Here is a 72,089-nt window from a genome sequence, read left to right as displayed (position 1 = left end):
AATATTGTATTCATTCTTTCATAGTAACTAATATCTATGAACGTGCGTTGGACGTTACTAATGACACGTGATGGTTTAGACATTTATTTATATAACAGAACAACAAAATTTAATTAATGAGAGAAAGTTTATGTATAATAATACAATAATTATCTAAATACCAAAATATATTACTGATTACATTGGTATAATACGTGTGACGGCCCAAAATCCATTAAGGCTGTGATGGCGCCGGACATCGCTGTCAGGCAAGCCAACAATAAATACTTAATTGGGTTCTCATTTTATTACTTTTGAAATCATGTTTTCCTTCAATTTAAATAGTAAAGAATGAGGATTTACAGAGTAAATAATAATACTTTTAACAAATTCAATAAAGAACAACCCATAACCACTCCCAAAACCCGGTGCCACAAGTATATGAGCATTTACTGGGGAGTTAAAATAAAATACAGCATCTGTCCGGAATACAAATTAGACAGAAAAAATATAAATAACTCTGATAGAGACTCTGTTGGCTGCGGATCGTAATATAGAATGCAGTTCAGCTAAGTCCCGACATTCTTTTAACCACAGCTCTGCGCCCACAAGGCCACTAGACATATCTGTACCTGTACAATAAAAATGTACGGCAAGTGTAGAATGAGTACGAAAACAACGTATACCCAGTAAGTATCAAGTCTAATCTCGAAGAAGTAGTGACGAGGGGCCGACTTTGACACTCACTAAGGGTCAATAATATTACAATAGAATATTTTTAATCGACATGATTTATAGGGATAACCATAATTTCCTTAACAAGCAGAGATAACTAATTTTTCCAGTTCCAATTATTTCCAATTTATCAATTAGCTTCACAAGCGGCAATAAAATATCAAAGTATCGTATAATTATTATTATTAAGCACGATTTCTGCTGAGGTCGTATGGCCCGATCCAGAGTGTTGTGTACACTTTCGAGGAACGTGCGGCGTGATCCATAGATACATCTATACTGCCGAGGCGTTCGGCCTGCTCCACAAGAAAGGAGGACATTTTCTTATGTGCCTCCGGAATGAGGATGTACATATATATTATATGATTTATACAAGAGGATGTACAATTTCTTTTAACAATTAATTAATTTATACAAAAATTCAAGTATATGAGATTTCAATCATTTACTATTTTTCCTAGCAATTCACAATATAGTTCAAATACTCTAATTAAATAAAAGATACAATTAACACATATAATTCATGATTTGAGTCCTAAACTACCCAGACTTTAGCATAAATAGTAGCTACGCACGGACTCTCGTCACCTCGTGCATACGTAGCCCCCACAATTAGCAACAATTATTAATTTAAATCACTTATGGGGTAAATTCCCCCTTACAAGGTTAGACAAGTGACTTACCTTGGCTGAAAGTCCACTTTCCGATCAAAATGTCGCGTAAAACCTCAATTCGGTGCCGAACAATCCGAAACTATCCAAAAGTTATATAAAATAATTAATACATGTTCAAAAATTCAAAATTCATCTGTTAAATAAATTACCCCATCCAAAATGGTAAAATTCCTATAATTCACCCCGGGCCCACGTGCCCGCATTCCGAAAATTTTAGGAGGAAAACGTTACCCATAATCTCAAGAACTCAAATATACAATTTCCATCCAATTCCACAACCATTTTTGTGGCTAAAATCTCATTTCTAAAAAAATCTAGGTTTTTCACCTAAACTATTGATTTTCAAGATTTACCGGTTATAATCTACCTATAATCTATGTATTTAACTCAAAGTGTGTATAATTAACTTACCTTCAAGTTGCTAATTAAAATCCCCTCTCAAAAATCTCCAAAATCGCCCAAAAATAAGGGAAAATGGTTGTGCCTTGCCTCTTTTAACATTCTGCCCAAACAGCTTTTTCGCATGTGCCGAAAGCTAGCCGCGCCTGCAACTCTGCACCTGCGGAAAAGCCTTGCAGGTGCGAGTTTTCCTTCTCCTGTCCAGCTTCGCATTTGCGCACCTTTTCTCGCACCTGCGCGTTCGCAGGTGCGCCCAAAATTCTACACCTGCAATGGAAGGCATGCCCTTCTCCTTCTGCTTCTGCAAGCAAACGTCGCACTTGTGACTATCCAAGTGCAGGTGCGATTGCAACAGAAGCTGGAAGCTTCAGCTGCTGCGCCAAATTCCAAAATTGGTCTGAGCCTCGTCCGGTTAACACCCGAGGCCCCCGGGGCCCCGCCCGAACATACCAACAAGTTTGAAATCATAAAACGGACTCTCTCAAACCCTCGAACGTGTAAAACAACATCAAAAATAAGAATAATACCTCAAACCAAATTGATTCAACTTAGAATTTTCAAAATCTTTTTTTTCAAACTTACTCCGATCACGCCGAAACATACTTAAACTACTCGAAATGACACCAAATTTTGCGTGCAAGTCTTAAATCACCATACTAACCTACTCAAACTTCCGTAATTTGATTCCGAACAAGATATCAAAAAGTTCACTCCCGGTCAAACATCTTAAAAACCTTCAAATTTCTAACTTTTGCGAAATGACTCCGAAATGACCTATGGATCTCCAAATTAACATCCGGATGCACTCCTAAGACCATAATCATAATACAGAGCTATTCCCAGTCTCGGAATCCCAAACGAGCATCGATAACATTGAAATGCACTTCAACTCAAATTTATGAAATCCTTACAAAAGTGCCAACTTCCATAATAGGCGCCGAAACGCTCCCGGGTCATCCGAAACCCGATCCAATCATACACCCAAGTCCAAATTCATCATACGAACCCATTGGAACCGTCAAATCCCGATTCTGAGGTCATTTTCTAAAAATGTTGACCACTCGCCCTTTTTAAAGCCAACTAAGGAACCAAGTGCTCTGATTTCAACCTGAACTCTTCCAATTCCCGAACCAACCATCTCGGCAAGTCATAAATTAGTAAAAGCACATATGGAGAGTCTTATTTAGGGGAACATGGTTCTAACAGTCAAAACGACCAGTTGGGTCGTTATAATACGTGAATTCAAAATGAGTAGACATTATCAGAACTTACACAAAAGATCAATTTAGTCACGTTAGTTAGATAATTATGTATTAAAGTTTAAAAGTATTTAATGTGATGGTATCTTACCGATCAATTCTTTGTAGATAATATTATTTTTGTGTATTTTTTCTTCTATTGCTTTGGTTGCTCTGCCATAAATAGAACTTTTGTTGTCGATATTGATATCCCTCTTGAAAGTGTAACATATAGTTGCTCGTGCAAGAACATTTATTGCGGTAAATATAGTTCAATATTTAGGATGTTTCTCCTTGCGTTTTATTTATTATAATTGCAAAACATAAACATACTGAAAATTATTTTCTCACAAATTTAAAATGATATTCTTTAGTTCCAGAAGGCGAAAGTTGAATTTGGGGATACAAATATAATTAGAAGGTGTGATGACCCAAAAGGTCATCTTATCTTTTAGAACTAGAATCTGTGCTCTTAAGCCTTAAAAATCTTTTTCTTACCCTACTCGATTTGCGTGTGCAGTTCGGGCGTGTTTCCGAAAAACGTTTATGTTGAAAATTGATGAAAATAAGAATATTTTCCTTAAAAGTTATTTTTAGTTGGCTTCGTCAACATTTTTAATAAACGGGTCCGAATCCGTGTTTTGATGGTCCTGGTGGGTCCGTATCGAATTATGGGACCTGAGCGTATGCCCGGAATCGAATTCGGAGGTCCGTAGCTAGAGTTATGAATTTTTGATGAAAATTAAAAGTATAAAATTTAATTGTATTTATTATTTGATTCATGTTTGGAATTGTTAGTACCGGGTTCGTGTTTTGGTTCCGGAGCCCGGTACAGGTTCATTATGATATTTAAGACTTGTCTGTGAAATGTGGCGAGTAACGGAGTTGATTTGACGTGATTCGGACGTCCAGTTGAGAAAATAGGAATTTTTAAGTGTTCTTGAGCATTTCATTTGATATGGTGCTAAATTCGTAGTTCTAGGTGTTATTTTGGCGATTTGATAACGCGAACAAGTTCGTATGATATTTTTAAACCTGTGTGCATGTTTAGTTTTGGACTTTACTTCATCACGAACGTGAGCAATGTCTCGCGAATATGAAGGACATGGGGGGTAGCCTACGCGAATGCGAACACGGTCTCGCGAATGCATAGGCTTGGAAGCCAATGCTCTCCGCGAATGCGACAGTGGCCTCACGAACGTGATGCACACTGTCGCCTAACATTTAACAGAATCCAAATACGGGAATTAGCCAAAAACCTCATTTTCTCCAAAAGCAAACGGTGAGCGGCAATTTTCAAGAATCACTTCCTTCCCCAAAGTGTTGGTAAGCGATTCTAAACAATTTTCTTTCAATTACCCATTACATTTTATGAATTATCATCCTAAAATCTAGAGTTTTCATGGTAGAATTAGGGGTTAGGGTAGAAACTAGGGATTTCGGAAATTTGGGGATTTAGACCTCAATTTGATGTCGGATTCCAAACCCAATTATATATCCAGGCTCGAGGGTGAATGGGTAAATGGATTTTGGTCCGAACCTCGGCTTTTGACCAAGCGGCCCGAGTCGCTTTTTTGACTTTTGGAGGAAAATTTGGGAAATTTAATTTATTCAATATAATTGATTTCTTTAGAAATATTTGATAGTATTGAGTCATTTGTGAATAGATACGAGTGGTTTGGAGGTGAATTCTAGAGGAAAAGATGTGATTGAGAATTAAGTGGCCTTCGGAGCGAGGTAAGTATTGTGTCTAACCCTGACTTGATGGAATTAGGAACCTTAGACTATTTGTTATGTGAAATTCATGTGAGCGGCGTATATGTGAGGTGACGAGTACTTATGCGCCGCCAATTTACCTGTTTTCCATGTTTCTTCCGTTTTGCTTATACTGTCTTTTTCCTATGCTGAATTGTTACGTGCTTAAACTAGTGTTATTAAATTGATCGTTCTTATCATGTTTACGGATTTTCTATTGATAATTGAGAATTTATTTCAAAGTTGAAATTGATATTGTGGAACCAAATGTTGAAGTAAGGCTTGTACTTGTTATTCTATCTCCCTGTTGTTATTTATGCATTGCATTATGGTAAGGGAGAGTGTTAATGCACGGAGGGTGATGCCGTGCCATATTGTGAGTGTTAATGCACGAAGGGTGATGTCGTGCCATATTTTGAGTGTTAATGCACGAAGGGTTATGCCGTGCCATATTGTGAGGTTTAATGCACGATGGATGATGCCGTGCCATACTATGAGAGTTAATGCACGAAGGCTGATTTCGTGCCGTTTCTATTGATTTATGGTGAGATTGAGAGTAAAAGCATAAAGGGTGATGCCGTGCATATTTCCTTCACCGTATTCGTTGTTTTTGTTGATTCATAGTATAATGATTGCTTCAGTTATCATTTTGTTGTAGTTCCTTATCTCGTATTTTCCCCAGCATGTTTCCCCGTCCTGATAATTCTTGTCTAGCTCTTCATTACTACTATTGTATATACACTGTTAAACTGTACAGGTTGATTTGTAGGAGCCTTGCCTTAGCCTCGTCACTAATTCGTCGAGGTTAGGCTCGACACTTACCAGTACATGGGGTCGGTTGTACTGATACTACACTCTGCACTTTATGTGCAGATTTTAGTACTGGGTCAGGTTGATCGAGATCATTGTTATTGGACCGCTATCCGGAGACTCAAGGTAGATCTGCCGGCGTTCACAAACCTTGAAGTCCCCATCTATCTTTTCTGTTCTACTGTTTCTTTCATTCAAACAATTGTATTTCTTTCAGACTATTACTTGTAGTAGATTCTAGAATGCTTGTGATTTGTGACTCCAGATCCGGGTAGTAGTAATTGATGCAGTTTCTACATTATCCCGTACTCACTATATTTCATCTTAGATAATTGTTGTTATTTACTCAATTGAATAAGGGTTGGTTTAAATGATTCTCTAATGTTGGCTTACCTAGCAAGTGAAATGTTAGGCGCCATCACGGTCCCGACGGTGTGAATGTCGGGTCGTGACAAGTTGATATCAAAGCACTAGGTTACATAGGTCTCACGAATCACGAGCAAAATTAGTAGAGTCTGGAGGATCGGTACGGAGACGTCTATGCTTATCTTCCAGAGGATATGAAGTTTAAGAACAAATTTCACTTCTATTCTCCTCTGTCATGCGATGTTGTTTTCTCAATACTGATTGAACTCTTCTACTCTTATTCGCTCGCAGATGGTGAGAACACGTACCGCTTCCTCAGCTGAGCAGCAGCCAGAGCCTCCAGTCGCAGCTTCTATGCAGGGCAGAGGTCTAGGATGAGGCCGTGCTAGAGGCTGAGGTAGGGGCAGGGCTCAGCCCAGAGCCCGAACAGCAGACCCAGCAGTGGAGCCTCAAATAGATCTTGACGAGTAGGTTCCAGCCCAAACTGTTCCTGCCGGACCAACTCAGGTTCCGGAGGGGTTCATTGCCACCCTAGTACGTCAGGACATTTTGGTCCGTTTGGTGGGCCTTATGGAGAGTGTGGCCCAGATGGGCGCATTTCCCATGGCACCAGCAGTCTCTCAGGCTGGAGGAGGAGCCCAGAATCCAACTACTCCCGCCCCGGAGCAGTTAGCTCCCCAATATCAGGCTCCAATAACTCAGCCAGTCGGAGTTGCTCAGCCGGTTGTTGTGGCGCAGACCGGTGATGGGTCAGCTATGTCTTCTGAAGCTTTATAGAGACTGGACAGGTTTACCAGGCTCTTTCTAGTTCACTTTAGTGGTGCTCCTTCAGAGGATCCCCAAGAGTATCTTGACAGTTGTCACGAGGTTTTACGGAATATGGGTATAATGGAGACCAATGGGGTCGATTTTGCTGCATTTCAGATGACTAGTTCCGCCAAGAAATGGTGGAGAAATTATTTGCTGACCCGACCAGCTGGGTCGCCTGCTCTTACTTGGGACTAGTTCTCTTAGATCTTCATAGAGAAGTTTCTGCCTATCACATTGAGAGAGGAGCGTCGACTTCAGTTTGAGCGTCTCCAATAGGGCAATATTACTGTTACTCAATATGAGACTCGTTTTGTGGATTTGGCCCGTAATGTTATTCTTCTGCTTCCCACCGAGAGAGAGAGAGAGAGAGAGAGAGAGAGAGAGAGAGAGAGAGAGAGAGAGAGAGAGAGAGAGAGAGAGAGAGAGAGAGAGAGAGAGAGAGAGAGAGAGAGAGAGCTACTGTTGCCAGACGAGTTGAGATGGTTCTTACTCAGGGAGGTCAGGGGTCTGACAAGAGACCTCGTTATTCCGGTGAGTTCAGCAGTGCCTCATCTAGAGGTAGGGGTACTTTTGGTAGAGTCCATCCTCCCAAGCCGTTTCATTTAGCACTCCAGGCATCCCATGGTGCCTCAGGTGGCCGTGGCCCTCAGATGCATTATTCCGACCAGCTAGCCTACAGTGCACCACCAGCTCCTATTAGTGCACCTCCACTCTAGAGTTATCAGGGTGGTTACTCAGGTCAACAAGGTCAATTTCAGGGTCAGCAGTCACATCAGCCGAGGTTATGTTATACTTGTGGTGATCTGAGACACGTTGCTAGATGTTTCCCTCGGGCAACGAGCAGCTCATAGTATCAGAGTTCTCGTGCCATGGTTCCAGCACCAATTGCTGCACCACCTGCTCAGCTAGCCATAGGCAGGAGTCAGGTAGCCAGAGGTAGAGGCCAGACTCTTAGAGGTGGAGGTCACGCCGTTAGAGGTGGAGACCAGCCAGTTAGAGGCCGTCCCAGGGATGTAGTTCAGAGTGGTAGAGCCCATCCCCGGTGTTATGATTTCCCAGCCAGGCTTGAGGCTGAGTTATCTGACGCTGTTATCACAGGTACTGTTTCAGTTTGCAGTAGAGATGCTTCAGTTCTATTTGATCTTAGGTCTACTTACTCCTATGTGTGATACTATTTTGCATCATATTTGGTTGTGCCCCGTGATTCGATGAGTGCTTTTGTGTATGTGTCCACACCGGTGGGGGATGCTATTGTTGTAGATCGTGTTTATCATTCGTGTGTGGTCACCACTGGGAGTCTTGAGACTCATGTAGATCTTCTAATTTTCGATATGGTTGATTTTGATGTCATACTGGGTATGGATTGGTTGTCACCTTATCATGTTATATTAGATTGTCACGCCAAGATGGTGACCTTAGCGTTGTAGGGGTTGCCTCTATTAGAGTGGAACTGGACTCTTGGTCATTCTACCAGTAGGGTTATCTCTTATGTGAAGGCACGGCATATGGTCGAGAAGGGGTGTCTAGCTTATTTGGCTTATGTCCGCGATTCTAGTGTGGAGGTTCCTTCTATGGATTTAGTGCCAGTTGTTCGTGAGTTTCCAGAGGTGTTTCCTCCAGATCTGCAGGGGATGCCACCCGACAGGGATATTGATTTCTGCATTGATTTGGCTACGGGTACTAAGCCCAATTCCATTCCTCCATACCACATGGCCCCGCCAAAGTTGAATGAATTAAAGGAACAGTTGCAAGATCTGTTTCATAAGGGCTTCATTAGAGCTAATGTCTCGCCCCGGGGTGCACATGTGTTGTTTGTGAAGAAGAAAGATGGATCGATGAGGATGTGTATAGATTATTGCAGTTGAACAAAGTCACCATCAAGAACAAGTATCCATTGCCGAGGATTGATGATTTATTTGATCAGCTTAGGGGTGCCAAGGTGTTTTTGAAGATTGATTTGAGATCTGCCCATATCAGTTGAGGATTAGGGCATATGATGTCCCTAAGACAACTTTTCAGACTCGGTATGGGCATTATGAGTTTCTAGTGATGATCATTTAGGCTGACCAATGCCCCAACAATATTCATGGATTTGATTAACCGGGTGTTCAAGTCCTACTTGGATTCCTTTGTGATTGTGTTTATTGATGATATCTTGGTCTACTCCCACAGTTGAGAGGAGCACGAGCAGCACATTCGGATCATTCTTCAAACTTTGGGTGACAACCAGTTATATGCTAAATTCTCAAAATGCGAGTTTTGGTTGAGTTTAGTTGCTTTATTGGGTCACGTTGTATCAACATAGGGTATTCAGGTAGATCCTAAGAAGTTTGAGGCAGTTTAGAACTAGCCTAGACCCACATCAGCTACAGAGATCCATAGTTTCTTAAGATTGGCAGGTTATTGATGTCGGTTTGTGGAGGGGTTTTCATCCATAGCAGCCCCGTTGACTAGGTTGACCTAGAAAGGTGCCCCGTTCAGGTGGTTAGACGAGTGTGAGGTGAGCTTCCAGAAGCTCAAGACAGCTTTGACTACGGCACCAATATTGATGTTACCCAGAGGTTTAGGATCTTAGACAATGTATTGTGACGCATCCCGTATTGGTCTGGGTGCGGTTTTTTATGTAGGGTGGCAAGGTTATTTCATATGCTTCGCGGCCGCTGAAGGTTCACGAGAAGAATTAGCATGTCTATGATCTAGAGCTGGCAGTAATTGTTCACGCGCTTAAGATTTGGAGGCACTATCTTTACGGCGTGCCATGTAAGGTATTCACGGATCATCTGAGCTTGCAGTATTTGTTCAAGTAGAAGGAACTTAATTTGAGGTAGAGAAGATGGTTAGAGCTATTGAAAGATTATGATATCACCATATTGTATCATCCCGGTAAGGCCAATGTGGTGGCCGATGCTTTGAGTAGAAAGTCAGCTAGTATTGGTAGTCTTGCTTATATTCCAGTTAGTGAGAGACCGCTTGCATTGGATGTTCAGGCCCTGGCCAACCGGTTCGTGAGGTTGGATGTTGCTCGATCTTCTTTGTTCGAGTGCATCAGAGATCGGCAGGATGATGACCCTCATTTACTTTTCCTTAGAGACAAAGTGCGACACGGTGATGCCAAGGAGGTTACTATTGGAGATGATGGAGTTTTGAGGATCCAGGGTCATATTTGTGTGCCTACTGTGGATGGACTTCATGAGTTGATTCATGAGGAGGCCCATAGTTCCTAGTATTCTATTCATCCGGGTGCCGCCATGATGTATCAGGACTTGCGGCAGCATTATTGGTGGAGGGGGATGAAGAAAGACATAGTTGCATATGTAGCTCGGTGCCTAAATTGCCAGCAGGTAAAGTGTGAGCATCAAGGACCTGGTGGTTTACTTCAGAGGTTAGAGATTTGTGAGTGGAAGTGGGAGCATACCGTTATGGATTTTGTTGTTGGAGTCCCACAGACTCAGAGGAAGTTCAATGTCGTTTGGATCATTCTAGACAGGCTGACCAAGTCAGCGCACTTCATTCTTATAGCAGTTACCTATTCTTCGGAGCGGTTGGAAGAGATTTACATTCGTGAGATCATCTATCTTCACGGTGTGCCCGTGTCTATCATTTCTGATTGAGGCATGTAGTTCACCTCACACTTCTGGAGGGCAGTACAACGTGAGTTAGGTACGCGGGTTGAGTTGAGTGCATCATTTCATCCTCAGATGGACTGGTAGTCCGAGCGCACTATTCAGATCTTGGAGGATATGCTCCATGCATGTGTTATAGTCTTCGGAGGATCGTGGGATCAGTTCTTTCCCCTTGCAGAGTTCGCCTACAACAACAGCTACTAGTCGAGCATTTAGATGGCTCCCTATGAGGCATTATATGGTAGGCGGTGTCGGTCACCAGTGGGGTGGTTTGAGCCGGGGGAGGCTCGGTTGTTGGGTACAGACTTGGTAAAGGATGTCTTGGATAAGGTCAGGATTATGCCAACCACAGAGTTCGTGATGTTGCATTCATGGTCGGGGAGAGAGTGTTGCTTTGAGTATCACCCATGAAGGGTGTAATGAGGTTCGGAAAGAAGGGCAAGTTGAGCCCTAGATATATCAGACCTTTTGAGATTCTGGAGGGAGTGGGAGAGGTGTCTTACAGGCTTACGTTGCCACCTAGTTTAGCAGTTGTTCATCAGGTATTCCACGTGTCCATGCTTCGAAAGTATCACGGTGATCCGTTCCATGTGTTAGATTTCAGCTCTGTCCAGTTGGACAAGGAATTGACTTACGAGGAGGAGCCGGTGGGTATTCTAGCCCGGCAAGTTCGCCAGTTGAGATCAAAGAGTTACCCTTCAATTCGAGTGCAGTGGAGAGGTCATCCTGTTGAGGCAGCTACTTGGGAGTCCGAATCCAATATGCGGAGCAGATATCCCCACCTTTTGACCAGCCCAGGTACTTTTCTATGTCCGTTCGAGGACAAACAATTATTTTAGAGGTGGAGAATGAGATGACCCCAAATGTCATCTTATATTTTAGAACTCGAATATGCACTCTTAATCTTTAAAAATCTCATTTATATCCCCTCGATTTGCGTGCGCAGTCCGGGAGTGTTTCCCGAAAACCTTTATGTTGAAAATTGATGAAAATAAGACTTTTTGCCTTAAAAGTTGATTTTAGTTGACTTTAGTTGACTTTGGTCAACATTTTTGGTAAACGGTCCCGGATCCATGTTATGATGGTCTCGATGGGTCCGTATCGAATTATGGGACCTCGGCGTAAGCCCGGAATCAAATTCGGAGGTCCCTCGCTGGAGTTATGAATTTTTGATGAAAATTAAAAGTCTGAAAATTAATTATTTTTAAGAATTGATTGATGTTTGGCATTGTTTGTAGCAGGTTCGTATTTTGGTTCCGGAGCCTTGTACAGGTTCATTATGATATTTAAGACTTGTCTGTGAAATTTGGTGAAAAACGGAGTTGATTTGACGTGATTCGGACGTTCAGTTGAGAAAATAGGAGATTTTAAGTGTTCTTGAAAATTTCATTTGATTTGGTGCTAAATTCATAATTCTAGGTGTTATTTTGGTGATTTGATCATGCGAGCAAGTTCGTATGATGTTTTCAGACCTGTGTGCATGTTTGGTTTGGAGCCTTGAGGGCTTGGGTGAGTTTCAGATAGGCCACGGGATGTTTTGGACTTTGGAAAATCTGATTTTCTGCAGATTCTGGTGTTCTGGCATGTCCTTCTTTACGTTCGCGAAGGTCCTCTCGTGAATGCGAAGAGTAAACTGATGAGGCCAGAATTTTCTTCTTCGTGAACGCGAAGCGATGGGGGCATTACCCTTCGCGAACGTGACAAGCTCATCGCGAACGAGTGGTGATAGGCACTGGGGGGGGGGGGGTGAGGGAGTCAGCCTTTCCTTCATCGCAAACGCGAGCAATGTCTCGCAAACACGAAGGCTAGGGGGTAGCCTACACGAACGCGAATGCGAACGTGAAGGCTTGGCAGCCAATGCTCTTTGTGAACGTGACAGTGGCCTCGCGAACGCGATGCACACTGTCGCCCAGCACTTAACAGAATCCAAACACGAGATTTAGCCAAAAAAACTCATTTTCTTAAAAACCAAACGATGAGAAGCAATTTTCAAGAGTCATTTCCTTCCCCAAAGTGTTGGTAAATGATTCTAAACCATTTTCTTTCAATTACCCATTAGATTTTATGAATTATCAACCTAAAATCTAGAGTTTTCATGGTAGAATTAGGGGTTAGGGTAGAAACTAGGGATTTCGGAAATTTGGGGATTTAGAACTCAATTTAAGGTCGGATTCCAAAACCAATTATATATCTGGGCTCAGGGGTGAATGGGTAAATGGATTTTGGTCCGAACCTCGAGTTTTGACCAAGCGGCCTCTAGGTCACTTTTTTGACATTTTGGGGAGAAATTTGGGAAAATTAATTTATGCAATATAATTGATTCCTTTAGCAATATTTGATATTATTGAGTCATTTGTGAATAGATACGAGTGGTTTAGAGATGAATTCTAGAGGAAAAGTCGTGATTGAGAATGAAGTAGCCTTCGGAGCGAGGTAAGTGTTGTGTCTAACCCTGACTTGAGGGAATTAGGAACCTTAGACTATTTGTTATGTGGAATTCATGTGAGCGGCGTATATGTGAGCTGACGAGTACATATGCGCCGTCAATTTACCTGTTTTCCATGTTTCTTCCGTTCTTCTTATATTGTCTCTTTCCTATGCCTAATTGCTACATGCTTAAACTAGTGTTGTTAAATTGACCGTTCTTATCATGTTAACGGATTTTCTGGTGATAATTGAGAATTTATTTCAAAGTTGAGATTGATATTGTGGAGCCAAATGTTGAAGTAAGGCTTATACATGTTATTCTATCTCCTTGGTCATTATTTATGCATTACATTATGGTAAGGGGGAGTGTTAATGCACGAAGGGTGATGCTGTGCCATATTGTGAGTGTTAATGCACGAAGGGTGATGTCATGCCATATTGTGAGTGTTAATGCACAAAGGGTGATGCCGTACCATATTGTGAGGTTTAATGCACGAAGTGTGATGTCGTGTCATATTATGAGAGTTAATGCACAAAGGGTGATGCCGTGCCGTTTCTATTGATTTATGGAGAGATTCAAAGTAAAAGCACGAAGGGTGATGCCGTGCATTTTTCCTTTACCGTATTCGTTGTTTCTGTTGATTCATAGTATATTGGTTGTTTCAGTTATCATTCTGTTGTAGTTCTTTATCTAATTCTTCATTACTGCTATTGTATATACATTGTTAAACTGTACAGGTTGATTTGTAGGTGCCTTGTCTTAGCCTCGTCACTACTTCGTCGAGGTTAGGCTCGACACTTACTAGTATATGGGGTCGGTTGTACTGATACTGCACTCTGCACTTTCTGTGCATATTTTGGTACTGGCTCGGGTTGATCGAGATCATTGCTATTGGACCGCTATCCGGAGACTCAAGGTAGATCTGTCGGCATTCACAGACCTTGAAGTCCCCGTCTATCATTTCTGTTCTACTATTTCTTTCATTCAAACTGTTGTATTTCTTTCAAACTATTACTTGTAGTAAATTCTAGAATGCTTGTGAATTGTGACTCCAGATCCGGGTAGTAGTAATTGATGCAGTTTCTATATTATTTCGCACTCACTATATTTCATCTTAGATAATTGTTGTTAATTTACTGAATTTAATAAGGATTGGTTGAAATGATTCTCTAACGTTGGCTTGCCTAGCAAGTGAAATGTTAGGCACCATCACGATCCCGGCGGTGAGAATTTCGGGTCGTGACAGAAGCACATTGGGCAGTATCATTATTTTGCATGTATGACGTTATTGTCAAAACTTCTATATATCATATGTGTGATATTACATTAGTTATTCGGCAGATCTAAGTTTTTCAGTACCATGATGGATATATATTTCTTCAAAAATCATCTTATATATAATGGAATATCAATTTAACTTAGTCTTTTATATATATACGGTGGACTAACATACCTAAGTAGTAATAAACTTGACAACAAACATGTATGGTAGAAGGCCATTTGGTATTAAGGTATTTAAGCATTTTTTATTGTAGTAACTATTGGTATCATCTTCGGCTGAGTCAAAAACGGAAAAACATTTTGTTTATACATAAAATTTGTTATCAACATTTTATATAGTTGATCAATATATTTATTTCTGCTAGTTAAGATAACTTTTAAATTTCTATCATGCAATTTGCAAATTGTGTTTTAGTTTGATGATAGATATATTTTTCTTATTAAATGCACTACTATTACCATTGTGGTTGAAAACCAAGTGTTCTGGAAGAACCAAATCATCTTTATTGGATGCTCTTTTTCGTTTCCGACGCGAAGAAAGAGGTTACTAAATATTGGATTTGTTCTTACTCTATATTTCTTAGCATATGAATCTTTTTCATTTGAGGCCATAATTATAATTTTGGCAAGCTAGCTTTTACAGTTTTTACTTTCGTCGATTTTAGAACTACGGGTAGTACTTGACAGAAATCACCTCCCAAACTATGAATTTTCCATCAAACGGTTCATTGATATTCAATATATCTCTATAACTCCGGGCAATTGTTTCGATCATTTAATACTTAGCCATAAACGCTTCATCCCTTATTATCAATTTTGCTTTCGCTATAAATTTAGTATTATTTCTCTGCTTTGATATATTTGTGATGGTTGTTTCAGTTGTTTGAGGAGGTATATCAGGTCTAAAGTGAGTGGCCTCATAATAAAATTATTGCTGGTACATCACTTATTATTATTGCTAACAATATCATGTAGGGTTGTGCATTTGGATGTGTAACGACCCGGCCGATTATTTTGACTATTACAATCCCGTTTCCCTATTTACTGCTCAAATTGTGATATACGGTTGTTATTTGGCTTGCCGCGGTAATTGGTTCGGGTCCGGTGAGGTTTTGGAATGATTTGGAACACTTAGTTCCAAGGTTTAGAATTTAAGTTGAAAAGGTTGACCGGATGTTGACTTATGTGTAACAACCCCAAAGAAATTTTGGCAAGGAAAATTTTTGCCGAAAAAGGGTCAATTCTGCGACAACTATGCGGTCGTAGAATCACTATGCGGATCGCATAATGGTCGCAGAGTGGATTAGGAGAGAGGCAAGATTTGAGAAAATTCTGCGGTGCATTATACAACCGCAGACCTGTTCTGCGATGCATTATGCGACCGCAGAACAGGTATGCAGGCCGCATAATGACCGCAGACGGGGTCAGTCATGCCCAGGTTTGGAGGCCAAATTATGTGGCCGATATGCGGACCGCATACGAGTTACGCAATCGCATAACTGCGTCAGGTCTTCCATTCTTTCTAATTTTTGACCCGACCCAACTTCGATTTATAGCCCTTGAAGCTCATTTTTTAGCCAAAATCTGACATTTTACAGAGAGAAAGTGAAGACATACTTATTTATCCATCAATTCTTGTTCAAGCTTTGAAGATTTCACAAGGATCTTGCTAGGGCTTCAAAGAGGTAAGAATTTCTTTCCCAAATTCTTCAATTTCGGGTTTGGAGTAAAGATGGGTAATTAAAAGTATGATTCTTGGGTGTTAGAATATTATTTATACATACACATACCAATAAGGTTCATAGAAAGATTATTGAGTTTAAATGTGTAAAGATTGGGTTGAAAATGGTAGAAATCTTCAACGACTTTAATTGAAGATTTGAGGGTCGAGTTGATGTCGGAATTTTGTGAAATTTATATGGTTGGACTCGTGGTTGGATGGGCGTTCATATTTTGTAAATTTTGTCAGGTTCCAATACGCGGGCCCCACAGGCAATTTTTGAGTTTATTTCGTATTTTTATTCTAAAATTAGTATTTCTTTATGGAATTAATTACAATTATTAGTATTGATGGAATTGAATTAATTGTGGCTAGATACGAGGTATTTGAAGACCAATTTTCGTGGAAAGGGCATAACGGAATAAAGAATTAAACAGTTTGAGGTAAGTAACATTTCTAAATTTGGTCTTCAGGGTATGAAACCCCGGATCATGTGTTATGTGATTGGTTTTAAGGTGACACACATGCTAGATGACAGGCGTGTGGGCCTGCACCGTAGGAATTGTAACTTGTTCAAATTCCATGAGAATGTATAGTTGAATAATATGTTGATATCCGTACATTCTCTACGTGTTAGAGAAAATTGAAATGAGACTCGTATTAAAAATCATGCTTAGGCATACGTTGTTATTGTTGGTACCCACTGGGGTCATTTTTGTGGTTGAATTATATGTTCAAATTGTAATTTCACACCCAGTCATGTTCATTCATTTCATATCACATCTCAGTATATGTTGCTATATATTGATGCATCATATTATCATTTTTGGGCTGCTTTTCATGATATCTTGAGCCCGAGAGACGGAGAGGTTGATGACTGAGTGAGGCCGAGCACCTAATTGTGAGGATATTTATGGGATCGGGCTGCATGCCGCAACATGTTTCACTGTTATATGCCATGATTGGCTTGATATAGAGCTTGGGCTGAAAGAGCCCTTCCGGAGTCTGTACACACCCCTAGTGAGTGCAGGTACCTACTGAGTGCGAGTGCCGAGTGCCGAGTGATGAGTGACTGTGAGGAAAGAGTGACTATGAGGTTGGAGTAAATGGGAGGACTGAGTGACTGTTACTTTGAGAGGATGATTGATTTCATTATTTGCTGCATTTCAGCAGTCATATATCACTATTTTAGAAATTTTTGGAAAAACATTATTTTCTATTTCGGTCAAACTTGATATGAAATTTCAGTGAAATCTTAAATGTTGAACTTGAGAGCATGTCTACTCTTTTATATTGAAAAGTATTGTATTTGGACTTAGCTGAGAAGCCCGTAACTACTTTCAGTTCTTTATTTATTATTGTTACTTATGGAGTTGGTTGTACTCATACTACACCCTGCACTTCGTGTGCAGATCTAGGTGATCCCGGAGACAGTGGGTGTTGATTCTTTCGTATAGTTGATTTTTCGGAGATTCAGAGGTAGCTACCATGTTTCGCATACCTTGTCTCTCCTTCCCTACCCTTTTGTTATTGTATTTGGTATCCGATTATTATTAAAGACCATATTATTCCCAGACTTTTATTATATAGATGCTCATGTAATCAGTGGCACCAGGTTTTGGGAGTGTTGTATCGGAATTTGCTAGATTTTTGGTATTGTATTAAACATTATGTTTTCAAACTTAAAGGAAGTCGTGGGTTATTGATGTTGTCGGCTTTCCTAGTACTGAGATAGGCTCCATCACGACAGGTTAGGATTTTGGATCGTGACAGGATCGGATATCCAAAATCCGAACAGATCCGCTCAATTTCGGATTTTAGATATTTGGATTGGATTTTGGATGATGTTTATTAAAATTTTGGATATCCGGATCGGATTCAGATTGGTATAATTTTAACCCGATGTTATCATAAATTATTAGGGCATTTATAAATACTAAACTTTAATTTCTGATAGCCAGTACTTCCTTTACTTCTTCCTCCAAGTTATTACCTTTACAATTGCTGGATTTAGCTATACTGGCACCGTAGTACCCTGATAATTGCATAAACATTAATTTTTCTTGTTGTATTGCCTCTTCTACAAAGAAAATATAACTATGAGTTTTGCAACTTAGAGGCATAACAACTCGAAACTCCAAATAAATATTTTCTTAGAGATGCAATGTTGATAAAAGGGACGAAAAGCAAAGAGATGTTTGTATTAGCACAGAACACAAAAGAAACAGATAAGGCAGATGCATTAGACGATTAGATTAAAAATAGCCTTAATAATACGTATAATTCGATCCAAAAATCCAAAATATATATCCAATCCAAACATTAAAATCTGATTTGATCCGATATTAATTCGGATTGCATTTTATAGAATCTAAAATCCGAAATCCAAATTTTCAATCCGAAATATGCTAAATTCGATCTGATCCATGCACAACCCTAGTATCATGCCCCTTGATATGACATTTGAAAGTAATGCATTACGTACAAATATTATTTTGATTCCATCGGAGACATCTACAAAGGATAATCTCGCTATTCCAGAGTCGACTCTTTAAAATACTGTAACAACCCGGCCGATCATTTTGAGTATTACAACACTGTTCCACCATTTACTATGCAATTTATGCCTTACAATAGATATGTGACTTATCGGGTTAGTTGGTTTGGGTCCGGAAGGAATTCGGAGTAAAATGAGACACTTAGCCTCATAATTGGAAATTTAAGTTAGAAAAGTCGACTGGATGGGGACTTATATGTAAACGACATCGGATTCGAATTCTGATAATTCCAACAGCTCCGTATGGTGATTTTGGACTTAGGAGAATGTCCGAAAAATTAATTGGAGGTCCGTTGTAGAATTAGGCTTGAATTGGCGAAAGTTAGAAATTCGGCAATTTCGGTCGGCAATGGAAAATTTGATATCGGGGTCGGAATGGAATTTCGGAAGTTGGAGTAGGTTCGTAGTGTCATTTGTGATGTGTGTGCAAATTTTGGGGCCAATCGGACGTGATTTGATAGGTTCCAAAGTGGTTTGTACAAATTAGAAATTTCAAAGTTCATAGATTTTGATTTAAGGTGTGATTCAACGTTTCGATGTTATTTGTTGTTATTTGAGGCCTTGAGTAGGTCCGTGTTATGTTCTGAAACGTGTTGGCATATTTGGTTGAGGTCCCGAGGGGCTCGGGTGTATTTTTGGATTATTGGTTGAGAGATTAGCAAGGTTAAAAAATTTGGGAGTTTGACCATGGTCAATATCAGGTCAAGACGACTTCTTTTCTGTGTTTTGAGTATGCGAGCAGTTCCGTAGCATGTTTTATGATTGAAATTCATATATGATTTGTGTCCGGGAGGTTCCAGATGAGTCTCGAGGTGAGTTTTGAGCGAGTCTGTGCATTTCAGTACTCTAAAACTATTCTGGCACTTTTGGGGACGTAGACCACGCATTTTGGGGCACTGAGGCGAAGGAGAGGTGCGGACCGCAGCAGAAAAATGCGGACCTCGGAGGAGCGGCGCGGACTGCGAAATGCTGTCCGCGACCGCACTCCAGAAAGTTTTGCAGATCCGCTGGTCCGACTTCAGAAGCTTATATATTTTGATCTGCAAGGAATTTTGAGATGATTCAAAAATTAAAGGTGTAACCCTTCTTTTCTAGTTTCCAGAAAGTTACTGATGTCATCATTTGAACATCTGTAGAGAATGTTATGGAAATAATACTAAAGCCTGGCAGTGCAGTCATCAAGAAGTTCGCGGATCACAGCAAAATTTAGCGGCCGCGGGACTTGGGAGGGGCGGCCGCTGTCACGACCCAAAATCTCACCTATTGTGATGGCGCCTGTCTCAATACTAGGCAAGCCAAAAAACTCAATAAACCACCATTTCGTTTAAATTTGAAAAGACAAAATAAGTAAATTCAACGAAAAAAAACTCAAAATTTCAAATATATCACTCCCAAAACCCGGTGTCACTGAGTACATGAGCATCTAATGTGAATACAATGTTTGACTGATAAAAACCACTGACTGAAAGTATATAACAATACAATAACTGAAGGAAAGAGAGACAAGGTCAGCGGATTCCAAGCAACTACCTTGATAGTCTCCAACTGATAGTACTCTGAAATCTAACAATCATCGTATCCGGGAGCACACGAGGTGCAAAGTGTAGTATGAGTACAACTAACTTAATAAGTAACAAGACTAACCTCTGCGCTGAAAGAAATGATGAACTCTGCAGGTACAGTTCGGTAAAAATAATGGTACAGAAATGTAGGCATGCTTTCAAGTTCAACAGTAAAACTCAATACAAATGAAAATGATCAATACTGCATGATATGGGGCATATGACATCTCAGTAGAAAGACCTTATATAAATACTGGTCACAAATTATCCGGTCACTCGGTACTGTTTATGGCTAATCCAGCCCATGGGTGTTCCATCCCATATATATATGCACATCGACTGATAGTCAGTAACCCAGTACCGTATAAGGCCAATCCAGCCCTCGGATAATTTATCCTTAAATATAAATGATACTGACAAGATCCGTGTCCAGATAACTCATTATAATACAAATAAGTAAGGCAAGTCCATGCCCTGGGAAAATCCATCCCAAATATATATATAAGCAGTAAGTAAGGCAAGTCCATGCCCTGGGAAGTCCATCCCGAATATCGATGATCATCTACGCTCACTGGGGGTGTGTACAGACTCCGGAGGGGCTCCTTCAGCCCAAGCGTAATACAAAGCCAATGTGGCCTACTGCAGGCGGGCAGTCCTGATCCGTATAATAATAAAGCCTATAAGGCCTGCTGCAGGCTGGCAACCTTGATCCATAAAATAGTAAAGCCAATAAGGCCTGCTGCAGACGGGCATCCCCGATCCATAAAATAGTAAAGACAATAAGGCCTGCTGCAGGCGGGCATCCCCGATCCATAAAATAGTAAAGCCAATAAGGCCTGTTGCAGGCGGGCAGCCCCGATCCATAACATAAAATAGCCAATAAAGCCTGCTGCAGCCGAGCAGCCCTGATCCATAAAATAGTAAAGCCAAACGGCCTGCTGCGTTGCACAACGTAATCCTTTAAATATCCTTACAATGAACAATTATTACTGAGTATGAAATGTATTTTTTTAAAACAATTAATTCAATAGCAATACGACCCCATGGGTCCTAAAATATCGGCACGTAGCCTAAACATGATCGTTATCACAAGCCTCAATTCAATTCCTCTAACACGTGCCACATGTTCAGATAATAACATGATTCTTTGATTTTACAACTTCACAAAATTTATTCAAGATACAATTTATATGGTGCACATCTACATGTTCCTCACCTATCGTGTGTGTCACCTTCAACAATTCATATCATACCAAATTCGGGGATTCATACACCTAGAACCATGTTTAGTAGTGTTACTTACCTCAGAGTGTGAAATTCATTACTCTGCTATACCCTTGCCTCGCAAATTGGCCTCTGAATGCCCTGAATCTAGTCACAATTAATTTGTTTCGGTCAATTATATTCATTGGAATTAACTCCATAAGAAAATACAAATACTTTCCAAAAATTAGAAATTATGCCCCAAAAATCACTCATGGGGCCCACGTCTCGGAATCCGACGAAACTTACAAAATCCGACAACCCATTCAATTATGAGTTCAACCATACTAATTTCACTCAAATCCGACTCTGAATCGGTGTTCATATCTTGAAAATTTATTTTATGAAGTTTCTACAATTTTTCCCAAATTTCCACCTCAAAGTACTAATCAGATGAAGAAATCATTGATATATTCATGTATATTAACCAAATTCAAGTTAGAATTACTTACCCCGATGAATTTCTTGAAAAATCCTCGAAATATCACCACAAATCGAGCTCCCTAGGTCCAAAATGTGAAATAATGCCCTAAACCCCAATCATATAGTGCACTCTCTTATCTACACTACGCTGATCGCGAAAATCCAGGGTATTCGTGGCGATTATTCGTGGGTTTTTCAAGAAATTCATCAGGGTAGGTGATTCTAACTCGAATTTGGTTAATATACATGAATACATCTATGATTTCAATATCTGATTAGTACTTTGAGGTGAAAATTTGGGAAAAATTGTAGAAACTTCATAAAATGATTTTTTGGGATTTGAATGTCGATTCGAAGTCATATTTGAGTGAAACTAGTATGGTTGGACTCGTGAGTGAATGGGTGTTCATAATTTGTGATTGTTACCCGATTTCGAGTCGTGGGCCCGGGGGTCGGGTTTGAGCCAATTTTGGGTTTTGGGTTTAAATTGGAAGTTTTTTCTTGTGGAATTCATTTCATTAGCGTATATTGTTGGTATTTTACTGATTATGAATAGAGTCAGAGCATTTTGAGGCCGAATTGAGAGGCAAGGGCATTATGGAGTAAGACTTTGCTTGAATTGAGGTAAGTAACACTTTCTACCTTGGTTCCGAGGGTTCGAAACCCCAAGTTATGTGTTATCTGATTGGTATTGAGGTGACACACATGCCAAGTGACGAGCGTGCGTGCGTGCACCGTGAGAATTATGACCTCGATGATTCCATGGCACCGTTTAGTGACTCTATCCTGTTGATATCCATGTTTTCACTGTGTGATAAAGTAGTTGAACTGTAAATCATGCTAGATATCATGTTTAGGCTTTTTGCCGGTATTGTCTAGACCCATAGCGGTCATTTCTTACTGTCATCTCACTAGTTTCCATTTACTATTTCATACTCAGTCATGATCATGCATTTTTATAGTATACCTCGGTCTCAGTTAATTATTGATTCATCATATCATTCTTCCGGGTTGTTTCCATGACATTGTGAACCCCTGGTGAGACTGGAGAGGTTGATGACTGAGTGCGGCCGAGTGCCTGGTTATTAGTGACAATTATGGGATTGGGTTGCACGCCGCAGTGGTTATATTGATGATTATGATAGTGCTTGGGCTGTAGGAGCCCCTCTGGAGTTTGTAACACACCCCCAATGAGCGTGGTTGATATTATTGAGGGATGGATCTTCCCTAGACATGAATCTTCCCTTGATACCTGGAGATGGATCTTCTCCACAGGGCTAGATTGGCCTTCCTCGGTACTGAGTGACTTATAGTCAGTGATGTATATGTTCTGGGATGGATCTTTCCTGGGCTGTATGGGACATGTATAGTACTGAGTGGTTGAGCATTCGAGAGTGTGAGCACATGAGGCTGACACCATCACATATAGCACGTGCATTGGCATACAAAGATAGCAGAGTTATATTCTTTACACTGTTCGGATCTACTTCACTTTATTGTTTGAATTGCCTATTTAATTTGAAAGCATGACTACATTTCTGTTCAGTTATTTCTATTTTATCTGTATCGGTTGAGTTCGTCACTACCTTTTGGTCCAATGTTTGGCCTTGTTACTTACTGAGTTGGTGTACTCACATTACCCATGCACCTCGTGTGCAGATCCAAGCGATATTGGTCGTAGCGGCGGTCCCTGATTGAGGATCCTAGAGTTTTGGAGACTATCAAGGTAGCTGCACGGCATCCGCGGGCCTTGACTCTCCTTTCTTTATCTTTGTCGTACTTTCAATCTATATCTCTAGACACTATAGAATACTATATTTCTGATCTAGACGCTCATGTACTCTGTGACACCCTGGTTTTGGGTCGGATTGTATCACTTTGGGATTTTTATATGTTTTAAACAGTTTGTCTTAAATGTTAAATGCTTCCGTCAACGTTTCAAACTTATTGATATTGGTGTTAGGTTGTTGAGTTGAGGCTGACCTAGTTCCACGATAGGCGCCATCATGACGGTTCATTTTGGGTCGTGATAAGTTGGTATTAGAGTTTTAGGTTACATAGGTCTCACGAATCATGAGCAGGTTTAGTAGAGTCTTGCGGATCGGTACGGAAACGTCTGTACTTATCTTCGAGAGGTTGCCGAACCCTTTCTTATATTCTATCATGTGGAATTGATTCATCTTGAAATATAACTCTTTGAATTCCTTCTAGGCATTCGTATGCGCACATGAGCGCTCGGTATTAGTTATGCATCGCCGGCTTGTGATTCCATGAACAATGTTTGAGATATGTTTTCCGTGTTTTGGTGATGGGCCAGTCTAGAGGACTTGAGGCCAAGTATAGACCGCAACTTAGGCTCGGTAGCTTCAGTTGTAACCTGTACATTTTCACTCATATGTCTGGTAATATCCCTAAGAGTGAAATTTGTGGCTTGATGAGCAGTGGATTGTCTTTGTGATGAGTATGATGTAACTGCGGGATGTGTTAAGACGATTTGAATGTGACGGGAAGTGTTTCCTTGAAATGTAAAGGAAGGCCATTGGGTGCTTTATTTTCATTTGATGTGATGTACAATCTCGAGTGTGAATATTTTGAAAGATTCTTCACGTTGTTAAATTTTGGGGCAAATTAAATTTTTTGTGTGTGGTTAATGAGTTTGGATTCAGAAAGATTAAGTGATTTCATAGTAATTGTGGTTGCGAAAGGGTATAACAAGATGCCAATTTGAGACTAAGCAGGTGGGTTATCCCCTACGCAGTAATCTATGTAGGTGTGTTTCTTATAATGTAAATAGAGAGTTTCCTTTCTATCAACAGGGCATATATGTTGAGATTTGAATTTGAATCGCGGTGAGAAAGTTGACTTGATTGTCGCGAGGATAAATGCTGACTTAGTAGATGATTGAGGTATTTTATGGTGGGTGTTGCATAAGCTTGAGAAGTATTTCCGTTGAACTAACCGCAATATTATGGCAGTAATGAAGTATGAGTATTATGAGTTATTGAGTGTTTTGTTCTCTGGCTTTGATCCAAGTGGAGGAGTCGGCTATTGACAATTCAATTTCATGGATATATGTTAAATTTTAGTTTTTTTTTTTGTTAGAGGCATACTTGTGGGTTGGTTATGACTTGTAGAGGTAGGGATCGAGGATGACTTGAGTAAGAAAATTTCTTGAATGAGGGTTATATTGAACTTTATGAGATGATTAAATTGTTATTTTGAAGGATGTAGTGCGCAGGGGGTATGATTTTGATTGGTGGTGTTAAGGCAAGGTTGCTTCTTTGAGTGTTGTTGTGCTAATGAGGAGCGTGTCTTTTGGCCCATTTTGGCGGTGTGATGTGGATTTGAACAAAGGGAGTGACTCTCGGGAAAGTTCTAATGTATTCGAGATTAATATGTAACAATTGAGAATTTTTGGCGTATTTGTTTAAGGCAAAAACAAATCTGAGATTTAAGTTGGATGGTGTCGAGACTTGTGGCATGTTTGTATATCATTCTGGATTTTATATTTCGGTATCAGGAAGGTGAATGAAACGGCCTTAGACTCAAATAAGGTATTTTCAGAGTGAGTGTTACGGTTGTGGTACTTTTGTTGTGCTTAAGAAGAATACGATGACTTATGGACCTTAGGACAGTGTGGTTTTATGTTGGGATGTCTTATAGAGAGCTTTGGGTAAGGATAGTAGTGTTCTGATAAGGAGAAATGTCAACTTGAAGGTAATCTAGGAGAACCTCAGAGGAAATAGGACCACGAGGTTGTAGACTAGACCGGTATGGTAATGGAATGCTCAATTCTTTTGGGTATAGATGTTTTGGTGGCAATATTCTTGGGTTTTGGTGACCAGCGTGGCTTGGACGATATAGAGGAAATTAGTTCTGATACCTTGAATTGGTGGGAATGGATTTCAAAGTGTTCTTGATGGTTTCTATCATGGTTGGAACCGGATATTTTCTACCGGTGTGGGGAAACGTGTTGTGCATTGTGATTTCCTCCGGGAAAGAAGCAAGAGAAAAGTTTCCAACTAATAGGGTTTGTAATTTGCTGGTGACTCAGAGTTTATAATGATATTATTTTGCTTTTCACGTGATAAATGTGGTGTGTTGTGCGGGATTTAGATTTATATGTACAAGGTGGCAGTTCATTCTTGAACGTAAGATCACGGGTTCTGAATGGAATGGTCAGTGTTATATATTTAGGTGAATGTTATAGTTGCTCGGTAATCCCTGAGAAGGGTGTGCGGTTGAAAGGAGCATTAAGTTTTGAGTTACATATGCTCATTGGTATTGCGGTACTCTCCTGGTTGATAGGCTGTTGATATTCAAATTATTGATATATGACACGGAAGAATTATGAAAACATTCTTCGTGGGATGATCGTGCATGAAGGGTGTTATAGTCATTTGAATGTTGGAGTTGTGATCAATTATTATGGTTCTTGTGTACTTGTTTTATTTCTCCTGTATGATATTCTTGGATTAGAGGCATGTGACCATGCCAGGCGGATTATATTACTGGCACGTGAGTTGTCTGTGTGATCCATGCACTGATATTTTTGGCACGTGAGTTGTCCGTGCGGGTCCAGATATTTATATTATTGACACGTGAGTTGTCCGTACGGGTGCAGATATTGATACTATAGCACGTGAGTTGTCCATGCGAGTGATATTAATGTGAGCTCTAGAAGAGCTGGTTACTATTATTAAATTTATGTATCTTGGTTCACGAAATTTGAGGAGTTGGTTGTAACATTGGAGTTGTAGTGGTGCTTGTTGAGCTTGAAATACGGTTCTCTTCCTTGAGACATCTCCCATATTTGGGTACACAGATTGCGCAGTTATGGCTTGAGTTATATTGATGTGGCGTGTCTGTGGGGTAGTTGTGTTTAATAATATAAGGTCATTGGACCTAGAATAGGTACTATGAGGGTTGATTATGGTATATTTGAGAGGATTATGGTTCTGGTTGGGGCGAGAGAGCTCTATGGTTAGTTGATCTGATGAGTGGTTATGAGTTTTTGATTGTTTCTTTCATCATTGGTAGTGTACGAAGGTTTTGGAATGAGGTTCTGTTGAATGCGGGGTCTTAATACTTGTACTTGGTTGGTTTAGAGTAATTATTGTGAGTTGTGTAGTATGTAATGTGATTATATTTGGGGTTATGGCTGTGGCTTGATACAACTTGTTCAGACTTATATAGTGTGTAAGATTTAGATCTTGGAAAGAATTCTGGGTAATAGAAATTGGGCTCCATGTTTTGGGCTAAGGTTAAATTAATGATTTTCAGTTGTGTTATATTTTCAGGCCTATGTGGAATAGGGTGATGTGGGATCAACCCCGGGTACGCGTGTGGTAATATGGAATACTAATTTGATGGCTTGGAATAACTCTTGGCACGTTCGAGGACGAACATATGTTTAAGTGAATATAACGACCCGGCCGGTCGTTTTGAGTATTACAGCCCCGCTCCCCCATTTACTATGCAATTTATGCCTTATAGTTTATATGTGACTTATCGGGTTAGTTGGTTCGGGTCTGGAAAGAATTCGGAGTGAAATGAGACACTTCGTCTCATAATTGGAAATTTAAGTTAGAAAAGTCGACTGGATGGAGACTTATGTGTAAACGACCTCAGATTCGAATTCTGATACTTCCAATAGCTCCGTATGGTGATTGTGGACTTAGGAGCGTGTCCGGAAAATTATTTGGAGGTCCACAGTAGAATTAGGCTTGAATTGGCGAAAGTTGGAAATTCAGCGATTTCGGTCGGCACTGGAAAATTTGATATCGGGGTCGAAATGGAATTCCGGAAGTTCATAGATTTTGATTTGAGGTGAGATTCAACGTTTCGTTGTTATTTGATGCTATTTGAGGCCTTTAGTAGGTCCGTGTTATGTTATGGAACGTGTTAGTATATTTGGTTGAGGTCCCGATGGACTTGGGTATATTTTTGGATCATTGGTTGAGATATTAGTAAAGTGAAGAAATTTGGGAGTTTGTCCATAATCAATATCGGGTCAAGACGACCTATTTTCAGTGATTTGAGTGTGCGAGCAGGTTCGTAGCGTGTTTTATAATTGAAATTCATATATGGCTTGTGTCCAGGAGGTTCCGGATGAGTTTCGGGGTGAGTTTTGAGCAAGTCGAGGCATTTCGGCACTCTAATATTGTTCTGACACTTTTGGGGGAGCGGACCGCGCATTTTGGGGCATTGAGGCGAAGAAGAGGTGCAGACCGCATATAAGAGTGCTGACCGCAGTAGAAAAATACGGACCTCGAAGGAGGGGCGCGGACCGTGAAATTCTGTCCGCGGCCGCACTCCAGAAGGTTCTGCAGATCCGCCATTCTGACTTCAGAAGCCTATATCATTTGATCTGCACGGAATTATGAGATGAATCAAAAACGAAAGTTGTAGCCCTTCGCGTCTAGTTTCCAGAAAGTTATGGCCAAAATACTAAAGCCTGGCAGTATAGCCACGAAGAATTTTGCGGACCGCAGCAAAATTTCGTGGCTGCGGGACTTGGGAGGCGCGGCCGCGCTTGGAATTATGTGGAACGCGAAGTGGGAGTTCAAAGGGTGCACTATATAAACGGGGTTTAGGGTATTATTTCACATTTTGGACCTAGGGAGCTCGTTTTGTGGCGATTGTTCATGGATTTTTCAAGAAATTCATCGGGGTAAGTGATTCTAACTCGAATTTGGTTAATATACGTGAATATACCAATGATTTCATCATATGATTATTACTTTGAGGTGGAAATTTGGGAAAAATTGTAGAAACTTCATAAAATAAATTTTTGGGATTTGAATGTCGATTCGAAGTCAGATTTGAGCGAAACTAGTATGGTTGGACTCGGTAGTGAACGGGTGTTCGTAATTTTTGACTTTTACCCGATTCCGAGTTGTGGGCCCCGGGGCAGGGTTTTAGCCAATTTCGGATTTTTGGTCTAAATTCGTAGTTTTTTGTGTGGAATTCATTCTGTTAGAGTATATTGATGGTATTGTACGGATTGTGAATAGAGTCGGAGCATTTGGGGGCCGAATTGAGAGGCAAGGGCATTCCGGAGTAGGACTTTGCTTGAACTGAGGTAAGTAACACTTTCAAACTTGGTTCTGAGGGTTCGAAACCCCAAGTTATGTGATTGGTATTGAGGTGACGCACATGCCAAGTGACGAGCGTGCGAGCGTGCACGTGAGAATTGTGACCTGGGTTATTCCCTGGCACCGTTTAGTGACCCTATCATGTTGGTATCCACGTTTTCATAGTGTGATAAAGTAGTTAAACTGCAAATCACGCTAGATATCATGTTTAGGTTTGTGCCGGCATTGTTTAGACCCGTAGCATTCGTTTCTTGCTGTCATCTCACTAGTTTCAATTCACTATTTCATAATCAGTCATGATCATGCATTTTTATATCATACCTCGGTCTTAGTTAATTATTTATTCATCATATCATTGTTCGGGGTTTTTTCCATGATATTGTGAGCCCGTGGTGAGACTGGAGAAGTTGATGACTGAGTGAGGCCGAGTGCCTGGTCGTGAGTGACAGTTATGGGATCGGGCTGCACGCCGCAGTGGTTATATTGATGATTATGATAGCGCTTGGGTAGTAGGATCCCCTCCGGAGTCTGTAACACACCCCGAGTGAGCGCGGTTGATATTATCGAGGGATGGTTCTTCCCTTGAAATGGATCTTGTCCGAACTAGTTGATACCGGGAGATGGATCTTCTCCACAGGGCTGGATTGGCCTTCCTCGGTACTAGGTGACTTATTGTCATTGATGTATATGTTCTGGGATGGATCTTCCCTGGGCCGTATGGGCCATGTACAATACTGAATGATTGAGCATTCGAGAGTGTGATCACATGAGGCTGACAACATGGTGCATTGGCATGCAGAGATAGTAGAGTTATATTCTTTACATTGTTCGGATCTGCTTCACTTTACTGTTTGAATTGCCTATTTAATTTGAAAGCATGCCTACATTTCTGTTTAGTTATTTCTATTTTATCTGTATCAGTTGAGTTCGTCACTACCTTTCAGTCCAAAGTTTGGACTTGTTAATAACTGAGTTGGTGTACTCATGTTACCCTCTGCACCTCGTGTGCAGATCCAGGCGATACCGGTCGTAGCGGTGGTTGCTGATTGAGGATCCTAGAGTTTTGGAGACTATCAAGGTAGTTGCACGGCGTCCGCTGGCCTTTACTCTCCTTTTTTTTATCTTTGTCGTACTTTCACTTTATATCTCTAGACACTGTAGTAGGCTGCATTTCTGATCTAGATTCTCATGTACTCAGTGACACCCTGGTTTTGGGCCGGATTGTATCACTTTGGGATTTTTATATGTTTTAAATAGTTTCTCTTAAGTGTTAAATACTTTCGTTAACATTTCAAACTTATTGTTGTTGGTGTTGGGTTGTTGAGTTGAGGCTGACCTAGTTCTACGATATGCGCCATCATGACAATTGATTTTGGGTTGTGACAAATATAGTCTTGAAAGCTTGTTCTTGTTCAGGATTTAGCTTTGATTGTGCTTACTCAAACAATTTGTTGGCCCAAGTAAAGAATAATTTTGAAGATTGACAAAGGAACTCAGGGAAGAACCAGGTCCATCACTGGTAGGCATAGACACGGGCAAATTCAAAGCAATTGAGATGCACATGTAGGAGATAAACAAAATTTATCATAATAATAGATATCTCCTGATCGAAAATATTGCATAATTAATAAGGAGAAGGTCGCCTTACTCAACGAGAACACTATCCAAGATAAGGAATGAGTTAGGAGTTGAGATTAACTAGAACTCTTCCACCAAGGAAGAGTAGCATTAGAACTCTAGTTATTTTCTACTCTACTAACTCTATAAATCGCAGGATGTTGTCATTCTACATGTGACGTACAAAAAGCATAAGTTAAACGTGAATTGAGAGCAAAATAGCAAGGCATTTTGCAAGCAGTTCGTGTGTGATTAAAATGTGCGAACATGAAGCTACATGAACCAGATAGAAGAAACAGCTCCACGTTCTGTCTTTTATTCTAGTTCAATTGTAGTAGGTGTTTTCATATTGTACCTTTCAGCTTTATCTAGAGGCAATTGTAATAGGTACTCAGAGTATTCAAGTTAGAGTTAACTTGAAGTTGTCGCAGCAGTTAGAGGCTTGTTTCCACAACGGGATTAGAGTTAATCCTAGGTTTATAATAGTATTTTGTAAATGCGGTTTTTGGCTTAGTGATTTAGTAGAGAGTTTGGGAAAATCTTACTAGGAAGTAGGTCTTGATTTTTTCACCTTTTGAGCCAGGTATTTTCCACGTAAAAAAGCTTGTGTTCTTTAATTTCTTCATTTATTATTCTACAATAGTAGGATGAGGAACACATAGAAGAACCAGGTCCTTCTATAATCTGTGCACGCGAAAAATTGGACACCACACAAATCACCCTCGCTCTTTTGTGGTATTGAAGTTAAAACATCACACTTATATGGCATTTCGATTCTTAATACTGTACTAACATGTTTTACTTTGTGTTCTAATTTTTTTAATATCTAATGCTCTTTTTATAGAATAAATTTATGTACCCTAAGATTCTTTTTAACTTGAAGAATACTTTTACTCCTATGATGATAAACAAAATAATTGAATTATATTCTCTTGCTAAATAATTAATTGAAAGTGTTAATTATTTGGTCTTAACATGAAAAATAATTTATTTTATGTTGATCCAGATCTTAATATTAGTTCATATCTTGTTTTGAATATTTAATATTAATTATAATTTTATTCATCATAAACTTTATTTTGAAAGAGTAAAAAGATCGATCTGACATTTCAGTTTTAGATCTTTATGTTTGCAGAATCATTAGTGGTATTGACTCTGCGATGACCCAAAAGGTCATCTTATGTTTTAGAACTCAAATCTGATCTCTTAAGCCTTAAAAATCTCATTTTTACCTTCCTCTATTTGCGTGCACAGTCCGGGAAGGTTTCTGAAAAGCTTTTATGTTGAAAACCAATAAAAAATAATATTTTTTGCCTTAAAATTTGATTTTAGTTGAGTTCGGTCAACAGTTTTGGTAAACTGTCCCTGATCTGTGCGTTTACAGTCCCGATAGATCCGTATCGAATTATGGGACCTGGGAGTATGTCCGGAATAGAATTCAGAGGTCCCTAGCTTGAGTTATGAATTTTTGATTAAAATTAAAAGTTTGGAAATTATTTATTTTTAAGAATTGATTGATATTTGGCACTGTTAGTATCGGGCCCGTATTTTGGTTTCGGAGCCCGGTACAGGTTCATTATGATATTTATGACTTGTCTGTGAAATTTGGTGAGAAACGGAGTTGATTTGACATGATTCGGACGTCCAATTGACGTGTTCTTGAGAATTTCATTTGATTTGGTGCTAAATTCGTAGTTCTAGCTGTTATTATGGCAATTTGATCGCGCGAGCAAGTTCGTATGATGTTCTTAGACTTGTTTGTATGTTTGGTTTGGAGCCCCGAGGGCTCGGGTGAGTTTCGGATAGGCCACGGGATGTTTTGAACTTAGAATTTTTGATGGTATAACTGAACCTGTTGCAGGCCTCTGATCTCGCAATTGCGAGATCAGGCATCGCAAATGCCAACATAACAGGGTCCGCGGTTGTGAGGCTTTCATCGTAATTGCGATCAGAAGCCTGGGCCAGCAGTTCTCGCATTTGCGAGGTTACCTTCGCAATTGCGAAGGGAGTCTAGGAAGGGCAGGTTCAGAAATGCGAACATTTACTCGCATTTACGAGGTTCAATGGTCGCAAATGCGACACTTTCCTGGCATTTGCGAAGGCAGCGGGATTGTGAAGGGCATCGCAATTGCGATTGTTCCTTCGCAATTGCGAGCTTCACATTTGCGAAGCTCAGTTCGCAATTGCGACACCTGCAGCTGAGTAAAAGGGGCTTAGACGGAATTTTTCATTCATTCTTCATATTTTCAAAACCCTAAACCTTAAGAGGCGATTTTCCAAAGACAAAATCTTCCCCAAATCATAGGTAAGTGATTCCTAACTCTCTTCTTTCAATCTTTTACATCTTATAGCAAGATTTCAACCTAGAATCTAGAAGTTTTATGGTGAAATTAGGATTTTTGGGTAGAACTTAGAAATTTCAAAATTTGAGGATTTAGACCTCAATTTGAGGTCTTATTCCAAAACTAATTATATATTCGGGCTCGGGGGTGAATGGGTAAAAGGATTTTGGTCCGAACCTTGGGTTTTGACCAAGCGGGCCCGGGGTCGATTTTTCAACCTTTTGGAGGAAAATTTGAGAAATTTAATTTATGAAATATAATTGATTCCTTTAGCAATATTTGATGTTATTGAGTCATCTTTGAATAGATACGAGTGGTTTGGTTGTTAATTCCAAAGGAAAAGCTGTGATTGAGAATTTAGTGGTCTTCGGAGCAAAGTAAGTGTCGTGTCTAACTTTGGCTTGAGGGAATAGGTATTATGTGTTCATTTGCTACGTGTTTGGTTGTTAAATACGATGTATAGGTGAGGTGACATGCATCTATGCGTCGTTGTCGAGTCATAGCATGCGAGTGAAATTCTACTCTTGTCTATTTTGTAGCCTTAAATTCTACTATCCATGCTTAGCGGGTTATTTGAAATGTTAGGTGACTTATATCTTGTTTCACTGAGATTTGGTAACTTTCGAATATTGATTCTTGGTTGAGATTACATTGTGCTATTGATTATGGGTAAAATACTGGTTCCTTTGTGGTACTCCTATCTATCTGTTGTTATTGATCCTGTGATTTGTGAGGAGGAGTGTAAAGCACAAAGGGTGATGTCGTGCATGCATTATCCATATTGTGAGGAAGAGTGTAAAGCACGAAGGGTGATGCCATGTATATTATGAGAGGTTTAATTCACAAAGGGTGATGGCGTGCCGTTCTATTTATTTATTTGGTGAGGTTGAGAGTAAAAGCACAAAAGGTGATACCATGTCGTTCTATTAGAGGTTGACTGTAAAGCACGAAGGGTGATGACGTATCGTTCTATTTATTTATTTGGTGAGGTTGAGAGTAAAAGCACGAAGGGTGATGCCCTGTAGTTTTCCTTTGTTGTTTTAATTGCTCAATTCGCTTAAGGATTTTCTTTTTAATTCTGTCTTTTCATTATTCTTACTCTTTATGTTGTATTCCCCCATTGTATGTCCCCTTCCCATTAATCCTGCGTTATTGCTTTATTTACTGTTGTTGCCACTAGCATGATTATACTGTTCAGGTTATATGTGGGTGTCTTATCTAGCCTTATCACTACTTCGCCGAGGTTAGGTTCGACACTTACCAGTACATGGGTTCGGTTGTATTGATACTGCACTCTGCACTTTCTGTGCAGACTTTGATACCGGCTCAGGTTGATCAAGATTTTGCTATTGGTCCGCTGTCTGGAGACTCAAGGTAGATCTCTCGGCGTTCAAAGACCTTGAAGTCCCCATCTACCTTTTATGTCGCTGTTATTTTCTTTCATTTAGACAATTGTATTTCTTTTCGACTATTACTTGTAGTAAATTCAAGAGTGCTCGTGAATCGTGACTCTAGATCCGGGTGGTAGTAATTAATACAGTTTAATAAAATTCCGCACCTCTTATATTTCATCTTAGTTAATCATTGTTATTTACTGAATAGAAAGAATGAATTGGTTTAACGATTTTCTAATGTTGGCTTGCCTAGCAAGTGAAATGTTAGGCGCCATCACGGTCCCGTCGGTGGGAAATTTTGGGTCATGACAGTTGGTATCAGAGTACTAGGTTGCCTAGGTCTCACGAGTCACGACGAAGCTTAGTAGAGTCTGGAGGATCGGCACAGAGACATCTGTGCTTATATTGCAGAGGCTATAAAGTTTAGGAACAAGTTTCACTTCTATTCTTCTCTGTCGTGCGATTTTGCTTTCTCAATACTGGTTGAACTCTTCTACTCTTGTTCTCTAGCATATGGCGAGAAGACGTACCGCTTCCTCAGCTGAGCAGCAGTTCCTACGCGGGGCGGAGGTCGTGGCCGAGGCCGTGACAGAGGCCGAGGCAGGGGCAGGGCTCCGCCTAGGGCCCGAGCAGCAGCCCCAGTAGTGGAGCCTCAGATAGAGCTTGACGAGGAGGTTCCTTCCCAGACTGGTCCTGCCGGACCAGCTCAGGTTCCGGAGGTGTTCATTTCTACCCCAGTACTTCATGATGCTTTGGTCCGTTTGGTAGGCCTTATGGAGAGTGTGGCCCATACTGGCAAAATTCCCATGGCACCAACAGTCTCTCAGGCTAGAGGAGGAGACCAGACTTCCACCACTCCCACTCCGGAGTAGATAGCTCCCCAGTATCAGGCTCTAGTAGCTCAGCCATTCGGATTAGTTCAGCCGGTTATTGGGCACATGTCGGAGATGGGCCAGCTATGTCTTTCGAGGCTTTATGGAGATTGGACAGGTTTATCAATCTCTTTCCTGTTCACTTCAGTAGTTCTCCTTCAGAGGATCCCCAGGAGTATCTTGACATTTGTCACGAGATTTTAAGGAACATGGGTATAGTGGAGACCAATGGGGTTGATTTTGCTGCATTTCAAATGACTGGTTCTGCCAAGAAATGGTGGAGAGATTACTTGTTGACCATACCAGTTGGGTCGCCTGCTCTTTCTTGGGACCAGTTCTCCCAGCTCTTGATAGAGAAGTTTCTGCCTATCACATTAAGAGAGGAGCGTCGCCGTCAGTTTGAGCGTCTCCAGTAGGGCAGCATGACTGTTACTCAGTATGAGACTTGTTTTGTGGATTTGGCTCGTCATGCTATTCTTCTGCTTCCCACCGAGAGAGAGAGAGGGTGAGGAGGTTTATTGATGGACTTGCTCAGCCTATCAGATTGCAGATGGCTAAGGAGACTGGGAGTGCGATTTCTTTTCAGGCGGCTGCTAATGTCGCTAGACGAGTCGGACTGGTTCTTATCGAATTATGGGACCTAGGCGTATACTCGCAATCGAATTCAAAGGTCCCTAGCTTGAGTTATGAATTTTTTTATGAAAATTAAAAGTTTGGAAATTATTTGTTTTTACGAATTGATTGATATTTGGCATTGTTAGTATCGGGCCCGTATTTTGATTCCGAAGCCCGGTACATGTTCATTATGATATTTAAGACTTGTCTGTGAAATTTGGTGAGAAACGGAGTTGATTTGACGTGATTTGGACGTCCAATTGAGAAGATATGAATTTTAAAGTGTTCTCGAGAATTTCATTTGATTTGGTGCTAAATATGTAGTTCTAGGTGTTATTTTGGCGATTTGATCACCCAAGCAAGTTCGTACGATATTTTTAGACTTGTGTGCATATTTGGTTTGGAGCCCCGAGAGCACCGGTGAGTTTTGGATTGGCCACGAGATCTTTTGAACGTAGAAATTTTGTTGGTATACTAAACCTTTTGCAGGCCTCTGATCTCGCAATTGCGAACGGAGTCTGGTCGCAAATGCGAAGGCAGTGGGATTGTGAAGGTTCAGTGGTCGCAAATGCGACACGCTCCCCGCCTTTGCGAAGGCAGTGGGATTGCGAAGGGCATCGCAATTGCAATTGTTCCTTCGCAATTGCGAGCTTCGCATTTGTGATGCTCAGGTCGCAATTGCGACACCTGCAGCTGAGTAAAAGGGGCTTAGACAGGATTTTACATTCATTCTTCATATTTTCAAAACCCTAAACCTTAAGAGGTGATTTTCCAAAGACCAAATCTTCCTCAAATCATAGGTAAGTGATTCCTAACTCTCTTCTTTCAATCTTTTACATCTTATAGCAAGATTTCAACCTAGAATCTAGAAGTTTTATGGTGAAATTAGGATTTTTGGGTAGAACTTAGAAATTTCAAAATTTGAGGATTTAGACCTCAATTTGAGGTCTTATTCCAAAACTAATTATATATTCGGGCTCGGGGGTGAATGGGTAAAAGGAATTTTGGCCGAACCTCGGGTTTTGACCAAGCGGGCCCGAGGTCGATTTTTTAACCTTTTGGAGGAAAATTTGAGAAATTTAATTTATGAAATATAATTAATTCCTTTAGCAATATTTGATGTTATTGAGTCATCTTTGAATAGATACGAGTGGTTTGGAGGTGAATTCCAAAGGAAAAGTTGTGAATGAGAATTTAGTGGTCGTTGGAGCAAGGTAAGTATCGTGTCTAACTTTGGCTTGAGGGAATAGGTATTATGTGTTCATTTGCTACATGTTTGGTTGTTAAATAAGATGTATAGGTGATGTGACGAGCATCTATGCGTCGTTATCGAGTCATAGCATGCGAGTGAAATTTTACTCTTGTCTATTTTGTAGACTTAAATTCTACTATCCATGTTTAGCGGGTTATTTGAAATGTTGGGTGACTTATATCTAGTTTCACTGAGATTTGGTAACTTTCGAATATTGATTCAAGGTTGAGATTATATTGTGCTATTGATTATGGGTAAAATACTGGTTCCTTTGTGGTACTCCTATCTATCCGTTGTTATTGATCCTGTGATTTGTGAGGAGGAGTGTAAAGCACGAAGGGTGATTCCGTACATGCATTATCCATATTGTGAGGAAGAGTGTAAGGCACGAAGGGTGATGCCATGTATATTATGAGAGGTTTAATTCACGAAGGGTGATGGCGTGCCGTTCTATTTATTTATTTGGTGAGGTTGAGAGTAAAAGCACAAAGGGTGATGCCGTGTATATTATGAGAGGTTTAATGCACGAAGGGTGATGCCGTGTTGTTCTATTTATTTCTTTGGTGAGGTTGAGAGTAAAAGCACGAAGGGAGATGCTGTGCCATTGTATTTATTTATTTGCTGAGGTTGAGAGTAAAAGAACGAAGGGTGATGCCGTATTGTTTTATTTATTTATTTGGTGAGGTTGAGAGTAAAAGCATGAAGGGTGTTGCCGTGCAAGTTTCCTTTGCTGGTTTAATTGCTCAATTCGTTAAAGGATTTTCTGTTTAATTATGTCTTTTCATTATTCTCACTCTTTATATTGTATTCCCCTACTGTACGTCCCCTGTAATAGAAATCGGCTTACCTAGTCTTAGAATGGCTTCAAGAAAAAAATGGCTTCAATATGTGGGTGTCTTGTCCTAGCCTCGTCACTACTTCGCCGAGGTTAGGCTCGACACTTACCAGTACATGTGGTTGGTTGTACTGATGCTACACTCTGCACTTTCTGTGCAGACTTTTATACCGGCTCAGGTTGATCGAGATTTTGCTATTGGTCCGATGTCCGGAGACTCAAGGTAGATTTGTCGGCATTCACAGACCTTGAAGTCCCCATCTACCTTTTATGCCACTGTTGTTTTCTTTCATTCAGGCAGTTGTATTTCTTTCAGACTATTACTTGTAGTAAATTCTAGAATACTCGTGAATCGTGACTCCAGATCCGGGTGGTAGTAATTAATACAGTTTTATAAAATTCTGCACCTCTTATATTTCATCTTAGTTAATCATTGTTATTTACTGAATGGAAATAAGGAATTGGTTTAACGATTTTCTAACGTTGTCTTGCCTAGCAAGTGAAATGTTAGGCGCCATCACAGTCCCGTCGGTGTAAAATTTCGGGTCGTGACATACTCTTGCCAACCATATTTCTTTCTCTTTCTCACATATTTTTATTTTCTTAGTTGTTATTTAATAATTGGGTGTAGTTTTCAATATTATACGAAAATATTGATAATTCTTTTTATTTGGGTAGGAAAACAATTTAAATTTAAATATAAAAATATATTATCGTGGAGATATTTTATTTTATTAATTTCAACGCTTTATGCATTCCATTTAACATTACTTTTAATTTTTCTTGGTATTGGACATTATGGAGTGGTAACATAGTGCCAATACGAAGGATTCTTATGAAATTAATTTTATTAAATCTTCGTACATATTTTTAATAAGAATTTAATAGATAATTTTATATAATGTTAAAATCTTAAATATTAAAAAATAAATTAACATACAAGGTATTGCAGTCCAAAAATAGGTTATTATATTTTAATTATAGGTTATTATTGCAGTCCAAACAAATTAACCCTATGAGTTATTTTAATTAATATTTTAGGACAAATTTGGTCTATTAATATTGTATTCGTACTTTTATAATAATATATATAGGCTCTCCTTTTTCTAAATGGATTTGAACAATATAATACATTCTCAAATTAAATTAGTAATAGGATATTATAATACGTTTTCAAATTAAATTAGTAATAGAAATTTTTAAGAAGTACCTAGTGTGTTCCTAAATGTAATAGATTGACATGTAGTATTATATGTTTATGCTCGAAAGTAATTATAATAATAGAATTTTTAAAGGTAATCATGTAGGATTCCTAACGTGTAGTATATGTCCTAAAACTAATAGGATTCTAAGGCTAATGCCTAGAATTCCGGTTATGTTCTTTTATTGTGAGTTATTATACTTAATATTATAAGGTTATTATTGTAATCCGATATTATATTCATACTTTTATAATAATATAAATAGATATGAATATAGATAGTTATAGATAGATATAGATATAGATTTAGATAGAAGTTTCCTAAATAAAACTTTGTCTTCTCAATCAAAGACTTTATCTCAATGCTCAGTATAAAATATTATATTGAAGCCAGTAGTTATGAACCCAAATTGTGGAGGTAACCAAGAAAACTATTCACATGGATGGAGAAAATGAAAATGCGACACTTGTGTGAATAGCAGGCCATATTCAACGATAGTTGATGGACATGATCATTATTTCAATTCTTTTCATGATTTTTTAAGTTTTTATTCCTCTATCGTTAGAAAAAAGAGGACCTGAATGTCAGGACCTAATTTTCCCTCCGTTTGGTATCGTGATGGCACCTAGATTTAGGGACTAGGTAAGCCTAACATTAATTGAAACAACATCATTTAAATAACATCTAACAATTTAAATAGAAATCTCTTACAATTCCCAAAACCGATAGTACAAGTCATAAGCTCTACAAAGTGTTTGCTAGAAAACTTCTAAATACAACTGTCCAGAAATAAGAATAAATAGTGCAAAATAAAAACTTGAAAGTGACTCCGAAGCTTGCGAACATAGCATCAGGTTTACCTTGAGTCTCCACAGCAACGACCCGCATAACTACTAACGAGCAAATACCTGGATCTGCACAAAAAAGTACAGAAGTGTAGAATGAGCACACCACAATGGTGCCCAGTAAGTATCAAGACTAACCTCGGTGGAGTAGTAACGAGGAAGAGTCAAGACACCCATTGGTCTAATAAACTGAACAAGTATAAGTATATGAACAGCAAAAATATGATATCTACATAAAGACTATGCAATATGGCTCACAATATAGTAATGGCAACAAGAAAGGAAACAACAAGTATTAGCGGAATACCATAAAAATGACTAAGAAAAGTGAATGGCACACAACCTACATGCGGAATCACAAATACAGCATGGACAAGTAATAACTCAACAACTACAACCGCTTTTACATAAGGTTTTAGTCATCAAACTCCACGAGGCACCAAACCTCGGACAAATCACAACTCACGGTTCTCAATACCTAAACCCTAACACTTGGTATCATGTGCCCTCATAACACCTCATAATCGCACTGACGACTCACGTGCCAATAGAGTCATTCACACATAGAAGGTAAGTAAACAAGGGTGAGCATCTATGCTCAACAATATCAAGAATACCTCTTATCCGATAAGAGTGCTTAACTACGTGTATGCTTGTGCAAGTGTCCTAACATAGTCCATATCAGCAAATAAGCATAAGAAAAAAGAACGGACAACACGTAGAATATTTTCTCACAGCTTTCACAAGATAAAGCTCATACAGATACGTATACCACTACCCAAATTTCTACAACAAGAATCCCCCCCCCCTCCCCCGCCACAAATCATCACAAATCAATCGCTGACACAACCCACCTTGTCTCGCCACGTGTTCAATAATAAAGTAGGTGCCCGCCTTGTCTCGCCACACGTGCATAATAATGTTTCTACCTTGTCTCGCCACATGCGCAACCCACATATACATATATATCCCGCCTTGTCATGCCGCATGTGCAAATATCAATAGTAACAATAGCATGGCAGAAACCTCGTGCAACCCCATAACAACAACCGCATGGCAAAAACCTCGTGCATCGCAATAATAACAACCGCACGACAGAAACCTCGTGCATCACCACAACAAGTACAACAGTAACAATGGCAATAATACAATGTATGACAAGTAAATCAACTCAAGAACTTTAAATCACAAGAAACAGTAGAACTAATTCACAAGGAATAACCACAGTAAAGAATGATAGATGTAAAGGGAACAACTCAGCAAGGGAAAACTAATATGCAAAAACGATCCCACAATATACATTTCAACAACAGGGAAGCTAACACGAGTCAAATAAATTCCAAATAAAACATGTCGACTAATATATAGGATATCTAAACTTCTTTTAAGGTTGAGAAATTACGAAGGATATTCAACAATTTAATTCAGGATAAGCAGCGTAAAGATAATCATAACTTCAATTAATTCTGAACAATTATAGGATGAGATAATAATAATTCTAAATCAAGATAAGCAGATATGAAAAGATAGCATGACAATAGAAGAGGTAAAATCTTCAGTTAAGTCAAACAAGAGTGAATCCTGAAGCAATTAATTATAATTAAAGCATATAGAGGTGAAACTAGTAAATAAGAACTTAATAATATCAAGAACAACTTCATACTCGGTGAATATAAGGACCTAAGAATCCTAAAAGGCCAACTTTCCACAAATAAGTTCGATCACACACTCGTCACCTAACATACATAGACTACAGTCAACATAGAAGACTCAAATCCTAAGGGGAAATCCCCCACACAAGGCTAGTGTCACGACCCAAATTAACCATGTCGTGATGGCGCCTATCGTGTAACTAGGAAAGCTGACTCATTTCCAGAACAAACCGATATCTTCATTTCAAAGATAAATTTCAAGGCCATTTAACATAAAAATCTTCGTAAAGGAGTTCTAATAAAAATAAAAGTGCGTAAAAGAAATGCCCGACATCGGGGTGTCACTAGTCATAAGCATCTACTACCATTCATCTGACAATATAAAGACTAACATAGTCTGGAAAATAGCTAAATACTACTAAAGGAAGATAAGAGGGAGAAGAGCAGGGGCTGCGATCGCCAAGAAGCTACCTTGCTATCCCGAGAAAATCTGCAACCAGAATAATCAACAACAGCTACCGTGTCTAGCTACACCTGGATCTGCACACAATGTGCAAGGAGTAACGTGGGTACGCCAACTCAGTAAGTAACAATAATAAATAAAGAGTGAGCAGTAGTGACGAGCAACAAAGCATAAAAAGTTCATATCATGAAATCTCAATAAAATACCACATGCTTTAAAAATCAGGATTTGAATCAAAACATCTTATTTAAACCCATTTCAGTAAAAATCATTTAAAGATATTTTTCAACTGTTTTCAAACAAAGGCTAAATGCAAAGGTGGGAAAAAAAATGATGAAATCATAAACAGCCACTCGGGCAAAACATCACTATTATACAGCCCATCGGGCAAACCTCACAGTCATTCATGCCACTCGAGCATACCTCACAATCACTCATGCCTCCTTATCACTCAGCACTCGGCACTCGGTACTCTCACTCAATAGGTACATGCGCTCACTGGGGCTGTGTACAGACTCCGGAGGGGCTCCTTCAGCCCAAGCGCTTTATCAAGCCAAATCATGTCATAAATCACTCAGGCCCTCTGCCTATATCAAACATGATGCAACGTGCATCCCGATCCCATAAATATCCTCACAAATTAGGCCCTCAACCTCACTCAGTCATAAACCTCTCAAGAGCATTCGGGCATTTCTTTAAAATAGGGTACTCACCCCAAAACAATATTTATATGTATCAAAATAGAGTAAGAAAAACTGAGTTATGCAGTAAACAAGTATAACCATGACTGAGTATATACTTTCAATCGAAAATAGTGAGGGGATAGTAAGAAAAGGCCCCTAAGGGAGGTCCAAACATGGCATTCAAGTCCAATTTACAGAAACTCTTTCTAAAACATATAAGTATCATATAGTTTCAACAAAATATGCAACTTTCTTAGTTGTTACGGGATGGACCAAGTCATAATCTCCAACAGTGCACGCCCACACGCCTGTCACCTAGTTTGTGCGTCACTTTAAAATAGTAGAATGATACGAAATCGAGAGTTTCATACCCTCAGGATTAGATTTACAATCGCTAGTTACCTCAAACCAGTCAAATCTCTACCCCGCAATGCTTTTGCCTCTCGACTCGGCCCCCAAATACTCCGAATCTATTCACAATCAGTACAATACCATTAATATACGCTAATGGAGTGAATTCCACAAGAAAAACTATCAATTTAGCCCAAAACCCAAAATTGGCTCAACCGGGCCCCCGTGCCCACGTCTCAAAATCCAACAAAATTTGCAAAACTAGGAAGCTCATCCACTCACGGGTCCATACATACAGAATTTAACAAAATCCGACACTGTTTGGTCCCTCAAATCCTTAAATTAAACTTTCCAAAATCCCAAGCCCTAACCTCATTTTAACTAATTAAATGATTAAACAACGGGAAATTACCATACATATGAGTATTAGGGCTCAAGCAACTTACCTCACTGATAGCCCTTGAATCACTCCAAAAGCTCGTGAAACCGACTTGAAAATGGTGTAAATGAACCAAATTCGAGAAGGGTTCTATTTATGGTTTCTGCCCAGGCTTTTTGCACCTGTGGACAATTTCACGCTTCTGCGCCACCGCACATGTAGAAAATCCATCGTAGGTGCGGAACTCACTTAGGAGCCCAGGTTCCGCTTCTGTTGACCAAAACCCCACGCCTGCGAGAGCGTTCCTGTGCGTTTTCCTTCCGCTTCTGCGAAGCCTGCCCAGCGTCCCCCTTTCCGCATCTGCGTCCCAGGTTTTGCACCTGCGGGCTCACAGATGCGACCTCCAACTCGCACATGCGCATCCTGCGTAGCCCAGCACTATCTGCTCCTGTGGAGTCCCCATGCGCACCAGCGACCTCGCACTTGCGACTCTTCCTTCCACAGATATGGAAATAGCAGTAACAGCAGCTTCAGCTGCATTTTCCAACTTCGACAAATCCGTTAACCACCCAGAATCACCCTGAGGCCATCAGGGCCTCATCCAAAAATACCAACAAGGCATATAGCAACATACAAACTTAGTCGAACCTTCGAATCACTTAAAACAACATCCAAACACCAAATTACCCTCGGATTCAAGCCTAAGAACTTCTAAATTTCCAAATTTGGCAACCGATGCCGAAACCAGCCAAACCACGTCTGAACGACCTCAATTTTTGCACACACGTCACAAAATGACACTACTAACCTACTCCAACTTCCAAAATTCCATTCCGACCCCGATATCAAATTTTCCATTGTCGACCGAAATCGCCAAATTTCCAATTTTCGTCAATTCAAGCCTAATTCCACTCCGTACCTCCAAATCACATTCTAGAGGCGCTCCTAAGTCCAAAATCACCTAACGAAGCTAATGGAACCATCAGAGTTAAATTCTGAGATTGTTTACCCATAGGTCAATATCTGGTTGACTTTCCCAACCTAAGGTTCTAAATAAGAGACTAAGTGTCTCATTCCACTCTGAAACCACTCCGGACCCAAACCAACCAACCCGATACAACACATTGAAGCTAAATAACACATAAAGAAGAAGAAATGGGGGAAACGGGGCTATAACTCTCGAAACGACCGGCCGGGTCATTACATCCTCCTCCTCTTAAACAACCGTTCGTCCTCGAATGGATTTAGAAACATACTTGGAGTCTCGAATAGGCGTGGATATGTTCCCCTCCTCTCCCGCTCGGTTTCCCAGGTGGCCTCTTCCATAGGCTGACCTCTCCACTGCACCTTCACTGAGGTTATTTCCTTTGACCTCAACCTTCGAACCTGCCGAGCCAAAATAGTCACCGGCTCCACATCATAAGTCATATCACCCTCCAACTGAACCGTGCTGAAATCAAAAATATGGGACAGATCTTCAATATACTTTTGGATCATTGAAACATGAAATATTGGGTGAACACTCGACAAGCTGGGTGGAAAGGCAAGCTTATAAGCCACTTCCCCAATCCTTTGAAGCACCTCAAAAGGCCCAATGAACCGGGGGCTCAATTTTCCCCTCTTCCCAAACCTCACAATACCCTTCATGGGTGATACCTTCAGCAAACCCTTCTCCCCAACCATGAAAGATACATCACAGACCCTCCTGTCTGCATAGCTCTTCTGTCTAGACTGTGCCGTGTGAAGCCGCTCCCGAATCAATTTCACCTTATCTAATGCATCTTGGACCAAGTCTGTACCCAAGAGCCTATCCTCAACCGGCTCAAACCATCCAATCGGATATCTACACCTCCTCCTATATAAAGTCTCGTACGGAGCCATCTGAATACTCGACTAATAAATGTTGTTATATGCAAATTCTGCGAGTGGCAGAAACTGGTCCCACGAACCCCCAAAGTCAATGATACAAGTGTGCAACATGTCCTCCAATATCTGAATAGTGCACTTGGACTGCCCGTCTGTATGATGGTGAACAACTGTGCTCAACTCAACCGGAGTACCCAACTCTCGCTGCACTGCCCTCCAAAACTGTGATGTAAACTGAGTGCCCCTATTTGAAATGATGGAAACTGGGACACCATGCAGGCGAACAATTCCTCGAATGTAAGTCTCAGTCAACCGCTCGGAAGTGTTAGTAGTACCAAATGGAATGAAGTGCGTGGACTTGGTCAGCCGATCCACAATAACGCAAATAGCATCAAACTTCCTCGAAGTCTGTGGGAGCCCAACTACAAAGTCCATGGTGATCCACTCCCACTTCCACTCTGGGATCTCTAATCTCTAAAGCAAGCCACCCGGTCTATGATGTTCATACTTAAATTGCTGACAGTTGAGATACCGAGTTACAAACCCAACTATATCCTTCTTCATCCGCCTCCACCAATAGTGCTGTCTCAAATCCTGATACATCTTTGCGGCACCCGAATGGAAGGAATACCACAAACTGTGGGCCTCCTCAAGAATCAACTCCCGAAGCCCATCAGTAATAGGCACACATATCCGACCCTGCATCCTCAACACGCCGTCATCACCAATAGTCACATCCCTAGAATCACCTCTATGAACCCTGTCCTGAAGAACGAGTAAGTGGGGGTCATCATATTGACACTCCTTGATACGATAATAAAGAGAAGACCTGGAGACCACACAAGCCAATACCCGACTAGGCTCCAAAATATCCAATCTCACAAGCTGGCCCGCTAAGGCCTGAACATCCAATACCAAAGGTCTCTCTGTTGCTGGAAGATATGATAAACTCCCAAAATCTCTGCCCAATGACTCAAAGCATCGGCCACCACATTGGCCTTCCCCGGATGGTACAGAATAGTGATCTCATAGTCCTTAAAAAGCTCCAACCATCTCCGCTGATGCAAATTAAGATCCTTCTGCTTAAACAGATATTGCAGACTCCAGTGATCAGTATAGATCTCACAATGAACCCCATACAAATAATGATGCCAAATCTTCAAGGCGTGAACAATGGCTACTAACTCAAGATCATGGACATGATAATGATTCTCATGGTCTTCAACTGGCGCGAGGAATAGGCAACCACCCTACCCTCCAGCATCAACACACAACCAATGCCTACCCTCGAGAAATCACAATACACGATATAAGAACCTAAAGATGATAGCAGAACAAACACTGGAGTTGTTGTCAAAGCAGTCTTGAGCTTCTGAAAGCTCTCCTCACACTCGTCCGACCACCTGAATGGAGCACCCTTTTTGGGTCAATTTGGTCAAGGGTGATGCAATAGATGAAAATCCCTCCACAAAGCGACGGTAATAACCCACCAAACCAAAAAAGCTCCTAATCTCCGTGGCTGAGGATGGTCTAGGCCAACTCTGCACCGCCTCTATCTTCTTCGGATCCACCTGAATACCCTCACTAGACACCACGTGTCTCAAGAATGCTGCTGAACTGAGCCAAAACTCACACTTAGAGAACTTTGCATAAAGTTTCTTCTCCCTCAATCTCTGTAATACAATCTCTGTCGGCGCATCTCCTCTCTATGGAATCGAGGCACGAACTTCTCCAAAAAGACCACGGAGAACTGCTGCCAACTAAGGGGTTCTACACCAACAGGCCTACGCCTCTCGTAAGTCTCCCACCATATGAGTGCAACCCTGGAGAACTGAAAAGTAGTGAATGAGACCCCACTAGTCTCCAGAATACCAGCAGTACGGAGTATCCTCTGACACGTGTCCAAGAAGTCCTGAGCATCATCTCTCTCTATGTCTCTGAAAGGTGGCGGCTGGAGTCTCCCAAACCTCTCCAACCTACGCTCATCATCTTCAGGAATAACAGGAACTACGTAATCTTGTGTAGTTGCTACCGACTGGGCTGGTGGTGCCCCCGGTGTCTGGAGTCCCTGAACAACCAGCTCAGGTGTTCGAGCGATGAGAATCTGAGTGCATGTGCCTCCCCCGGCCTGAGAAGTGGTTGTGGCCGTCGAGATAGAGACCGCCTGAGCAAGGCTGGTACATGCTACCAGAATCTGAGCTAGGGCCTCCTGAAGGCCTAGAATCACAATAGGCACAGGTGGTGCCTAAGCTGGTGCATCAACAACTGGAACCTGGTCCTGATTTGGGACAACTGGTGGATCTGTAGGTACTGCCACAGCTGCTGTACGGGCTGCACCTCTACCCCAACCACGGCCTCGGCCTCTCGTGGTCCTGGCTGGTGGTACTGGTGGCCGGCCTTCCTGACCGGTAGCACGAGTCCTCACCATCTGTGAGAAAATAAGACAATAGGTGTTTAGTTACTAGAATCAATAGATTCGCACCACAAGAATTCAAGAATGTGGAGTTTTCTAAAGGTTCTCCAGCCTCTCTAAGAAAAGTACAGACGTCTCCGTACCGATCCGCAAGACCCTACTAAACCCTCTCATGACTCGTGAGTCCTATGTAACCTAGGTTGTGATACCAATCTGTCACGACCCAAATTAACCCTGTCATGATGGCGCCTATCGTGGAACTAGGAAAGCCGACTCATTTCCAAAACAAACCGATATCTTCATTTCAAAGATAAATTTCAAGGCCATTTAACATAAAAACCTTTGTAAAGGAGTTCTAATCAATACAAAAGTGCGGAAAAGAAAAGCCCGAGATCGGGGTGTCACTAGTCATGAGCATGTACTACCATTCGTCTGACAATATCAAGATTAACATAGTCTGGAAAATAGATAAATACAACTAAAGGAAGATAAGAGGGAGAAGAGCAGGGGCTGCGATCGCCAAGCAGCTACCTTGCTATCCCCGAGAAAATCTGCAACCAGAATAATCAACAACCGCTACCGTGTCCAGCTACACCTGGATCTGCACACAAGGTGCAGGGAGTAATGTGAGTACGCCAACACAATAAGTAACAATAATAAATAAAGACTGAGCAGTAGTGAAGAGCAACAAAGCATAAAAAGTTCATATCATGAAATCTCCATAAAATACCACATACTTTAAAAACCAGGATTTGAATCAAAACATCTCGTTTAAACCCATTTCAGTAAAAATCATTTAAAGATATTTTTCAATAGTTTTCAAACAGAGGCTAAATGCAAATGTGAGAAACAAAAATTATGAAATCATAAACAGCCCCTCGGGTAAAACATCACTCATATACAGCCCCTCGGGATAACCTTACAGTCACTTATGCCACTCGGGCATACCTCACATTCACTCATGCCACTCGGGCATAACTCAAAATCACTTATGCCACTCAAGCATGCCTTACAATCTCTCATGCCACTCGGGCATACCACATAATCACTCATGCCTCCTAGTCACTTAGCACTCGGCACTTGCACTCAGTAGGTACTTGCGCTCACTACCGCTTCCTGGGCCACTTGAGCATTTCAGTAAAACAGGGTACTCAGCCCAAAACAACATTTATATGTATCAAAATAGATTAAGGAAAACTGAGTTATGTAGTAAGCAGATATAACCATGACTGAGTATAAACTTTCAATCGAAAATAGTGAGGGGATAGTAAGAAAAGGCCCCTAAGGGTCAAAACAACATTGGCACAAGGCACAAACATGACATTCATCCCAATTTACAGAAACTCTTTCTAAAATATTTAAGTATCATATAGTTTCAACAAAATATGCAACTTTCCAGTTGCTACAGGACGGACCAAGTTTCAACAAACCTAGCATGTGCGTCACTTCAAAATAGTAGAATGATATGAAATCTGGGGTCAAATCTCTACCCCGCAATGTTTCTGCCTCTCAACTCGACCTCCAAATGCTTCGAATCAATTCACAATCAGTACAATACCATCAATATACGATAATGGAATGAATTCCACAAGAAACACTATCAATTTAGCCCAAAACCCGAAATTGACTCAACCCGGCCCTCGGGCCCACGTCTTAAAATCTGACAAAATTTGCAAAACTAGGAAGCTCATCTACTCACGAGTCCATGCATACAAAATATAACAAAATCCGACATGCTTTGGTCCCTCAAATCCTTAAATTACACTTTCCAAAATCCCAGGTCCTAACCCCTCATTTTCACTAATTACATGATTAAACAATGAGAAATCACCATACATACGAGTATTAGGGCTCAAGAAACTTACCTCACTGATAGTCCTTAAATCACCCTTCAAAATTACTCCAAAAACTCCAAAACCCGACTTGAAAATGGTGGAAATAAACCAATTTCGCAAAGGGTTCTATTTATGGTTTCTCCCCAGGCTTTTCGCATCTGCGGACAATTTCATGCTTCTAGGCCACCGCACCTATAGAAATTCCATCGCAGGTGCGGAAATCACTTAGGAACCTAAGTTCCACTTCTGCGGACCAAAACCCCGCGCCTGCGAGAGCGCTCCTACACGTTTTCCTTCCGCTTCTGCGGACCAAAACCAGTGTCCCCCTTTTCGCATCTGCACCCCAAGTTTTGAACCTGCGGGCTCACAGATGTGACCTCCAACTCGCACCTGCGCATTCTGCCTAACCCAGCACTACCCGCTCCTGCGGACTCCCCATGTGCACCAGCGACCTCACACCTACGACACTTCCTTCCATAGGTGCGGAGTTAGCAGTAGCAGCAGCTTCAGCTTCATTTTCCAACTTCGGCAAATCCGTTAACCACTCGGAATCACCCCGAGGCCCTTGGGATCTCAACCAAAAATACCAACAAGTCATATATCAACATACAAACTTAGTCAAACCTTCGAATAACTCAAAACAACATCCAAACACCAAATTACCCTCGGATTCAAGCCTAAGAACTTCTAAATTTTCAAATTTGGCAGCCGATACCGAAACCAACCAAACCACGTCCAAACGACCTCATATTTTGCACGCACGTCTAAATTACACTACGAACCTACTCCAACTTCTAAAATTTCATTCCGACCCCGATATCAAATTTTCCACTGCCGACCGAAATCGCCAAATTTCCAACTTTCGCCAATTCTAGTCTAATTCCACTCTAGACCACCAAATCATATTCCAGATGCGCTCCTAAGTCCAAAATTACCTAACGAAGCTAATGGAACCATCAAAATTAAATTTCGAGATCGTTTACACATAGGTCAACATCCGGTTGACTTTTCCAACCTAAAGTTCTAAATAAGAGACGAAGTATCTCATTCCACTCTGAAACCACTCCGGACCCAAACCAACAAACCCGATACAACACAATGCAACTAAATAAGACATAAAGAAGCAGAAATGGGGGAAATGGGGCTATAACTCTCGAAATGACCGGTCGGGTCGTTACAGTTAGGCAAGATACTTACGTAGAACCAAGCTCAATCAAACCGTAAGAAATGCCCTTTGCTCAATTATACGACTTCGAATGGTCCAAATCTAATCTAACATAATTGCAGAAGATGAATACAACCATAATAGACTCATCTAATTAATGAAATCAATACTTTAACAAAAATCCCGAAATCCGCCCAAAGAAGTCGACACGGGCCCATGGCTCGGAATCAGGTAAAAATCACAAAATACGAATGTTCATTCACTCACGAGTCTAACCATACAAAAATCATCAAATTCCGATACCATTTCGTCCCTCAAATCTTGATTTTTTTGCATTTTGAAATTTTCTTCAAAAACCACCATTTTCCTCAACTCAAAACACAAATTAAATTATACAAATAAATATAGAATCATGGAAATAAATAACTTCTAGGTGAAGAATACTTACCTAATCGATTTGCTTGAAAAATCCACAAGGAATCGCTCAAAACCGAGCTCTACAAGTCAAAATATGATAAAAATGGCCTAACTCTCGATTTGGAAAACTTATATTCTGCCCAGGCCTGAAAGCATCGCGATCGAGGAAAAGGAGTTGCGATCATGAATAGGAAATGGATACTGCCCGGAATTGATGTTGTACAATCCCGAACAAGAATGTGCGATTGCAAAGAAGGAAATGAATGGCCTAGGAACTGGGCTACGCGAATGCATGAAACGGTGTGCAAACGAGAAGAAGGAGAAGGCAGACCTTCGCGATCACGAACGTGATCATGCGAACGCGAAGAAGGGGAGAGCAGGCCTTCACGATCGCGAATGGAATCATGCGAACAAGAAGAACAACGAATCCCTCCTCCAAAATTACTCTTCGTGAACGCGTAGGAAGGGAGGCGAATGCGATTAAGGAAACCAGATGACAGAAAATAGCAGTTCAAAAATAGAAGGAAATGGCCCGTAGCCCATCCGAAACACACTCGAGGCCCCCGGGATCCCGTATAAACAAACAAACAAGTTCCATAACTTAACACGGACTCGCTCTAGGTCTCAAATCGCATCGAACAACGCCAAAAATACAAATCGGACCATGAATTAAATTTGAGAATTATCAAATCTTCCGACTTCGAAAACTCGTGCCGAAACCTATCAAAGCAACCCGGAATGACGTCAAATTTAGAAGGTAAATCCCAAATAGAATAACGGAGCTGTTCCAATTTTCGGAATCGCATTCCGACCCCAATATCCCAAATTTCTAAAAATTTGACTTTCACCATTTGAAGTCTAAATCAGTTACAGACCTCAGATTCACAGTCCAAACATGCTCCTAAGTCCAAAGTCACCCAACGGAGCTAACAGAATCAACGGAACTCCATTCCAGAGTCGTCTTCACATAGTTCTGACTGCAGTCAAAATCCTAAGACTTAGGCTTCTATTTAGGGACTAAGTGTCGCAAATCACTCTGAAACATCCGGTAACTGAATTCAACCACGCACGTAAGTGAATACACATAATACGAAGCTGCTCAGGGCCTTATGCTGCCGAACAAGACTTAAATTCTCAAAATGACTGGCTATGTCGTTACACTAAATAATCTTAAAAGACAACTTGATTAGTTAAATTGTTATCGTATTCGATCTCGAGAAAGCACCTAAAGAGGTAGAAGATTAAAAACAAAAAGAAATAAATGTTTGTTATGAAATATAGTTCAAAGTAATAATATAGAACAAGGAAAAACAAGCTAAGAGATATAGAGAGAAAGAGAGGAAGAGAGATTCTTATTTCTTCTTCAATTGTGTGTATTTTCCTATCTATTACAAGTCCTTTATATAGGCATGAAAAGTAAAGAAATATATGGCATTGAATATGTAATTAATCATAGAAATATGTCATTGAATATGTCATTAAGCATTTGAGAAGATCATAGAGAAAGAGTAGACATCCACCATAATTTGATTTTTCTTATAACACTCCCCCTTGGATGTCCATAGATAATGTGCCTCGTTAAAACCTTATTAGGAAAAATCCCTATGGGAAACAAATCATAGTGAAGGAAAAAGAGTACACATGTTTAGAAATACGCCTTTTGGTTTCCTCATTAAAAACCTTCTAGGAAAACCAGTGGGACAAAACCTTGTAAGGGAAAAAGAGTACAACGCATATTAACTACCCCTGATGAGAGCATCAATCCACATCCTTGAGCCTTCGCATCCCAATCTTGTATATTAGTTTCTTGAAGGTTGACGTAGGTAGAGATTTGGTGAACAAATCAGTCATATTATCACTTGAACGAATCTATTGGACATTGATATCACCATTCTTTTAAAGATCATGTGTGAAAAATCACTTTGGTGAAATGTGTTTTGTTCTATCTCCTTTTATGAATCCTCCTTCAATTGGACTATGCATGTTGCATTGTCTTCAAACTAAATTGTGGGTAGTTTGCCAAACATCAAACCATATTTTTATCTAATAAGATGTATTATAAACCTCAACCATACACATTTTTGACTTGCTTCATGAATATCAATTATTTCAGCATGATTAGATGAAGTACCCATGATTAATTGCTTAGTCGATCACCAAGATATGGTAGTGACTCCACATGTAAACACATAGCCTATTTGAGATCAAGCCTTGTGTGGGTCAGATAAATACCCAGCATCGGCATAACCAACAAGATCGGGATTGCAATCATTGCCATAAAATAAGCCCATATCGGTAATCTCTTTTAGATACCGCAAAATGTGTTTGATTCCATTCCAATATATCCTTGTAGGAGCAGAGCTATATCTTGCTAAGACATTAACTAAAAAAGTTATGTTAGGCCTTGTAGTGTTAGCAAGATACATTAGCGCACCAATTGCACTAACATATGGTACTTCAGGACCAAGAAACTCTTCATTATTTTCATGAGGTCGGAATGGATCTTTATTTATATCGAGTGATCTCACAACCATCGGGGTACTCAATGGATGCGCTTTATCCATATAGAATCACTTTAAGAAAATTTTAGTGTATGCTGATTGATGCACAAAAATTCCATCTTTCATATACTCGATTTGTAGGCCAAGACAAAAAAATTTCTTTCCAAGATCTTTCATTTCAAATTATTTCTTTAAATAGTCTACTGCTTTAGAAAGCTCCCTAGGAGTTCCAATGATATTTAAATCATCAACATACACGGCGATTATAAAACATTTAGATCCAGATCTTTTTATAAGGACATAAGGACAAATTGAATCATTCTTGTACCCTTCTTTCAATAGGTACTCACTCAGGCGATTATACCATATGCGCCCTGATTGTTTCGATCCGTATAAGGACTTTTGAAAATTATTTTAATAAATTTATTGAAAACCATAATATGCTTCCGAACAATTTAAATCCTTCAATGATTTACATTATACACATATCAAGTTTTTCATGTATTTCCAGATTAAAACTTGAAATGACTACATCCACCACATGAGATCATGTCTTTATATATTCAATGCCAGGTTATTTACAAATTTTCTTGTGACACAAGTCGGCTTTATGTCTATCGACTTGACCATTTTTCGCATAAGAACACATTTATACCTCCACTAGCTTTATACATTCAGGTGTTTGGACTATCTGTCCACAATCATATTTTTCAGATAAAATCAATTTTCATTGCCCATTTTTCATTTGGTCAATCATTTATCTGTCAAAATTTCATGACAGAATTTCATGAGCGGGACGAGTCGCTTGAGCGTGTCGGAAAGAACGACCTCTATCGCGGTAAAACTAACCACTTGAAGGAACACCGCTGAAATCACCTAAACCACGAGGCCTCTTAGCCTCCCTCTCAATCCGTTCCTGACTGCGAACCATCTCAATTTGATGAGCAATGTCGACAACCTCATAGAAAGTAGCACCAGACACTCTCTCTCTAGTCATGATTAATGGCAGCTGAAAAGTGAGGCCATCTGTGAACCTCCTAATCCTTTCCATGTATATGGGAAGCTCCTCATCTCATATTGCGTCACAGATATATCACCCTGACGAAGCTGCTCGAACTGCCTGCGCAGCCCCTCACCGGGGCCTGAGCAGCTGCAACCGGCTAGGCTGGTAGTGTCCCCAGTATCTGAAGTCCCTGGTCTGGAGTACGGGCAATATAGGTATGAGTACCTCCCCCAGCCCGAGAAGTGGCAGGTGCGGCCTGAGCCGAAACCACCTGAGCAAGACCAGTGCAAGTTGCCAATATCTGGGCCAAAGTCTCCTAAACGCCTGGAATCTCAATGGGCACAGTTGGTGCCTGAGCTAGTCCTGTCGGCTTAGATATATCTGGAATATACTCCTGAGCTAGAGCAACTGGTGGTACTACAGGTGCTGGTCCAACTGTGAAATGAGCTACACCTAGACCTCTACCTCGGCCCCAGCCTCTACCACGGCCCCGACCTCTCGCGGCCAAAACCGATGGCACTGGTGGCTGACCGTACGATCCGGTAGTACGTTTTCTCACCTTCTATGAGAGAATAGAATAATAAATATTTAGTTTTTGGAATCAACAAATACGTTTTCTCACCATCTAGAAAATGAAATTTCACCTAAGGGTTCTGCAGCCTCTCGAAGATAAGTACAGATGTCTCAGTACCGATCCGCAAGACTCTACTAAACATGCTCATGACTCGTGAGACCTATACAATCTAGGCTCTCATACCAACTTGTCACAACCCAAAATTCTAACTTGTTGTTATGGCGCCTATCTCGATACTAGGCAAGCCGACAATCTCAATAAACCACAATTTCTTTTAAATTTTAAAATATGATAAATACGTTTAAGAGTAAATCCCATAAACATTAGAAATAAACACACTCCCAAAACCTAGTGTCATTGAGTACATGAGCATCTAATATGATTACAGGTCTGGAAAATGCGGTCTATAATAGTCTAAGACCAAATACAGTAAACTAGGAGATAGAGAAGGAGAGACAAGGTCTGCGAAACACGACAGCTACCTCAGAATCTCTGGAAAATCAACTGCGTGAAAGGATCAGCACCCGCTATAACACATGGATTTGCACACGAATTGTAGGGTGTTTTATGAGTACAACTAACTCAACAAGTAACAATAATAAATAACGAACTGAAGATAGTGACGAGCTACACAATTATAATTCATTTCTAGTAATTTCCAACAGAGAGTAGACATTCTTTCAAATCCAGCAGTTTAAGTCAAATCAATTTATACAGTTCAAGTTCATGTAATCTGGATATAAAATCTTTTAGAGAATTTCACAGCAATGACAAATAGTAACTAAGTGCAATAACAAATGAAAAGCAAATACAACTTCTCAGGGCAACAGTCACTAAACTCGTCACAACAACTCAACCACTCGGCTCTCAGCCCTCACCACTCATACTCAATGGGTACCCGCGCTCACTGGAGGTGTACAGACTCTGGAGGGGATCCTATAGCCCAAGTGCCATAATCCGTACGGACAACTCACGTGTTGCATGAACAACTTACGTGCTATAATATCCTGTACGGACAACTCACATCCCATAGTATCCTTACCTCACCGACAGACCCTCGGCCTTACTCAGTCCTCAACCTCTCTAGTCTCTCGGCCTCTGGGAAATCACAAAGATCAGCCCAAAAAAAGATAACATAGTGTATCAACAAATATCAACAAAGACTGAGGTATGATACACAAGTAAAATCATGACTGAGTACAAGATAGCAATTAGCAAATAATTCAACAAGTACATGACCTCTGTGGGTCCCAACAGTACTATCACATATCCTAAGCATGATTTCTAACATGATTTACAGTCAAATTTCTTCAACACATAGAGAGTACATAGCTGACAACAAGTTATTCAACTTTACAGTTTCACGTGACGGACCAAGTCACAATCCCCTCGGTGCACGCCCATACGCCCGTTACCTAGCATGTGTGTGACCTCCAAAATAATCACATGACAAAAATTTAGCGTTTCATACCCTCAGGACCAGATTTAAAACTGCTACTTACCTCAGAGTGCGAAATATTTTACTCTGCTATGCCCTTGCCTCACAAATCAGCCTTTGAATGTCTCGTATCTAGTCACAATTAATTTGTTTCAGTCACTAAAATCCATTAGAATTAACTCCACAAGAAAATGCTAATTTTCAATAAAAATTCAAAATTTAGCTGAAAAATTGCCCGTGGAGCCCATGTCTCAGAATCCGACAAAAGTTACAAAATCCGAAAGCTCATTTAAACAAAATCCGACATCAACTCGACCTCCAAATCATCAACTCTTATTTCCAAATCCCTAAGTTCAAATCTCTGATTTACAGCTCAAAAACATGTAATCTAGTTGGATTATCGATGATAATTCAATATTATGGAGTAGAAATGATCACAAGGGACTTACCTCAAGTTTTCCCGTAAAAACCTTGCTCAAGAATCGCCCAACCCGAGTTCGAAATGCCCAAAAAAGGCAAAAGCTCGGAACCCCACTGTTTTTGTACTGCCCAGGGGTTTTCGCACCTGCGGCAACCACATATGCGGAAAAAGCCCATGCATCTGCGCCTTTGCTCGCATCTGCGCGCCTGTGTGCGCTTCTGCGCAAGTGGCTTCTGCGCGCATCCTTCCGCATCTGCGCTCGCGCAGGTGCGGAATTTCCCTCGCACCTGCGACCACTACCTCATAGCCCTCTGCCCGCATCTACGCTTGCCAGGCTCGCTTCTGCGAGCTCTCACCTGCGAGCCAAGTTCTGCAAGTGCGATTGCACCAAAAGGCAGAAACTTCAGATTATTCTTCTAAGTCCAAATTTGATCCGTTAACCATCCGAAAATCACCCGAGGCCCCCGAGATCTCAACCAAATATACCAACAAGTCCTAAAACATCATACAAACTTAGCCGAGAACAGTAAAAACATGAATCACACATAGATTCAAGCCTAATGAACTTTGAAACTTATAGTTTCTACAAAAGACGTCGGAACTTATCAAATCACGTCTGATTGACCTCAAAATTTGCACACAGGTCATAAATGACATAACGGAGGTATTCAATTTTTCAGAATCGGATTTCGAACCCGATATCAAAAAGTCAACCCCCGGCCAAACTTCTCAAAAATTTGACTTTCGCCATTTTAAGCCTTATTCCACTACCGACCTCCAAATAATTTTTCGGACACGCTCCTAAGTCCAAATTCACCATACAGAGCTATTGCAGTTATCAGAATTTGAATCCGATGTCATTTACACATAAGTCCATATCCGATAAACTTTTCTAACTTACATTTTCAATTATGAGACTACATGTCTCAATTCACGCTGAATTCCTTCCGGACCCAAACCAACTAATCCGATAAGTCATAAAAAAACTGTAAAGTATAAATTGAGCAGTAAATGGGGGAACGGGTTTATCATACTCGAAACGGCAGGCCGGGTCGTTACATCACCCTTCGCGCTTTTACACTCACAAATGGCATGGTAACACCCTTCGTGCTCTTACACTCACAAATGGCACGACAACATCCTTCGTGATCTTACACTCGCAAATGGCACGGCAACACCCTTCATGCTTTTACACTCTTCCTTACCATGAAAATAATAATATAAATTCGAAAGAGTATTTAAGTGCGGTGATATACACTTATCAATCAATTCAATTCCAAAATACCAACTTCACCTTCCAAAATATTCAATGATAATTAAATGAATAATAATTTCATGAATAATGATCAAATAATCAATAATAAACTTAAGCAGGAATATCTTAATTAAATAGACAATTATTCACAATAAACAAATTTCACTGGCATGCTTTGACTCAACCACTACGCATAAGTACTCGTCACCTCACATATACGTCGTACCCGCAGATTAAATCATGTAGCAAACAAACAATTAAGTCGTACTCCCTCAAGTCAAGGTTAACCACAACACTTACCTCGCTTTGCAACCAAATTCAAGAATCCAATAAACCTTTGCCTCACGAATTTGTGTCCGAAATCGTCAAATCTAGTCATAAACAATTCAATACACTCAATACAAATCGTAGGAATTAATTCCATATAAATTTACTAATTTTTTGGATTAAAATCCGAAATACATCTCAAAATTTAACAGTGGGGCCCACATCTCGAATATCGAAAAAAATTACGAAATCCGAACACCCGTTCTGAGACGAGTCCAACCATACAAAAATTATCAAATTCCGATGTCAAATGGAACTTCAAATCTTAATTTTTCATATTTGAAAAGTTTTACAAAAATTCCAATTTCTTGCATCTAAATCCGAGATAAGTGATGAATATAGACACGGATTTATGAAATATAAACTCTTTTGGTTATAGAACACTTACCCAATTCAAAATCGTGAAAACCCCCTTTGGAAATGCCAAAATCCGAGACTTAAAATGTCTAAAAATAAGAAGAATCTCAAGACTCTTCGATTTATACACTGCAAATGCATTTTCGCACCAGCGGTGCTTGGGCTCGCACCTGCGGTGCCTGGGATCGCACATGCACATCCACTTTTGCGGAAGGAATTTCGCTTCTACGAACCTCACTTTCCCAGCCTCCTCTTCTTCGATGCTTAGGAACGCATATGCGGTCGCGCTTTTGCGCAAAAAGGGTCGCACCTGCAAAGACCCCAAGCCAACCCAATTGAGTTTTAAGGCTCTATTTCACATTTTGATCCATTTTTCACATAAAACTTTCCGAAAAACTATATTGTAATGACCCAACCTATCATTTTGAGTATTACAACCTCGTTTCCTCATTTATTTCTCACATTGTACTTTACAACAATTGTGTGAATTGCCGGGGTAATTGGTTCGGGTCTGGTGAGGTTTTGGAATGAATTGTAACACTTAGTACCAAGGTTTAAAGCTTAAGTTAAAATAGTGATCGGATGTCGACTTTTGTGTAAACGACCTCGGAATTTAATTCTGCTGATTCCAATAGCTCTGTATGGTGATTTTGGACCTAGGAGTGTGTCCGGAAAATTATTTAGAGGTCCGTAGTGGAATTAGGCTTGAAATGCCGAAAGTTGAATTTTTGGGAAGTTTGACCGGGGGGTTGCCTTTTTGATATCGGGGTCGAAATCTGATTCTGAAAATTTGAATACCTCTGTTATGTCATTTATGACTTGTGTACAAAATGTGAGGTCAATCGGACGTGAATTGATATGTTCCGGAGTCGTTTGTAGAAACTAAAAATTTCTAAGTTCATTAGGCTTGAATTGAGGTGTAATCCATAGTTTTAGCGTTGTTTGAGGGGATTTGAGGGTTCAACTAAGTCTGTATGATGATTTAGAACTTGGTGGTTTATTTGGTCGAGGTCCCGAGGGACTCGGGTGAGTTTTGGATGGTTAACGGATCATTTTTGGCCTTGTTCTTCGCGTCCGCGAAGGGGAAGACGAGAACGCGAAGGTATGGTCTATGTGTGCATCGTGAACGCGTGAGAGGTGTCGCGTTCGCGAAGAGGAGTGAGGCTATTTGGGACCCCGGGTCCTCGTTCTACGCATTCGCGAGGTGGCGTTTGCGTTCGCGAAGGTCTAAGCTGGTAAAGCTTCGCGTTCGCGAAGACGTGGTCGCATTTGCGAAGACGTGGTCGCGTTCGCGAAGACGTGGTCGCATTCGCGAAGGGTTAAATTTGTGGGCATTCGAGTTGTGCTTCGCGAACGCGCCGGACCTGTCGCGTTTGCGAAGAAGAGAGGCCTGGACAGAGAGTTTAAGTTTTAAAAATGGGACTACGTCCCATTTTCATTTTTTGACAGATTTGAGCTCGGGAAGAGGCGAGTTTCAGGAGTTTTTCAAGGTAAACAACGGGGTAAGTGTTATTAACTCAATATTGGTTAAATTACCCGAATCCATGGGTGTTTTTATCATTTAATTGGTGAATTAAGTTGGAAAAGTTTGAAAACCCTCTTAGTTTAAATTGAGGATTTGAAGGCTGAGTTGTGGTCGACTATGAGTAATTTTGGTATGGTTGGACTCGTGGTTGAACGGGGGTTAGAATTTTGTGAGTTTAATCGGTGATTTTTGGGGCGTAGTTTTGGATTTTTGGAAATTATTAGTATTTTGATATGGAATTAATTTCTATAATTTTTGTGAGCTAATCAAATTAATTATGACTAGATTCGAGCCATTTGGAAGTTGATATGCGCAGAATCGAATTTCTGGAGCATTGCTTAGCTTGCTCGGCATTGGATTTGGCTTGTTCGAGGTAAGTAACTCTTCTAATCTTGGAGTTGAGGGTATGAACCATGAATATATGTATTTCGTAAACTGTTGGGAGGTGATGCACCTGCTAGGTGACGAGCATGTGGGCGTGCACTATAGAAATTGTGACATAATTATTTCTGTGGAATTTTGTAGTTAAATGATCTTGGCATTTTCCATGCGATTTTATGAGATAAAGAAATTGAGCTGAAAAGCATATTACAAATCATGTTGAAGCAATTTGCCATTATTATTGGGACCCACAAAGGTCATATTGTTGTGAAATATTTATTTTAAATTGAAAATTCATACCCAGTCATATTCATTTCATTGCATATCATATCTCAGTCTCTGTTTTTATTTATTGATACATCATATCATCATTTTGGGCTATTCTCATGACATTGTGAGCCCATGAAAGAGAGACTGGAGAGATTGATCACCGAGGGCCTGATTGTGAGGATAGTTTTTTGGGATTGGGCTGAACGCCGCAGCAGGCCATGTTGGCTTTATATATATTATACTACTGCACGTGAGTTGCCCGTGCGGATCTATAAATTTTACTATTGCACGTGAGTTGGCTATGCAGATCCAGATATTACTATAGCACGTGCGTTTGTCGTGCGGATCCAGATATTATTATAGCACGTGAGTTGGCCATGCGGATCCAGATATTATTATAGCACGTGAGTTGGCCATGCGGATCCAGATATTATTATAGCACGTGAGTTGTCCGTGCGGATCCAGATATGATATTATACCACGTGAGTTGTCCGTACAGCTCGTGAGTTGTCCGTGCAGCACGTGAGTTGTCCGTGCTTATAGAGCTTGGGCTGTAGGAGCCCCTCATGAGTCTGTACACACCCCTAGTGAGTGCAGTCGACTATAAACAGGGATCGGGTTGCACGCCACAGCAGGTATTGTATAGCGCTGAGTAATTGAGTGTGTTGAGCATACTAAGAGAGAATGCGAGACAGTGAGATTGAGTACTCTAAGAGCGTGAGTACATGAGTACAATCTCCGAGATACATTGCATTGACATGCACACATGACATATATGCATAGAGATGTGTTTTTCTCATGCTGTACGATATCACATTATTCGTGATTTCTCACACATGTTGACAGATGGGCATAGTGATGTATTTGTTTTACACCGGTTATCAGGAAAGAAAATGAGATATTCTATTTATTAATGAAAGGATTTTGGAAAAATTTCTGTTTTCAAACTTATTCACATTTTTGGTAACTTTGGAAAAAGATTTGGATTTTCACTGATGTACTTGAAAGGAAGAACTACTATTGCTGGAGCATTTTATCTCTGTGTTACTTTTGGTATTATTTGCTTTATGTTGTTATGGATTGTTGTGGACTATTGGTTTTGGACTCGACCTTGGTGTCACTACTTTCAACCTACGACTAAGTTTGTTACTTACTCAGTACATGGTGCCGGTTGTACTGATACAACACTTCTGTTGGCAGTTGTTGTCGCTGTACTTGATGGTTGCGGGATTTGAAGATGTACCTACGTTTCTGTTATAGCTGCCTCTTGTTCAAGGTAGCCTTAGATTTATAAAAGCTCTGTTTAAATATTATTCAAATAGACTATGTATTTATTTCATTTCCACTTTGTATACTCTATTCTTAGAAGTTCATGATTTGTACTACCAGTTCTTGGGGTTTGTACTACCAGTTCTTGGGGTTTGTATAAGATCAGGATCTTTATTCACTTAAATTGCTTTAATAATTATCATTGAAATTGGTTAGTTGGTAATTGGCTTACCTAACGGGATGGGTTAGGTGCCATTACGACTAGTTGGATTTTGGGTCGTGACAAGGTGGTATCAAAGCTCTAGGTTCATAGGTTCTACAAGTCATGATCAAGTGTCTAGTAGAGTCTTGCGGATCGGTATGATGACGTCCATACTTATCTTCGAGAGGCTACAGGGCATTTAGGATATATACTTCCCATCTTTCTTTCCTTATCGTGCGAGATTGATTCAGCTTGAGACATAAACTCTTTGAATTCCTTCCACGTATTCGTATGCGCACATGAGCGCTCGGTATCAGTTGTGTATCGCCGGCTTGTGATTCCATGAACGAGGTTCGAGGTGAGTATTCTGTGTTTTGGTGGTGGGCCAGTCTCGAGGACTTGAGGCCATGGTTAGACTGTAGCTTAAGCTCGATAGCTTCAGTTGTAACTCATACAGTTGGACTTATATGTCCGGTAATGACCCTACAATGGAATTTGTGGCTCGATGAGCGGTGAAATGGATGTATGATGGGTATGATGTGACCATGGGATGTGTTAAGATGATTTGAACATAACGAGAATTGTTTACTTCATATGTAAAGGGAAGGCCATTGGATGCTTGATTTTTGATTTGATGTGATGTACAGTCTCGAGTGTGAATGTTTTGAAAGATGTTTCACGTGTTTAAATTATGGGACAAATTAAACTCTCAGGTATGGTTAACGAGTTTGTACTAAAAAAGATTTAGTGATTGCGTAGAAATTGTGGCTGCGAAAATATATAACATGATGCCAATTTGAGGCTAGGGAGGTGGGTTATCTCCTGGAGAGTAATCTACGTAGGTGTGTTCCTTGTAATATGAGTGTAGGGTTTCTTTTCTACTAGTGGGGCGTATGTGTGGAGATTTGAATTTGAATTTGGTTGATAAAGTTGACGTGTGTGTTAAGAGGATGAATACGAGCTTAGCAGATGATTGAGGTATTTTTATGGTTGGCGTTGTATGAACTTGGGAAGAAGTTTTGCTGGACTGACTGTGGCATTATGGCAGTAAGGGAGTGTTGGTATTGTGAGTTATGGAATGTTTTAATCTATAGCTTTGAGCCAGGTGGGGGAGTCCGCTTTTGACAATTTGATTTTATGGTTAGGTGTTAAATTTTAATTTTGGTTTGAGGCATACTTGTGGGTTAGCTATGACTTGCAGAAGTTGAGATTGAGGATGAATTGAATAAGGAAATTCCTGGTTAAGGATTATATTGCACGTATGAGTAAATGAAATTCGCGGGATGAGTGAGTTGTTATTTTCAAAATATGTAGTACGCATAGAGTATGAATTTGATTGGGGGTATTAGAATAGAGTTACTTCTTTGAGTGTTTTTGTGCTAATGGGGCACGTGTCTTTTGGCCCATTTGGGTGGTGCAGTTTAGATTTGAGCATAGTGGGTGACTTCCGAGAGAATTCTAGTGGGTTTGAGAATTCTATGTTGCAATTGAGAATTTCTCCGGACTTGTGTATGGATAAAACCTGAGATTTGTATTTGATGGTGCTTGGACTTACGAAAGTTCTGTATGACTAAAGGATTCTACATTTTAGTATAAGGGAGGTAAGAAGAACAATTTCAAATTCACATAAGGTATTCTCAAAGTGAGTATTATAGTTGTGGTATTTTTGAAGGTGCTTAAGAAGAATACAGTTGCTTATGGGTCGTAGGGCGTTGTGGTTCTATGTTAAGGTTTGTAAGGTAAGTTGTGGTTAAAGATCATGGTATTTTATCAAGAAGAAGTATCAATATGAAGACAAATTCGGAAGGGACTCGGAGAAAATAGGACGTACAGGTGCTTTGTGGAAATACACCTGGACTTGGCAACCTGCGTGGCTTGGTCGAGTTAGAGGAATTTAGTTGTAAGGGCTTAATTATGTGTAAATGGATTCCAAAGTATTCTTGATGGTTTCTACCGGTGTGGAGAACGTGTTATGTATTGTGATTTTCTCCTGGAAAGAAGCAAGAGAAAGGTTTCTAACTAAAATGGTATGTAAATTATTGGTGACTCAAAGTTGATAATAAGATTCCTGTGCTTTTCACATGATGTCAAGATAGATGTTATGTGTTGTACGAAAGCTAGATTTTCATGTACAAGGTGGCAGCACAGTCTTGAAGATAAGGTATCATTCGGCTAGCTCCGGCCACAACTTCACAGTCCACAACCATGAAACAATCTGCTCTTGGGAACTCCTAATCTCCGAATCCATAGAACACGCGAATCACCATATTTGATTCCATCTCCACCGCCCGAATGCCTAACACCTCTCTCATACACGATCATCCCACGAGAAATACTTTGAAAGTTCTTCCGTACAACTTGACAAAATTTGAATATCAGCAGTTTATCAACCATGTGAGTACCACAATACTAATTTATACATCCGTAAGTCAAAATACAATGCGCCTTCTGAAGTCCGCCCCTTTCTCATACAACACCAAGTAGTAATAGTATTTATCTAGTTATTTGAAACCGTCCATGTTGTCCAACATTTGTTATGTGTTATGATTCAGTTATTATGGATTTTCGGAGGGATGTTTATCTATTTGTGGGTAACCCAAGTTGATTTGGGGGTCCATAGGTAGACCCAATTAAGTTGTGTATTTTACATCGAGCTGGAATGGTTGGCTCCATACTGCTATTATTAAGGGATGTGTCATTCGGTTGATGTTGAACTTATTCGTGTTCTCAAATGATCTGTGAGTTACTCCTTTATGCCATGAAAAGTTGTGATTCATTGGTTATGTGCACAGATGGTGCGATTCTATTTGAGCTTTATAGCAAAATTTGAGTGTGATGAGTACTTGGTGTATTGCATGATCGATAGCGTAATGGTTATGTCATTTTAGGTTTTGTGTGGTATTTTTGTCATTTGCCTCTCCGTCGTTATTAATTCGGAGCAGGGTGGCTCAGAGTATATAACATGAACCACGTGCTAGAATCTGGTTATGGTTCTACGGTGTATGATGAATTTTCCGCGTTTCGTTGTGGAGGTACTTGTTAATCTGGCGGGGCAGTTCTCTCATTTGAGTCATTTTCCATGACTGGGTACATTTGTATTGTTGTGTATTGGTGCACGGATGACACGAGTTGTGGCTCTGAGTTATATTGGTGAGGCATGTCTATGGAACAGTTGTGTTTAGTGATATAAGGTCATTGGGCCTAGAATGGGTACTATCAGGTTTGATTTCGGTATATTAGGAAGTATAATATTTAAAGTCGGCACAGAAAGGGATTAAGGTTTTGGCTGGGGCGAGAGGGTTTCGTGACTTGTTGATCTGGTAAGTGGTCATGAAATTTCGCGTGTTTCTTTTATTATCAACAGTGTACGAAGGTTTTGGGATGAGGTTTGGTTCGATATGGGTTTAATACTAGTATGCGGTTGGTTTTGGAGTACTCATTGTGATCAGGAATGGTGCTACGAGCATGCGATTTGTCTAATATGTTGGTTGATTATATTCGTGGTTATGGTTATAGCTTGATACAGCTTGTTCAAACTCATACAGTGTGTAAATGTAAGATTAGTGTCTTGAAAGAAATTCTAAAGGTTGGAAATTAAATTCCAAGGTTTATGGGCTAAAGTTAAATCAATGATTTCAGTTGTATTGTGTTGTCAAGCCTATATGGAATAGGGTGACGTGGGTTCACCCCCGGGTACGTGTGTGGTAATATGGAATAGTGATTTGATGGCTTGGAAACAACTCTTGGCACGTTCGAGGACGAACGTATGTTTAAGTAGGAGAGAATGTAACGACCCGACCTGTCATTTTGAGTATTACAACCTCGTTTCCCCATTTACATCTCAAATTGTACTTTACAGTTGTTGTGTGAATTGCTGGGGTAATTGGTTCTGGTCCGGTGATGTTTTGGAATGAATCGGAACACTTAGTTCCAAGGTTTAAAGCTTAAGTTAAAATAGTGACCGGATGTCGACTTATATGTAAACGACCTCGAAATTTAATTATGATGATTCCAATATCTCCGTATGGTAATTTTGGACTTAGGAGTGTGTTCGAAAAATTATTTGGAGGTCCGTAGTGGAATTAGACTTGAAATGCCGAAAGTTGAATTTTTGGGAAGTTTGACCGGGGTGTTGACTTTTTGATATCGGGGTTGGAATCCGATTCTGAAAATTTAAATACCTTTTTTATGTCATTTATGACTTGGGTGCAAAATTTCAGGTAAATCGGACGTGAATTGATAGGTTCCGGAGTCATTTGTAGAAACTAGAAACTTCAAAGTTCATTAGGCTTGAATTGAGGTGTAATTCATGGTTTTAGCGTTGTTTGAAGTGATTTGAGGGTTCGACTAAGTCTGTATGATATTTTAGGACTTGTTGGTATATTTGGTTGAGGTCCCGAGGAGCTCGGGTGAGTTTTGGATGGTTAACGGATCATTTTTTGCCTTGGTGAGATTGCTGATATCTGCTGCTGCATTTTTCTGATTTTCTCTTTTGCGTTCGCGAGTGGGCCATCGCGTTCGCGAAGAGTGTTTTATGAGTGTGAGGTTTTGTTCTTCGCGATCAAAAAGGGGAGGACACGAACGCAAAGGTATGGTCTGTGTGTGTATCGCGAACGCGTGAGAGGTGTCGCGTTCGCGAAGAGGAGTGAGGCTATTGGGGACCCCCCGGGTCCTTGTTCTACGCGTTCACGAGGTGGCGTTCGCGTTTGCGAAGGTCTGAGCTGGTAATGCTTCGCGTTCGCGAAGACGTGGTCGCGTTCGCGAAGGGTAAGATTTGCAAAGCTTCGCGTTCGCGAAGCCACGGTTGCGTTCGCAAAGGGTTAAATTTGTGGGCAGTCGAGTTGTGGTTCACGAACGCGCGGGACCTGTCGCGTTCGCGAAGAAGAGAGGTCTGGACAAAGAGTTTAAGTTCTAAATCCCATTTTCAGTTTTTGACGGATTTGAGCTCTGGAAGTGGTGATTTTCGGGAGTTTTTCAAGGGAACCAATGGGGTAAGTGTTCTTAACTCAATATTGGTTAAATTACCTAAATCCATAGTTGTTTTTATCATTTAATTGGTGAATTAAGTTGGAAAAGTTTGAAAACCCTCTTAGTTTAAATTAAAGATTTGAAGGCCGAGTTGTAGTCGGATTTAAGTAATTTTGGTTTGGTTGGACTCATGGTTGAATGGGGGTTCGGATTTTGTGAGTTTTATCGGATTCCGAGATGTGGGTCCCACGGGTGATTTTTGGGGTGTAATTTCGGATTTTTAGAAAATATTAGTATTTTGATATGGAATTAATTCCTATAATTTTCGTGAGCTGAATCACATCAATTGTGACTAGATTCGAGCCATTTGGCAGTGGATACGCGCAGAATGAAATTTCTGGAGCATTGCTTAGCTTGCTCGACATTGGATTTGGCTTGTTCGAGGTAAGTAACTCTTCAAATCTTGGAGTTGAGGGTATGAACCCTGAATATATGTATTTCGTAAATTGTTGGGAGGTGACGCACATGCTAGGTAACGTGCGTGTGGGCGTGCACTATAAAAATTGTGACATAATTATTTATGTGAATTTTGTAGTTAAATGATCTTGGCATTTTCCATGTGATTTTATGAGTTAAAGAAACTAAGCTGAAAAGCATATTAAAAATCATGTTGAGGCTATGTGCCAGTATTATTGGGACCCACAAAGGTCATATTATTGTGAAATATTTATTTTAAATTGAAAATTCATACTCGATCATATTCATTTCATTGCATATCATATCTCAGTCTCTGTTGTTATTTATTGATACATCATATCATCATTTGGGGCTATTCACATGACACTGTGAGCCCATGAAAGAGAGACTGGAGTGATTGATGACTGAGGGAGGCCGAGGGCCTGATTGTGAGGATAGTTTTTTGGGATCGGGTTGCATGCCGCAGCAGGCCATGTTGGCTTTATATATATTATACTATTACACGTGAGTTGGCCGTGCGGATCTATATATTATACTATTGCACGTGAGTTGGCCGTGCAGCACTTGAGTTGGCCGTGTGGATCCAGATATTATTATAACACATGAGTTGGCCATGCGGATCCAGATATTATTATAGCATGTGAGTTGGCCGTGTGGATCCAGATATTATTATAGCACGTGAGTTGTCCGTGCAGCACGTGAGTTGTCCGTGCAACACGTGAGTTGTCCGTGTGGATCTAGATATGATATTATAGCACGTAAGTTATCCGTGTAGCACGTGAGTTGTCCTTGCTTATAGTGCTTGGGCTTAGGAGCCCCTCATGAGTCTGTACACACCCTCAGTGAGCACAGTCTACTATAAACAGGGATCGGGCTGCACGCCGCAGCAGGTATTGTATAGCGCTAAGTGATTGAGTGTGCTGAGCATAGTGAAAGAGAATGCGAGACAGTGAGATTGAGTACTCTGAGAATGTGAGTACATGAGTACAATCTCTGAGATACATTGCATTGACATGCACACATGACATATATGCATAGAGATGTGTTTTTCTCATGCTGTACGGTATCACATTATTCATAATTTCTCACACATATTGACCGATGGGCATAGTGATGTATTTGTTTTACACTGGTTTATCTGGAAAGAAAATGAGATATTCTATTTATTATTGAAAAAATTTTGGAAAATTTTATGTTTTCAAACTTATTCACATTTTTGGTAACTTTGGCAAAAGATTTGGATTTTCACTAATATACTTGAAAGAAAGAACTATTATTGCTGAAATCATGAGGTGGCTGAGCATTTTATCTCTGAGTTACTTCTGGTATTATTTGCTTTATATTATTATGAATTGTTGTGGACTATTGGTTTTGGACCCGACCTTGGTGGAAGCTCGTCACTACTTTCAACCTACGGCTAAGTTTGTTACTTACTCAGTACATGGGTCGGTTGTACTGATACTACACTTCTGCATATTTCGTGCATATATTGGCTATTGTTGTCGGTGTGCTTGATGGTTGCGGGATTTGAAGATGTACCTGCGTTCCTGTTATAGCTACCTCTTGTTCAGGGTAGCCTTAGATTTATAAAAGCTCTATTTAAGTATTATTCAAAGAGACTGTATTTATTCAAACAGAACTCATAATTAATTATTAAATTTAATGATGACTTTTTGGGTCATCACACTCTTCTAGAGCACTTGCCTCCAAATCTTGACCATCTTGAACATTTGCTCCTCTCCTTCTTCAAGGAGTTTTATCTTTGGAACCGGTTAGTCTATAATGTTTCATGCATGCCATAGACTCTATTCATTATGAACTTTTTTTTTTTGGAGCATTAGCAATTGGAATATGACATTTAGCTTTGGGTCAGTAAGTATGCCTGTCAATATTTTGCAAATGAATTATTACTTGAACTTCAAGTTCACATTTTCTCGTACGAGGATCTAGATATACTCATAATAATTCATTACATTCACTAATTTTTCTGCTGCCCATTTTCTCTCTCTATTGTTGGGATCACCAACACATATCCCTAACCTTATTTGGGGATCCATATTTGCGTATGCGGTGGAATAATTAAATCATATAGCACATTCATATTTGTAGATAGAAATTATTTGGTTCCTAACCCTGAACCGATTATGATAGGGAGAACTTATCATAACTTGGCTAGATGCGTACAAGTGCTATTGTATATTAAATAATACATCACATACCAAATTTTATTTTGGCAGTTTTGTTCTCATAACCAATGGTTTAGATATAATTGGAGGCATACAATTTCTGCTAAATCAACTTAGATTTAAACCAGTATTATCAAGATAAATCATCATAATTTATATCCTGGAACTGTGCTCTAATAATTTGAGCAATCAATCTTACAAAAGCCAAACTGCAAGTTGATAACAAATGCACATGTGACCATAGAATAGATCCATCTATTAAAATAATATAATAGTAAACGGTGCACATGGCAGGTGACTGGGCCCATATATTTATCACCTTTTATTCGTTCCAGAAATCAAGGGATTCAATCCCAACCTCAACTGGTATATCATGAGAATAAACAGCACAAGGGAATTTCTGAAGAATCTTCTATTTCTTCAATATATGCCAATGTAATTCTCAATTAATTTTTTGCATTATAATTGAACCGCGATGGTCAACCGGTCATGCCAACTAATATTTGTTTCAGTAAACCTCTAGTTTACTGGTGACATATGAGTCCATCATCATGCTTATATTTGTGTAGTACAGATAGAAAGAAAATCGGGTAACCTTTTATACTTACCCGTTATGATTATAGAAATATGAAGATATTCAATATTCCTTTCATTTATAGTCTCAATATGCCAACCACTTTGACCTATACATTTGAAATTCAAAAAGATTCTTTTGAGACTTTACGATATCAATGTCGTAAATAATTTTATTCATCCGGATAGTAACAAATTAATTTTTCCAGAGCTATTATCAACTTTTATAATACAAGATCTTTTGTCACACCATTCATATGGTAAATGTCTCCTTCACAGAGAAAATTATATCATAATAAATTGTCATGGTCAAAATCATCATAAGCAAAATCATTTCTTGCTTTAATTTTTCCTTTAGTAACCTTTTATAAGGCGCAATAATATATTTTGGCATATCACATGTATGCGACCAATGACATATTCATGTAACCACACAATAATATTTATTCTCTTTATTTCACTCAAACCTCCCTTAGAGATGAGTTGTGTGGTATTTATCTAATCATGCATTGCATGTCTTTATTCATTACTTTTATCACATATTGTTACATTCACTTTTAGGAATGGGTATGCATTCTCAATGCTTATCACAAGTCACATTCTCTTAAAGGAATGGATCATAATCAACGGCGTGCTTTATTATTTTTCATACCAATTTGATGGTAAACAATGCCTTCATATTTTGAAGGACTATTTTGAGAATCCTTATTGTTCTCGTTTTATAATCATATTGATTATTATTATTATTATTATTTTGATCTTTGGAATGCCCACATTCATTGTTCAACCACTTGTTTTTATTTATACTTATTATGCGCCGCTACCACATTCACTTCAAGAATGGAGCAAATCAAGTGGTACAATATTCATGCATTTTCATGAAAAATATATTATTTTTCTTTAGTCTTCATTATATCATCAATATGGTACATTGGGACTCAAACCCAATGCCTTACTAATATAAAGGCATGTTAGGCCATAATAAATTTGGGACTCAAACCCAACTTTTATCATCATGGAGCAGCAGGACTTGATCATGATGTCTTACCCTCATGGTGCATTGCGAGTTAAACCCGATATCTTATTCTCATGATGCACAAGGATTTGAACCTACCGTCTTACCCTTAACCAATGTCATAATAGACCAAAATGCAGTATGACTCACCCTTGAGCCTTTAAAAAGTATTACCACTTTGATTGGTCCATAATGATGTAGATGTAGATCTCTACCCGATCTTGTGTCCTAATATTCTTGATTTTATTTACAATGATGTAAGTATGTAGTAATCTACATGCACTAGATTAATATTAATAAGAATATGCAACAGCTATATAGCATAATAATTTCACGAATGAAATAAAGGTTCCTTGGTTGCTTACTTATAAAGAATAAACTTTGATCATAGTCAAATGTATATTATAAGCAGAATTGAAAATGTGCATG

Source organism: Nicotiana tabacum, chromosome 24, assembly GCF_000715075.1.
Source record: "Nicotiana tabacum cultivar K326 chromosome 24, ASM71507v2, whole genome shotgun sequence".
NCBI lineage: Eukaryota > Viridiplantae > Streptophyta > Magnoliopsida > Solanales > Solanaceae > Nicotiana > Nicotiana tabacum.
The sequence above is the reverse complement of the archived record's forward strand: the minus strand, read 5'-3'. Positions refer to the sequence as shown.